The sequence below is a fragment of the Impatiens glandulifera genome, chromosome 6, assembly GCF_907164915.1.
Source record: "Impatiens glandulifera chromosome 6, dImpGla2.1, whole genome shotgun sequence".
Taxonomy (NCBI): Eukaryota; Viridiplantae; Streptophyta; class Magnoliopsida; order Ericales; family Balsaminaceae; genus Impatiens; species Impatiens glandulifera.
This window is the reverse complement of record NC_061867.1, coordinates 49748124-49820212: the sequence shown is the minus strand read 5'-3', so window position 1 is coordinate 49820212 and position 72089 is coordinate 49748124. Positions and strand designations below refer to the sequence as shown.

At 27.5% G+C, this 72089-nt stretch overlaps 5 protein-coding genes across 7 annotated transcripts in view; 4 read left to right on the top strand and 1 right to left on the bottom strand.

Moving 5' to 3' along the window:
* The window catches only part of LOC124942551 (protein RBL-like), a 5110-nt gene extending 520 nt beyond the window's left edge, over nucleotides 1-4590 (top strand). Inside the window, exons 3-6 of one of the 2 annotated variants that reach the window (XM_047483077.1) lie at nucleotides 145-1217; nucleotides 1287-1548; nucleotides 2083-2268; nucleotides 4460-4590. In XM_047483077.1, coding sequence (XP_047339033.1) covers nucleotides 145-1217; nucleotides 1287-1548; nucleotides 2083-2268; nucleotides 4460-4503 — 1565 coding nt within the window. In that variant the 3' untranslated portion in view covers nucleotides 4504-4590. Of the gene's footprint in view, nucleotides 1-144; nucleotides 1218-1286; nucleotides 1549-2082; nucleotides 2269-4447 lie in introns of both variants that reach the window. The other variant, XM_047483078.1, reaches the window with a different exon arrangement.
* On the bottom strand, nucleotides 2331-3393 carry LOC124942553 (inactive protein RESTRICTED TEV MOVEMENT 2-like). Its single transcript, XM_047483079.1, has 2 exons — nucleotides 3201-3393; nucleotides 2331-3125 (listed from the first exon to the last, which is right to left on the bottom strand). The coding sequence occupies exons 1-2, from the start codon at nucleotides 3367-3369 to the stop codon at nucleotides 2464-2466; spliced, it is 831 nt and encodes a 276-aa protein (XP_047339035.1). The 5' UTR covers nucleotides 3370-3393; the 3' UTR covers nucleotides 2331-2463.
* Nucleotides 4591-41724: 37134 nt separating the features above from the next.
* Nucleotides 41725-64912, top strand: LOC124941305 (UDP-N-acetylglucosamine transferase subunit ALG13 homolog). 2 transcript variants are annotated; one of them, XM_047481606.1, is made up of 4 exons: nucleotides 41725-41865; nucleotides 62842-63018; nucleotides 63092-63191; nucleotides 64284-64912. In XM_047481606.1, exons 2-4 carry the CDS (start codon nucleotides 62851-62853, stop codon nucleotides 64538-64540), a joined length of 525 nt encoding a protein of 174 aa, XP_047337562.1. In that variant the 5' UTR covers nucleotides 41725-41865; nucleotides 62842-62850; the 3' UTR covers nucleotides 64541-64912. The 2 variants fall into 2 exon arrangements, with proteins under 2 accessions (XP_047337562.1, XP_047337563.1); XM_047481607.1 differs by lacking the exon at nucleotides 41725-41865 and adding an exon at nucleotides 62401-62533.
* LOC124941306 (UDP-N-acetylglucosamine transferase subunit ALG13 homolog) lies at nucleotides 42187-43037 on the top strand. Its single transcript, XM_047481608.1, has 3 exons — nucleotides 42187-42344; nucleotides 42442-42541; nucleotides 42649-43037. The coding sequence occupies exons 1-3, from the start codon at nucleotides 42189-42191 to the stop codon at nucleotides 42903-42905; spliced, it is 513 nt and encodes a 170-aa protein (XP_047337564.1). The 5' UTR covers nucleotides 42187-42188; the 3' UTR covers nucleotides 42906-43037.
* A 1451-nt stretch (nucleotides 64913-66363) lies between the features above and the next one.
* Nucleotides 66364-69662, top strand: LOC124941308 (probable serine/threonine-protein kinase PBL7). The gene is made up of 6 exons (XM_047481609.1): nucleotides 66364-66747; nucleotides 66850-67097; nucleotides 67865-68256; nucleotides 68901-69033; nucleotides 69178-69267; nucleotides 69344-69662. Exons 1-6 carry the CDS (start codon nucleotides 66444-66446, stop codon nucleotides 69500-69502), a joined length of 1326 nt encoding a protein of 441 aa, XP_047337565.1. The 5' UTR covers nucleotides 66364-66443; the 3' UTR covers nucleotides 69503-69662.
* The last annotated feature ends 2427 nt before the right edge of the window (nucleotides 69663-72089 follow it).

Genomic DNA, 72089 nt, shown 5'->3' with positions numbered 1-72089 from the left:
CAAAGATTTTGTGTTTCATAAATATTGAAAGTGGTTTTGCTTATTTTTCTGGGTTCTTCTTTTGTTTTACTTTTGGATGTCCAGTTGCCTGTTACACAATGTCGTTTGTCTCTGATATATGAATGGATTGTTATTTTTTTCCAGCTGGTTGCACAGATGGAAGTTGCATTATCTGGGATTTTGAGACAAGAGGAGTTGCTAAAGAACTCCGTGATAAGGATTGTGTTTCCGCCATTACGAGTGTCTGTTGGTCAAAGTATGGTCATCTCTTGTTAGTTTCCTCAACTGACAAATCATTAAATCTTTGGGATGTGGTTAAAGGAGAAAGAATAACGCGAATAGTTCTTGAACAGACTGCATTACTTGCTCGCCTTCATCCCGGTTCCTCTAATCCAACTGTTTGTTTGGCTTGTCCATTTTCATCTGCTCCCATGATTGTTGACTTGAATACAGGGACCACAACTGTTCTACCTGTATCTTTGACCGAGACAGCTGTTGTTTCTGCCCCTACTAGTGCTACTGCACGTAACAAATTTTCTGATGGATCAGCCCCTTACACTCCAACCGCCGCTTGCTTCAGCAAGCACGGTGATTTGGTCTATGTGGGAAATTCGAAAGGAGAGATACTTATAATTGATTACTCCAATGTTGAAATCTGCGCTGTGGTGCCTATTTCTGGAGGCTCTGTTATAAAAAACATTTTATTCAGCAGAAACGGGAAATATCTTCTCACAAACTCTAATGACAGAATGATCAGGATATATGAGAATCTTCTACCACTGAAGGAAGGACGAAAAGCACTTGATGAATTGAAAGAGGATGATTTGAAAGCTGTTGGAGCGAAAAGCCTTTCGCTTTTCAGAGAGTTGCAAGATTCAATAACTAGAATCCATTGGAAGGCTCCTTGTTTCAGTGGAGATGGTGAATGGTTGATTGGTGGTTCTGCTAACAAGGGAGAACATAAGATATATATTTGGGATAGGGCTGGGCATCTTGTGAAAATACTGGAAGGTCCTAAAGAAGCTCTGATTGATCTGGCGTGGCATCCTGTTCATCCTATTGTTGTCTCGGTTTCGTTTAATGGGTTGGTTTATATCTGGGCCAAGGATTATACTGAGAATTGGAGTGCTTTTGCTCCAGATTTTAAGGAACTTGAGGAAAACGAGGAGTATGTGGAACGAGAAGATGAATTTGATCTAATACCTGACACAGAAAAGGTAGATATGATTTTTGAAGTTTTATTTTATTTTATTATTTGGAGTAACTTTTTTTCTTCTCTTTTTCAGGTGAAAGAAGTTGATGTGGATGTGGATGAAGATGTAGACATTATTACAGTGGAGAAAGATTCCACTTTTAGTGATTCAGATTTTGAAGATGAAATACGATACTTGCCTGTTAGTCCTATCCCAGACATTCCTGAGCAACCAGATAAATGTGTTGATAGCTCGTCAAAGGCGGTTGAGAGCCACCATTCAGCATCCCCTCTTTCAGAAGAGGCGTTCCAGAATGGCCGAGCTTCAAACAATCCAGAATGGCCGGTACTTAAAGGTAAACTAAAGTTGTTTTTCTAGCTAAGAGAAAAAACAAATAAAACAAAAGTTCTTCAATTCAAGTATTCAACCCACCCAGGTAACTTAAGTGGTAATAGTATTTGAACTAAGAGATTGAGGTCTCAAGTTCGATTATGAGTAAAAGAACCAGATACGTGTTTAGTTCTACATTAGGGGTTTTAAGTGTAATCAATAGGTCTTGGGATTAATATTGTTTAGTTTACTTATGAATACTATATATATGGCAGCTATGTCATGTACAAAATATTTGATGTAATCTCTTTAGCTCCATCATTCGTTTGACATTCCCTTTCCCATCTAATGAAGTCAATTTCCTCATCTCCTTTATTTTATTCTTGATCTTACATCTGTTATACTAACCGTAATATTTCAACACTACTAAGAACCTTGATTGAAGTGGGATAATGACAGTGGGATGATGTGTTAGCATGGTTACAAGAACCAAAAAAAGACTCATCCAAATTTACTTAATTGCTGATAATCTAATCTTGTTTTTTCTTTGCATATGTAGAAAACTCGGCTGTGGAATATGCAAACGGAACACTGTCGAAAAGAAAAAGGAAACCCTCGGAGAAGGTCCTGGAGTTGCAGGCGGAGAAGGTGAAGAAGCCATCGAGATTAAAACCATCTACGAAGATGTCAAAAGCTAAACCGAGATTTCTTGTGGATCAAGAAACTAGTAATTCCGACGCTAATAGTGAGTCTCGTTAGATCTAACTTATATAAACAATCTGTTAGATTCTTTTATTTCTTTAGAGTTTAGACTAATCTGATATAAGTCCATTTGCTTAATTTAAACAGTAACAGCCATTTTACATCTCCAAATGATTATTATTTACACAAAGGATATTTATAATTCACATTTTTAGTTTCTGTACACATTCAACTATATTTAAAGTTTAGCATTCCCTGAGAAGAGGTATGCCCCAAATGTGACAATTACTAAAATCGCAGCCCCCATGTTCACTAGTAGTTGTCTTTCTTCGTTCATGCTTCGTTTTCCTAATCCTCTGATGGCCTGTTGAAAGTTGATACCATCGGTTTTATCCGTTTCCTTGTCTAAACCAATAATACCCTTTTGAGGATTTTTGGTTTCACCACTCAGTGTTGTCATTTTGGGTTCTTTTCCACTTTCTTGGTCGAATTTGGGCATGTTAAGGTTGTTAACATTCCCTTCTCTATAATTTGAGGATTCAAAAGCTTGTTCCGGGATAAGATTGTTGCTTTTAGTCTTGCTTTCTTCTTGCACCCTTTGAGAAGGTTCCGGAATTGGTTTTGGCTTTGGCACTGGCACTGGCACCGGTTCTTGTATAAGTGGTTTTTGTTGTTGTTGTACTCGATCATTAGGTTGTTTGAATTCTATCTTCTTTGGCATGGTAATGATTAGAACTCCTCCTTGAACCTTGGCATGAATTCCTCCAAGGTTACACCGATCTGGAATGCGAAAATCTTCCTCAAAGCGATTCCATTTGTTACCCGCAACTAAACGCTCCCCTTGGATCCTTAAGGTGTTCACTCCTTCCGTTGAAACCCTTATTTGTTCTTTCATGAAGCCTGCCACAATTTGAGAAATTTATTACCATGAACAAAAAAAATTTCCTTTCTTGTTTCGATACTTAATATACTTACCAGGGAGATAAAGGAGAAGAATGTCGGACTGTTCTTCTTCGTTCCATTCTGACATGGGCTTGAATACTTCATATACGGGTCGTACTCCACCTCGACTCATTGGAGTAGTATTTTTGTTTGAACTCATCTTCTGGCTTGTCCTTTTCAAATAAATTGATAATTGTTTCATAGAATTAAATGTATATATAGAGATGTTAGATTAAGTCCTAAGGAAAAGGAAGGAAGGAAGCAAGGAAGGGAGGAAGATGGCTTGTTGGGAATGGTTTCTTGAAACTGAAACTATCCCAATTTTAATGTAAATTTGTAGACTACTACTAAATAAGACTTTATGTTTTCTCATTGATGAAATTGCATTCATACCAAAGTATTTGTGGTATGTTTTTACCTTTTGCTTGATGGGGAAGGAATGCTTTTTAATGAAGAAGACAAGTCAAAGACAATTTTAAGGTTCCTTGTTTGGCATTTGCTATTGGCAAAGCTTGTTAGCATTGCCTACAAGCAAAACTTCTTGTCTGGTTTATTTTGTTGAATTAAATTAAATTACTTGTAGATAGTCCATACGGCTATGTTTGAATAGGTAGAATTTATGTTCAAATTCTATAGAATTGAAATTGAATTACTAAGTGGAAAGAAATTATGTAACTATCATTGTTAACAAATTTGATATAATCTACTTATATTTTTAAGTGATTATTCGAATTCATAACTTGCTAACATAATTTCTTACCCTATACATATAATTTACTTTGAATCAATTTTAGTATGTATTAATATATTGTAATCACGAAATTAACAAGATACTTTAATTGGTCGTATACCACTTTGAAATAAAAGTTAGTGTACGAGATATTAACTGTTAAGACAAACATAAAAAAAGAAAAATTAGAATTACGATTCTTAATGCGGGTGAATTTTTATTTTAGACATAAATGTAATATATTTCGTAGATGAAACAAATCCAGGTAAAGGAGATGAGTATATAAGCTACAAATAAATCAAAAAGCCATAATGATAGTTGTTGGTTTCTAAAATAAGGAGTTTTGATTAATAATCTCCTTTTTTTTATTTTTCAATCTTTCTTATTCCTAAATTCACAGATCTTTCAGTTGTGTGAAACCTTAGATTGCAATATATGATTCTGAGCTGTTACGAATCTTAATTGTGGTCTCCTGATTTTTCGCTCGGGCAAAATCGCCTAGTTAGTATAGTTCTCTTCTTGTTAGTTCAAAGTCCTGTTTGTGGTTGAGGTTGAACTTCAGAAGGTGGCATGGACAATGATTCAAAAGTTCATTTGATCATGTGAGAGTCGACTTTGGATTTCAGGGAGGTTTTGTTCAATCCGAGTTTCTGGTATGTTCCTTCTTTCATTTGAATTTCAGTATAGTGAGCTGCTGCAATATTAATTTATCTTTTCATTCACTTGATTTTGAAGTTCTAATTATGTTGAAGGTTTTAAAGAATGTCAAATTTAATTGGTCTTGCAGCCCAGTACGAGCTCTTAATGAGGATATCCAGATTATTGGCTGCCAGTTAACCATCCGTAAATATTGTGATTTCTGTAAGATGTAGTTTGATTGCTCTTGTAACTGCTAGTTTTATTGATTTCATTTCTACAAGCGTGACATCTGATCTATGAATTGTTTTCGTCTCTCGAGTGATGAAGTTTGCATTATGTGGGTTGAAGATCGCTGCAATGTAGCTCTTATTTTTCACTAAGTTTGTAGGTACATCTATATGAACGAAGATTGTTCATTTAAATTGATGTATTTGAATTTCATACGTCTGGTATTCATTTTGTTGATTTTTTTTTTCAGGTTAGCTTGTTCAAAAGCTTGGTGATCTTGAGCTGCAAGTGTGATAATTCAATTCTGGTAGATGATCTCATTCCTTAAGGTTATGTTGTTCCTTGCTTTTAGATCTCCTATCACATCCAAGCAATATGTTCCAAGCTCTGCTCCTCTTGTCTATTCATCTCCATGTTCAACAACATTATAAAATTATTTGAATGTTTTGGTTCATAACTTTACATATTTTGTTGTTTTCTCACAAGTTTTGCAATGGATGCATATACAATCAATATTGATGTGTTCTTGTAATATGATAGATTTTGAAGCCTCTACATCATTTATAAAATTTTCAACAGAAAATTTTAGATTTTTGATGGTAATTTTGTTATTAAAATAAAAGTTGAGGTTGAAGATTAATATAAAAAAAATATTCTTTTAGAGGAATATAAGAAATTTAAAGGTGGAGTGTAGTGTATTTATGTGGATAAGATAAAATTAAATGATATAATTGTAATGAAGAAACAGTTAAAAAGTCACACATTAAACTTTAATAAAAAAGAATAATATTAATAATATCGGGTTTTGGTTTCGCATACTCTTCATCCCCGACCCGTACCTAACCGAGTATCTTCTCCCCTTCTCCATGCCCGATCCCAAACCCGATTTAAAATACTGAACTCGACTACTGAGTAACCACGGATATCGGACATACAAGTATCCATTGCCATCCCGAATCTTATGCTGTTTTTCGCATTTCTTGAACGATAAGTCCAAACTCTATTTGTAATCTCAATTCAGCAAAGCAATATATAGTTTGTAAATCGTAGTTATTAGCATTTGCATTCTATTTGATTTTTCGAAATATTCTTATTTGTTTATGAATTGTATAATTGTTCTCGAGATCTTTGTGAAAAAGACTGAGATTCCATGCAAAATTTATTATTTAGATAAGAGGGCGGGCGGAAGTATTGGAGTGTTTTGGCCAACTACAATGTGTGCCCGCTTTTTGCTGATGTGGAATATTGATTTCACAAAATAAGAGGGCAGAGGTCTTGTGCACTGATGATGCTCTAATTCATACCCTTGGAATTTTGAAACCTGTAAATTCCACGTTAAACTTCTAATTCCGAATTAATTAAAATAATATGAAATTATTCTGCTCAAGTTCAAATTGGGTCTGAACTTTTTCAACGTCTAATTTTAATCCCAAACTTTTAATTTTAAATTATTTCAGTCTCGTCCAAAGTCTCAATTTCGAAAATAGAATATTTCCTACCTTGTTTGGTTCCGTTTTATACCGAAAACCTCTTCTTTTCATATTGGATCTTCTAATTATTTTAGAAAAATTTAAATAAAAAATAAAAAATACAGTGTTGTTAAAAATATTATTTTCTACAATAATATTGTTTTTTCTCAATTTTTATGATATGTTTGGAAAATAGTCTATCTTTAGAAGTATATATCTCAAATCTTACAAGTCCATAAATTATGATTTTTTTATTACAGGTTAAAAAAAAAATTTTGACCTACACAAAAAAAGTCAAAACTTTTAGGGTACGTTTGGAAAAACAATCATTTTCATAGTGTCATACATGGAGTTTTACAACTCTAAAAATACCAAACTCGAGTGCAACGTACTCCTAAAGTTATTCTTAACATGTATACAAATTTTAAGAACTTTTCAAACGGTATTGAAAAATTATCTGAATTTTGTGGTATTATAAACTGGGCTCCAATATTTTAAAATTTTAAATGCAAATTTTCTAAACTCAAACCTATTTCCTACAAGGATCCACGGTCTGAATTTCAATCAATTAACATGTGAATTTTTCACTTCACATTTGTGTTCTTCTTGTGATTGGGACGCGTTTGTGGCTCTATTGTCTCAACCTTGTCTAAAACTTAATGGACGTTTAGAGTCATCTCTAAGTAAGAAATATAGCTAGCGCTTTGGATTAGACACATGTTAGGATAATCACAAGAGAAAAAGAATTTTGAACTCATAACACATGTGTAACAATCGTATCAAATAATCAATGGCCAACTACGTTCGAGTAGAGACTGTCCATCTGGACAGGCGCATATGACACAACATCGTAGACCTTTCTGAATGTCTAATCAAACACCAAACATTTAAAAATAAATACCGAATTTTCTTTAATTTTGTTTCTTTGTAAAGTAACTAAAGTGGTGACTCTCGAAGTCAAATAGATTATTATGTCTTAGTACGTACTAATCTAAAACTTGTACGGGCCAAATAAAAAATGTCTATGCTATAGAATGATATGTTGAATCATCGTTTCTAAGACATGACAACTTCCAAAAGGATAGTCTTCCTACCTACTTTTTATGAGATTCAATAGGAAAGTAAGCCAAGGGTTCTATAATATAACCTTTGTGGAAAAACTATTTTCCTAAAATGCATACCTGAGGTTGTGTCAACCATTGAAGTCCTTCGTTGCATTCGTTTCATGAACGAAACACATGAAATAATACGTAAGTCAGTGGACCAACCAATTTTTAGATTGTACGAACTACCCTTAAAGACATGACATTCGATTGAAAAACGACTAATAGAGTAGAACATAAACAATGGATAATAAACGGAAACCAAAGTCGTAATTCATCCTAAAGAAACTAGGGAGACCGTAAAAAACACGTAACATGTAGACTAGTGAGTAGGGGGTTTCACCAGTCGAGGCTCGTGCGGTTGTGCAATATCCCCATAGGGCGTATGATAGTTTTTCATGTCAATCTTTATACGTGTTAGTCATTTTTTTATGATTCTAATCACGTTTTTGTTGCCGCTTCGACTGCACCATTAGTTTATGGTTTGTAGGCCGATAATTTGTGATGTTCGGTCTTAAATTCTTCAAGCAGTTGTAATACTTTTCCTTAGAAATGTTTGTCATTGTTCGATAATCAGGGCATGAGGGACTCCGTACATAGCGATGATGTTGATACAAATTAATTTTATCACATGAGATGATTTCAGGATTTTATAAGAGATTGCCTCTACCCATTTGGTGAATTGTCTATAACCATACGTATGAATTCATTCCCATTAAAGGCATGAGGGTAAATTTTCCAATGATATCAATGCCCAAGGTAGATAAGGTCTAGGAATATGTCATATTATAGAGCATTGATGCCTAAGTATGCTTTATGTTAGCGTAGATTTGACATTAATGGTAGTACTTTACAAATTTCACACATTTTTATTCTAAGTTTTGCCAATAATATCATAGTTGTCGGAGTGTTTTCTTGGCTATGGCTAGTTTATTCACATGTGTCCACACACTTGCGTGTACTTCTTTTATAATTCTTTTTGACTCATAAGCATTCACATAGAGCATATTTTGACCATCGAACATTGTCAGTCGATCTGCTACTACGCGGAACCGCTTGACTTCTATTGTAGTAGGCGGCGCAGTAGGTCTTTGTCCGTTAGATGAAGATCAAAGTTGTATCTGCTGTACTAGTTTCTTCTAGTTTTGGTTGTATTGGATTGCGACAATTTTCGAACCTTGGAGTTTGTATGAAATCAAAATTTTCTCATTTTTCTTTGGATTTATTTTATTCTAAAAAATATACAAAATTATTTTAATAGATATGATATTTATTTTACCTATTTTATTATTTTTTAATTTTTATGTCTTTTTTGACTTTTATAATATTGACGAATGTATTTAAGACTTATTTATTATGATAAAATAATTAAGGATGACAATATATATATATTAATGGAAAAAATTAGATAGAAAAAATATCAATTACCACATATTTTTTATTTAATAATATATATATATATATATTAATTTAAAATATTTATAAGATTTTGATTAAATATACACATACTTCTCTGTTTTAAGATTTTTTGTATGTGATATATTTTTTTTTATCTCTTTCAAATGTTAAATTATATCATGTTATTTATGTTTAATTAGATAATAAATATGAATGTAATTGTTTAAAACTAACTATAACATCTAAATATGTCTAGTTCAATATTAAAGTTATGTTGCACATCCCCTAATTGTTTTTAAAATTAGAGTACAATTATCAACTCATTATATACAAAATTAAGATAAAACATACTTAATGTTTCATTAATTTCCCTAATATATATGACATTAATTGATCAGTATTAACCCTAATTAAATCGAGATAATGAACACTCTAACTAGAGGATGTTGCACCTTAAAAGATTAATCTTAAAAGATCAATTTGACAATATGAATATTGGCATAGAACTATCATAGTCCGAAATAAGTAGGCACTAACTCATATAATGTACAGGGATTACTAATAATACTAGGGGAATTAAGGAGAAGTTATATTTAATTATTTAGAAATTGAAAAAGAACTATTTAGATTTATGTTGTTTTTGTTCTAAATGGGGAAAATATTAATTGCATGACTTGGTGTTTTGTGCAAATCCACTTTGAAATAATGGTTTTAACAAATGTGTGATATTTGTTTTGGTTGGTTGATTTTATATTATTTTAATTAAGCTTTCTATTATATTGAGTTGTTTGTTGTAAAAAAAAAAATTAATTTAATATAAAATGAAATGATTTTGTGTGTTCAACTATTTGAATGATTAGCTAGTTATTTTCTTAATATGTGATTTTTTAAATTTTAATTTTGTAAATAATATATCTATAAAATGAATTTGTTAATGAATTTAATGACATTTGTATTTAATTCGAGTTGATTGTTAATTATTGTTAGTTTAAATTTATTATTTTATAAATGATTAATATTTGTGCAATTTTTATTTATATTGTATTTTGTGTAATATATATTTTCTTTTTTAAATTTAGGTGTTTTCAATTTCTAAATAATTAAATATTACATCTTTTTATAATCTAATTAGCAACTTTTTAATTATGTTGCATTTTGTATTTTATTTTATGTATCATAATTTTTATTGATAATCATGATTCTAACTCGGTAAGATAATAATATATAAATTAAAAACAATTGAAATATTTGTTTTGAAAGATGTAATTAAATATTTAAAAAATTATTATTCAAAATTAAGATTAAATATATTTATTTTATTTAGTCATTAAAAATAAATTAGATTGTAGCTAGAATCTATATAAGTAAATTTTAAAAATGAATTAAATTAAAATATAGCTCCCTCACAATTCAAAATTAAAAACTAATAATAATAATTATATTTAATTAGTTAATTAATAAGAATTATATTATAATTCAATTTTCCCTTTTTCTTTTTCTCATTTCCCATACAATTAATTAATCTCTAATTTCTCTTTTATTTCTTAGGAGGTAATGTTGCAGAGATTCACACAGATGGAAGATCTAATATGGTACTTGTTCTTCAAAAAAGAACTCAACAACAAATCCAATGTGGTACTTGATCTTCAAAAAATAACACAACAACAAATCCAATATGATACTTGATTTTCAAAAAATAACTCAACAACAAATCAGATGTGTATCCATCAATCATTATCGCTATGCAAAAAAAAAACTCATCAATTTTATGTAGCAAGATAAAATCGCATAGTTAAGAATAAGGCGATAAAAATAGTGCCTTACTTTTTCATCATATATTGTCTGATATTCCGATTCACATAGAAGGGAAACAATGAATTATGAAAATTCAAAACCTGTCATAAAAAATAAGAGAAATTAAATATTTATATGACTTTAATAAAAATGGAGATAGATGATAATTTTTTAATATTAGGGTATGAATATTTCATAAAAAATAAATAACTAAGTTTTGTTTGATAGTTTAAGATGAAAAACTGATGTTCAAATAATTATTTAAATCCAAAGCGTTTTCTTCTCTCTGTCTTTTTCTGTTGATTTATTTTTTAAAGTTTCAATATTAAACTACTGACTCATCCTAAATCAAGCATGAACTTCCACAATTTGGATTTCAGAATGTCAATTTCATTCTTTCAAAATTCAGCATTTCACATTTCAACATGATGATCCTATACTTCAGTTATTAAATCTATTCTATTTCAAATATCATTAATTTTATAAATCTAAACATTTAGAATCAAATTCAATTCAATACTACGACATGTTTTCTATGGCTTGTTCTCTTTAGGTTTTTAAAAAGACCCAACTAAAATTAATTTTCCAATCAATCACTTCTTAACAATCACATCACTCAAATCATTAACTAAAATACTAAAATACCCTCTATTTTAATTTATTATTTATTATTTTATTTATATATATCAATACAATTTAAATATTTTTACCAAAATTAATCATCACTCTCTTCAAAATCATCCAAAAAAAAGCCTAAATTCCACTAGTCATGGACTAATACAACAATAAAACTAGCTAGGAAAAGTACTTACTTGAAAACCTTAAAGATGTTGATTCTCCGCTTTCCATATGCCGCTAAGAACAAACTTCAAAAGGAGAATCAAAATTAGAGATTATTAAGAGGCCATGGTGTCAAAGCCTCTAGGGTATCTCTCTTCAGAAAATCGGGGGTCCTTTGTAGTTGTACAACTGCTTCTGTTTATAGTTAAGATGGAGATCCCCAAAATTCTTTCAACTTCGATGTGGGATCGATCCATACTGATAAAGCTTTGTATATTACTGGGCAGCGGCAAGCAACAATTACAACAAAAAGGCGGGATTATGAATTATTTAAATTATACAAAGGACCTTGTTTGTTTTCTAATTTCACCAGCAAGGAAATAAATGAATTAGTAATTTGATTATTTAATTAGTATACCGTTTGTTATTTTAATTTTAATATTTTTGTTTAATTTATTATATATTTTTAACAATTAATTTGATGCCCAATTAATATAGTCTTTTACAAATTACTTATTAAATTTGATTTGTATTGGTTATTGAGTTTTGACTAATGATACTCAAAACATTTAGATATTTTGAGTTAAATTATTTTAATAAAACAAAACAATTTATTTTAACAAAATCAAAGCACCACTTTACCAAAAATTAATTAAGTTAAACTGAAACCTTACAAAAAAAATAAAAAATTTAAAAAAATCTGGTAAGTTTGAAAAATTAAATATATATCAAATATAAAGATTTGGTCAACTAAAACAAAGAAGTAAGCCAGACTATTCAACCAGAATTCACATTAAGAGAATTTAGCAAACTAAAGACCGGTTTCATCTTTTAATGCCCTAGACCTTTCCACAAGCCACTTTTTTTTTTTTACATCTAAGACGGTTTGATGCCCTATATATAATTATTTTCTCTCAAAGTCTTATGTATTATTCATAGATGATTTGAGTATTATATGATTCTCGTGCTCATCTCTAGTTTTAGATTATATTAGTATGTCGTTAATAAATACTATTACGAATTCATCAAAAAAAAATTCGAATATTTTATTCATAAGATTCATGCGTATTCATAATATCGATACCTTGTTCGAAATATTGTTTTGACATTATCATGAGGTTTAATCTTCAATGGATGATAGCCTAATCGAAGATCAATTTTGCTAAAAACTTGTGCTTCTTTCAACTAGTCGAACAAATCATCAATTCTTGGTAACGTATATTTATTCTTGATAGTTACCTTATTAAGTCATCGATAATCAATACTATTATAATATATTTGTAAGATATTATCACAATATTATAATATTATATTAGTTTTTTTTTAATTTATAATATAATGTCTATATAATAAAAATAACCTATATGATTTAATATAACATTGAATACAATCTTCTCTGTGTTCAAACATGGAATTAGAGTCTTTATTTCGTTATTGAGCATACAAAATCATAGTCTTCCACCGACTTCATTAATGATTACTTTCGCTTTTGACGGAGGACTCTTATTATTTATTCTTATATTTTTAATAATATCTTATATTTTTATTTTTTATCGTTGATGTTTTTATTTTTTTGGTAATCATATATCTTATGAGTTTTTTTCTGTTGTTATTTTACCACATCAGTCAATACCCATATTTTGTTGGTTTTAATACAATTATATAATTTTTTTTTTGCTAGTTATTTACTCAACACACTATCATCCCGTCGTTAGATGAATCTCAACACTCACGAGTAACATCAAAGTTATTTAGTTGTTGTTTCACCCCAACATTATATGTCCATGAGATTATACTTTCTTCGTTGGTTTATTTAGTCAACACAATGTCATCCTGTTGTTAGATGAATCTCAAAACTCGCGAGTAGTCTCAAAGTTCTTTTTTAGTTGTTGGTTCACGTAACATTCAATGCACATGGGATTTTACATTCTTCGTTAATTTATCAATAAACACACTGACATCACATCATTAGATGGATCTCAACACTCACGGCTCACGAGTTTATCAAGCTTGAAGATTATATCATTTACATATCACAATCTCATCTTGAACTTCAAGTTGTCTAAGTCTATTCCATCTTAAGTTTGATAAGAAATTTTATAGTATATAAAATAATATAGTTGTAAGATATTATCATAATATTACAGTATATACTAAAACCATGCATATATAGTACTGTAAGATAAATTAGTAGCACATTATCTCATATTTGGACTTTTGTGACTTACAAATTGAATTTGCAGTTATCTTATCACCCAATGACGTTTCAACTATGGCTGCAAATAAGTTAAGCCGCTCGCGAGCCACTCGGTCAAATCTTGGCTTGAGCTTGATTTTGAATGAGTTCGAGTCGACTCATTTAATATTCGAGTCGAGCTCAAGCTCATATAATGCTTGCTCGATAGCTTGTCGAGTTTTTACCATTTATTTCACTCATTCTTCACCATTTCATTCACTATTTATCTCTTTTTCATTCATTCTTCACAATTTCTTTCACTCTTCATCTCTTATTCTTTAGTCTTCACAATTTTCTTTCACTCTTTATCTATTTTTTTCAATCTTCACATCTTATTCATTCACAAGAGGCCTACATGTAATTAAAATTTATTTTCATTTTTACAATAACTATTGTTTTTGCTTTTAGATAATTTTGATTTCTGTTTGTTTTAAGGAAATTCAGCAACAAAGAATGAAAAAACTATTTTATTGGTTAACTCATCGGTAAGTCTTGTTCATCCATTTTTCATATATTAGGAGAAACATATGTTTATATATCATTTTTTCTTGTATTAGGAGAAACTTATGCTATTATATATATATAGTTGAATGAATATAAAAAATACTAACTTTTAATTGCTATCAAAATATGATTGATTTATATAGAAAAAAAGGCCAACAATATTAAGGATATAATAATTAGTATATTATATATAATATTGAAAGAATTAAAAATGATTAATATATAATATATAATATTAAAAAATATAAAAAATGTTAATATATGTTTCTCGTAGCTTTGTGAAGTTACCCAAACTCTTGGATCAAAAAATCCAAGCTTAAATCAAAAATACAAAATTTATATTTTTGTGTTCTTGAGGAGCGAGAGGTCTAGACCTAAGACTGAGAGGTCCGACCGATGATCATTAGTCCAGATCGAGACCTAGGACTGAGGATTTTAACATGATCGAGAGGTCCGACCGATGTTCTTAAGCTAGGACCAAGAGATCCGACCGAGGATGTTTATATCCACGACTGAGAGGTTCAATCTAGGACCAAGAATTCTAGAACCTAGGATTGAGAGGTCCAAGATTAGGACCGAGAATTCCTAAACTCGGGACTGAGAAACTTAGCCTAGAGCTAACCCAAGACCGATAATTTATACACCAAAACTGGTAATCCCTGACAAGAACCGAAAGTCCTTATCACCTAGACCGAGAGACTTATCCCAGAGCTAACCCATGACCGATGAGTTTACACACCCAAATCGGTAATCCAAACCAAGAGACAAGAGTCTTAGCACCTACCAAGGGACTTCGGTACTTCAGCCGAAGATCCGAGCCTCGACCCAGACCGAGGGTTTTTAGACCCTAATCGATAAAAATGAACACAAGGCTTAAGACTCCAATCATAAGGTCTGCTTGGTTCCACTTTTTAAAACCTAAATTTTGTTTTGTAATTTTAGAACACCAATCCATTTTATAAAAATATCAAAAAAATAGAAAATAATTTCAATGGTATTTTTGCTTATCTTCCTATCTTGCAAAAAAGGAAACTTAGGTAAGGCCAATGAGATAAAAATAAGAAATAGAGTTCAAGTTCGAAATCCATGGAGAATTATTATAATATACATATATGGGATTGTCTAGCATAATAGACAAATGAAATATTTTCTCAAGATTCTTATTAATCTACTTGATATTTTTTCTATTATTTCTTTCTGCCATATCTTTAATAGCAGGTTGGTTACACCTACAATCGAAATGGAAACCTAGTGTTTCATGGTTCAAAAATGCGGATAGCATGGGCTGCAATAAGGGCTCGATGTAATTATGTTAATAAAAAATGGTTCGGTTGTATGTTAACTAATAAGAACAGCCCCCACATTCAAACCCCCCTTTTTACCATTAGCAAGAACAGTCCCCCACATTCAAACCCCTAATAGAGGGACAAATAGTCAATTTTGAAAGAGCTTATTGTCAACCTCTTTCAGATATGAATCTATCTGATTCAGAAAGGAAGAACTTGCATGACGAACTGAAACATCTTAGTAGCCAGAGGAAAAGAAAGCAAAAGCAATTCCCGTAGTAGCGGCGAGCGAAACGGGAGCAACCTAAACCGTGAAAACGGGGTTGTGGGAGAGCAATACAAGCGTCGTGGTGCTAGGCGAAGCGGTGGAGTGTTGCACCCTAGATGGTGAAAGTCCAGTAGCCGAAAGCATCACCTAGGGTACAACACTCCATCGCTTCGCCTAGCACCACGACGCTTGTATTGCTCTCCCACAACCCCGTTTTCACGGTTTAGGTTGCTCCCATTTTGCTCGCCGCTACTATGGGACTCATTTTTTCGATGAATCATTTCTTCGGACAAAAGAAGATTATGGAAACACTTACTTGAAATCTCACTTATCTGATTCCATTATGTCTTCCACAATTTTTTCTGAAGAAATCGCCATGATATCATAATATCATGAAAAATGGATACAAAATTTTGACTGCTACTTAGTATCGGCAATAGGTCTAAAAAAGTATAGAAAATATCAAATTTAGATATTTGTACCCTGTCGAAGTAAGGACCCCTTGTTTCAAAGAGAGGAGGACGGGTTATTCACATTTCATTTGATGGTCATAGGCGAATTGAAAGCTAAGTAGTGGTAATTTGAAAGATTCCCCGGGGATAGTTTGGGTTCCTAGAAGATGGCGCCCTTGGGGGCTTTCTATGGATCGAAAGGCCCAACGAATTGGGATTTCCCTGTTGGTCCAGGTCATTTCGGTGCAAGCGGATCTTGACAAAGATTTTTTGAAGATACTAGAAACTCCAAGGTCTAGATAAAATTTTGTAATTGAGGCGGTGGTTTACCCTGCGACGAATGTCAGTGGTTCGAGTCCTCTTATCTCAGTTTCGTTCAAGTAACGGACTCTAACCAATTGAAAGGATCTTTTGATCAATCCAGAGATCCTTTGGATTCACTAAGCGGTTCCACAAAATATATTTTGACTAAGGCTTGTTTGGTGTTTATTTCTAAACCTTAACACCCTTAAAAATGACTAATGTTCTTTAAGTATAATCCTTCATAGTTATCATCAAGAACATGTACCAACATTTAAATATCATTGTTTCAATATTTTAAATAACGCTAAAACCTAGAAGTATGACTAGGACCGAAAGAATAATTGGTAAAAATAAAACGATATACAATCGATTTTTAAAATGAAACTTTATAAGTAGAGACCATTTTTAAAACGGGTACGGAGGATGAAGCGCGAAAGCCCTTTCTCGAGTATCACCAAACTACGAATCAAAAACGAAACTCTAGCCAATACGTTTGTACACATATGCAACTTTTTTTTATTGATTTCCAAAAATAATTGACGCTCTGTTTCAAAATAAATAATCTTTTAAATTAATTATGTTTAATAAATTTAAACTTACGGATTTTCCAAAAAATAAAATTATAATTTAATTACTATAAATCCCTAGATTATTTCAAATTGAACCCGAAATTAATTGTTTTTAGTTAATATCAAAAGTTGTCAAGAATCATTAAAAATCTTTTAAAAATAATGTTTTATTTTAAAAGAAAATTCCTAACTTGTAAACCGATGTTGAAATTCTCGAACCTCGAGCTTTTCATGGAAATTGAAACCTATGGGTTTTTTCGGGGATTACAACTTTCTAGCGACTCTGTTGGGGATTAAATATTTAACTCGAAAAAATATAAACTTGGCTTTTGAAACGTTTGTGTCAGGTTTTCAAATTAATAGGCTTGTCTTAAAAGATACAATACCTAAAAGACGCATAAGTTTTACCCTATTTAAAGCCTTTACATGTAAAAGGTACATCACCATCTTCTTATTTGCAAAGAAATACACGACCGGGATCGGTAATTTTACACCTACATGCAAAGATTGTTAATGAGGAATGACAACTTGTTACAAACCAAGTGATGTTGCGAGAGGAAAAACTAGAATGCACGGGATCGACCCCACCCTTTGACGATGAGTCGTCCAAGAGGACGCATGTATTGTGGAGGTGAGGGAAATTCTCAATTGAGTAGATATTCTCTGGTTTATGGCGGCGATTTTACTCCCTCCACTATTGGCAAATAAAACTCTCTTATGATTCCCCTTAGAACAAAAAAACCTAGTTACTATCACCAATCCAATTGTTTGTCATGCCCAGACAACCAAAACTTTGTCACTACAACCCTTATATGACTACTATATATGTATTATATGTATGCATGTATAGTTTAAGTGAGCATCTCATACATTTTCCTTCTTTTAAAAACAAATGCATGTTTTTAAATGTTTTAAATTTCCAATCACAGACGATGTCCATGTTGACGGATATCGCGCTGGTTCTACGGAATGATAATTTTCACGCAAACGAGTGGAACTATCGATCATATGGCCTCATTCCCATCATGAGGTTCATAAACTTCGAGATAAACTCCACCTTCATGATGGAAATGCAACGAAGGTGGAACCCTGTAAAATAGGCTTACTTCATGGGAGAAAGGTATATGTGCCCAACCATAAAAGAATTTCGAGTTATCCTCATGATGGACATCAAGAATATTTTGCATTTGAATCAATTTGTGGAATTAATGTCCCTAAGGAAGCTCTTGTAAGAGGAGTACGAATACTCTAAGGTAACATCCGATGTTATCCTCGCAAAGACATATATCGACTTCCCAACATGGACCAAAATGGAAATAAGGAATGGAGAATTCCTTTTAACTTTAGGATTGTCCATGATAAGAATGACGATCCTACTAGCTCACTACTTCCTAATACCATCAAATAGTAAAACCTCCTCAAGAATCCTGAAAGTAGCATACCATATGCGAAGGGGCAACAAAGACCTCTCTAGTATTATTCTAGAAGAAACACTGATGAGTTTGAACAACTCATGCTTATCTTCCACCATGAGAAAAAGGGGTTCACCCTTAATTCTCTATATCTGGCTGCTCAACAAGCTTAAACGTTTGCCACCAGTACTCCTGAAGGCATCATATCTCCTTATCTTTAGTATCGAAGAATGAAGGAAGTTTTTCTTGGACCTCTCATACAGAGAAATGACGAGATCATGGAAATACTCTCATGGTACTCCATCAAGAAAATAACATTTATGATGGATGACAAACCCATGATTATAGTTATGAGCTTGTAATGGGTTACATGTTATTACACCCATAACTTTTCCAAGCAATTTGGCTACAACTATATAGAGTCCGCCTTCGTTATAGACAATCCAATCGAACATATGGCCTATGTAGGATATCTAGAGAAATGACACCACACCTTCTAAATAAATATCCTGTCAAAGCAAAGAAGTACTTGAATGTCATTCTCCAAGAATACGAGAATGTCTAGGAAAATGAAGAGGAGGAAGTTGTTAGTGTGGGAACATGCTACAGTTGGACTTAAAGCATGTGACCTCCGTCAATTTTTTTTCCTTTTAGACTCTCTTTGTAAAATATAAACAAATGTAGCTCTGTCTGTAACAAACTTGGCGAATATGTTTATATAAAAACTCTATGTTTATTTCCTTTTGAATCACAAAAATAATTGCTTACTCTCTAGGATTCAATTATTTGTTTGGAAACACCTGGAGATGAAAATGGAGACAAATATTATTAAATTTGATCATATATATTATTAAAAATTATTCCAAAAAATTAATTCACTCAAATGAACACCTTAATAAAATATTATAAACAAATATAACTTTTAAATAAATTAAGAAAATGAGCCAAACCCAACTCGATTCTTGCAAATGATCCGAGACCTCTGTTTTGAATTAAATACAAGGGTAGAGCCAATATATAAATTTACCCGGGTTATAAAATTTTCACACAAAAATCAATATAATATAATAATAAAAGTTGAGTATTAAAATCAACGTTGTTACTTGTCAGATTTATATCTCGGATACTCTGACAATATAAGGTTGATATGATCTCATTTTAATGTAATTTTGTCTAGTTTCATTATTATGATTAACAATACATCGCCATATAGAAATACAAAATCTAAGATTTCATTCTAAGACAGTTTCATCAAATTCGAATATTTGAGATTTAGAAGGAGATTTTAAATTCTCAGAAATTATTGTATTTGTATCGATCGACTCAAATAATGAATGAGTTGATCATACATATGCATAAGTTAAGCATTTGATTCTCTAGTTGTAGAAAACTATTAGCATCAATTAATTGTTCTCGTTTTGCATTAGATAATATATTTTTGAAGATATTTTCATTATGCATTTTTGTCTTGGTAATATTTTACCCAATTTGTTTGTTTTCGCAATTATTAGCTAATTACATATTATAGGCATGATATATAATGATTATGCATTGATTAAGCGTGTATGAATGAAAATATTTAAATGTGTAGCTAATTAAATCTATTATTTTAAAATTAAAAAGAATGAAATTACCTGAAAATTTTAATTTGATAAAATATAAAACTCGAATCTATTTCCATTATTTTTACTTATTCATTAATATTAAAAATTAATAAAGCGATTATAACGTAGTGATCACTTTGTTTAATATATTATCACATATGACAATTCACCTAAGAACCACCAAATTTAATTAAGATGAATAGTTTTTTATAACATTTTCTTCTTTATAAATGAATTGAGAGAACTATTTTATTTTTTAAATTAATAATAATATTATTTTTTATAAAGTTATATAATTAATATAATAATCTAATTATTATTATTATTATTTATTTTTATTAATATTATTTTATTATAGAAAACTTATATTATTATTATTATTATCTAAATAGTTAATGAGATTTTGATTTAAAATATAAAATTAATTAAAATATACTATAAATTATTTGTTAAAATATAATTTATTTAATATAATGATTAATTGAAATAATATTTTATTTTTATCATTAGTTTAATTATTTTAATTTATAATATTTATAGTATTAAAAAATAAATACTATGTAAACATTTATCCAAATAATGTATTTTACATTAAATATTTTTCTCTAAATAAATCCGACTATATTAATTAGGTATAAAATATAGACATTAGAGATTTCATAGATTCGTTTCTAACTAGAAGGTGCTTGGAAGCGAACAATAAGGGATGAAGGATTCATACAAACCCTTAAAAAATTATTATATATATTTGTTTTTTACGTTAAAATTGTGAGATAACCTCATAATTTATTAATTCTAAAAAGTAAATATAAACCTAATTAAGTTAATCTATCAATATCTTATATAAAATTCTAAAATAACATTGAAGCCCAAGCGAACTTTTTTTTCAAACCTATCTAACTTCAAATTCTATATCCATTCATTATTTACAAGTTAAATAAATAATGAGATTTTAAATATAATAAAAAAATAAATTAAAATATATTTTTTAATTATTGGTTAAAATATCATTTATTTAATTACTTTAAATATTACTAATTAATTATATTAAAAGAATATAATAAAATATATAAAATAATACTATTTTTTTAAACTTGTATTCATAATTGTATTTTGTAATTTTTTTCTTTATGTTGAATTAAATATTTTTTTAATTAAAGACATAAAACTTATTAATAATAATTTGACAATAAAACTTAAGTGATCATTACTTTTTTCATAAATAGTTTTTTTTTTTAAAAATACGAAAATAATATTACAACTACCAAACATAAAAACAAGAATTATAACATAAGAAGTACCAAAAAAATTAAAAACAGTAAAATAAAAACACAAACAAAGACAACACCATCAAAGACAATTGTGAAACATTCAAAATTGAGTGAGTTTTTGTGTCACTATGGCATTTATCTTCTCCAAGGTCTTTTTAAGGTGTTTGAGTGGTTGATAACTCATTTTCTCAATCAAACTTTCCCACCCATTTGATATTGACAAGCATTTAAAGCCTGAATAACTTCCTTTTCATGCTGTTTCTCAACTTCTAGTTGAGCTTGCAAGTGTATAAAAGATGTGACTTGAAGGTTCTTCTCCTTCTGCATTTTTGACATGGTGGTTTTCTTACCCTCTTTATTTGTCCTCGTCAGATTATAGATTATAGATTATAGATTATAGATTATAGATTATAGATTATAGATTATAGATTATAGATTATAGATTATAGATTATAGACGTGAGATGTAATATGTAAGGTAGAGATGAAGTGTGTGTGAATGAATTAGAGAAAATCTATTTATAGATTTAAATATTGAATATTTGGACTGTTTATGAAAAATTTTTAAATTTGCCAGCTAATTAAATACATTTATTAAGATTTTTTTCTATATAGGTATATATTGCAATCAAAAATATTTTATTTCTTAATTTAATTATACATTTTTCATCACAATTTTAAAATTATTAATAATAATGAAGTTACCTAAAATAATTATATATTTGAAAGATACAAGTCGAATCATCTATTCCATTTACGTATATTTATTCGCTTACTTTAAAAACTAATGAAACCGATTATATTGTAATAGTTCACTCTGTTCGATCTATTATCGCATACTATCGCATACGACAACAAAATTCAGTTAAGATAAATAGTTTTCTTATAACTTTAGTTTATAAATTAATATAGAACTAATTGACATTTTTTCAATTAATAATAATATATATTTTTTTATATTAATATAATTAATATAATAGCATTATTATTATTATTTTTATTATTAATATTATTTTATTAAAGAAAAATTATATTACTATTATTGTAATCAAAATAATTAAAGAAATTTTGATTTATAATATAAAATTAATTAAAGTATACTATCAATTATTTTTTTAACTTGTATTAATAATTATATTTTGTAAATATTCATTTATTTTATTTTTTTTGCTGAATTAAATATTTGTTTTTGATATCTAATAATCGATATAAATATTATTCACAAAAAATTGACAATAATAACTTAAGTGATGATTGTTTTTTTTTTTATCATAAATAAGTTTTATTAAAAAACAAAAAAAAAAATACCACAATTAAACATCATAAAAACAAGAACAATAACATCAAAAATAGGAGTCAATAAAAAAAAACAACACCATGAATAATGATTATTGAGAAACATTCAAAAAATTCTAGCTAGTTGTTGGGTCACCATGTCATTTACATTCTTTATTCTATAGGGACCTTTGGAGGTGCAAGTGCTCTTCTCTCTCCATCTTTCCCACCACCTTATATCTTTCTCAGAATTTAAGTCTTTTTATGTTGTTTCTCGACCTCTATTTGATCATGCACATACATTAGTGAAGCATTTAATTATCTAGTTTTATAAAATTGATTAACGTAAATTAGTTGTTCTTGTTCTGCATTATATAATGTGTTTTTGAAGATTTTTTCATTCTGCATTTTTAACTTGGTAATTTTTTACCCTCTTTTGTTTTTCTCGCAATTATTAGCTAATTACATATTATATACATTAATATATAATGCATTGATTAAGTGGGTAGGAATGAATTAGAGAAAATCTATTTATATTTAAATATTAAATATTTAGATGCTTTAAGAAAAAATATTTAAATGTGTAGCTAATTAAATCCATTAATTATATATTTTTTGTTATATATATATATATATATATATATTTCAATCAAAAATATTTTATTTCTTAATTATATATAAATTCCTCACCAAAATTTTAAAATTAAAAATAATGAAATTTCTAAAAAATTTAATTTTATGAAACATAAAACTCGAATCCTCTATTTCAATTACTTTTACTTATTCGCTAAGGTTAAAAATTAATAAAGCGATTACAATATAACAGTTACTTTATTCAATATATTATCACATACAACAATTCGTATACGATAACAAAATTTCAACAAAATTTAATTAAGAGCCTTTTCTTTATAAATGAGTAGGGAACTACTTGATATTTTTTAAATTAATAATAAAATTCTATTTTACAAAGTTATATAATTAATATAATAGTCTAATTATTTATTTATATTATTATTATTTTATTATAGAAAACTTATATTATTATTATTATAATTTAAAAAAATAATGACATTTTGATTTATAATATCAAATTAATTAAAATATACTATAAATTATTTGTTAAAATATAATTTATTTAATATAAATAATTAATTGAAATGATGTTTAATTTTTATCATTAATTTAATTATTTTAATTTATAATATTTATATTATTAAAAAATAAATACTATGTAATCATTTTATCCAAATGAGTATTTTACATCAAATATTGTTTCTCTAAATGAATCCGACTAGAATGATTAGGTGAAAAATGTCGACCTTAGAGACCATAATATCACAAATTCGTTTCTAATTTGAAGGTGTTGGAAGCGAACAAAATAAACACCATTATATCCTCATTGTTATTATTTGATAATATTGTTTGTATTAAAGAAACTTAATATTAATATATGTAGGGCGTATCTACATTTGGGTTGAGGTGAATCACGTAAACACTTAAAAAAAATATTATATATATTTGTTTTGTACACTAAGAATGTGATATAACTTATCATTTTTTAATTCTAAAATGTAGATATAAACCTAAGTTAATGTACTAATATCTTATATAAATTTCTCAAAAACACATTGAAGTCCACACAAACATTTTCAAATAATACGAAAATATGAAAATAATATTACAACTACAAAACATAAAAACATGAATTATAACATAAAAAGTACGAAAAAAAATTAAAAACAATAAAATAAACTCAAAAACAAAGACAACACCATGAAAAGACTATTAAGAAACATTCAAAGTTGAGTGAGTTTTTGTGTAACTATGGCATTTACCTTCTCCAAGGCCATTTTAAGGTGTTCGAGTTGTTGATAACTCATTTGCTCAATGAAACTTTCCCACCCCATTTGATCTTGACAAGCATTTAAGGCCTGAATAACTTTCTTTTCATGTTGTTTCTCAACTTCTAGTTAAGCTTGCAAGTGTATAATTTGAGCGTTCAGTTCTTCTGCATTAAAAGATGTGACTTGAATGTTCTTTTCCTTCTGCATTTTTGACATGGTGATTTTTTTACTCTCTTTGTTTGTCCTCGCCAGATTATAGATTAAAGACGTGAGATGTAATATGTAAGGTAGAGATGAAGTGTGTATGAATGGATTAGAGAAAATCTATTTATGAATTTAAATATTGAATATTTGGACTGTTTATGAAAAAAATCTTTAAATGTGCCAGCTAATTAAATCCATTTATTAAGATTTTTTTCTATATAGGTATATATTGCAATCAAAAATATTTTATTTCTTAATTTAATTATACATTTTTCATCACAATTTTAAAATTATTATTAATAATGAAGTTACCTAAAATAATTATTTATTTGAAAGATACAAATCGAAATGCCGAATCATCTATTCCATTTACGTATATTTATTCGCTTACTTTAAAAACTAATGAAACCGATTATAATGTAACAGTTCACTCCGTTCGATCTATTATCGCATACTATCGCATACGACAACAAAATTCAGTTAAGATAAATAGTTTTCTTATAACTTTAGTTTATAAATTAATATAGAACTAATTGACATTTTTTTAATTAATAATAATATATTTTTTTAAAGTTATATAATTAATATAATAGCATAATTATTATTATTTTTTTATTAATATTTTTTTATTATAGAAAAATTATATTATTATTCTTATAATCAAAATAATTAATGAAATTTTGATTTATAATATAAAATTAATTAAAGTATATTATCAATTATTTTTTTAACTTGTTTTAATAATTATATTTTGTAAATATTTTTTTTTGCTGAATTAAATATTTGTTTTTGATATCTAATAATCGATATAAATATTATTCACAAAAAATTGACAATAATAACTTAAGTGAGATTGTTTTTTTTTTATCATAAATAAGTTTTTATTAAAAAACCAAAAAAAAATACCACAACTAAACATCATAAAAACAAGAACAATAACATCATAAATAGGAGTCAATAAAAAAAACAACACCATGAATAATAATTATTGAGAAACTTTCAAAATCTAGCTAGTTGTTGGGTCACCATGTCATTTACATTCTTTATTCTGTAGGGACCGATTGCTCTTCTTTCTCGATCTTTTCCATCACCTTATATCTTTCTCGGAATTTAAGTCTTTTTATGTTGTTTCTCGACCTCTTGTTGATCATGCACATACATAAGTTAAGCATTTAATTCTCTAGTTTTATAAAATTGATTAACATCAATTAGTTGTTCTTGTTCTGCATTAGATAATGTGTTTTGATGATTTTTTCATTCTGCATTTTTAACTTGGTAATTTTTTTACAATCTTTGCTTTTTCTCGCAATTATTAGTTAATTACATATTATAGAAATTTATATATAATGCATTGATTAAGTGTGTACGAATGAATTAGAGAAAATCTATTTATATTTAAATATTTAATAGTTAGATGCTTTAGGAAAAAATATTTAAATGTGTAGCTAATTAAATCCATTAATTATATTTTATTGTTATATATATATATATATATATATATATATATATATATATATTTCAATCAAAAATATTTTATTTCTTAATTATATATATATTCCTCACCACAATTTTAAAATTAAAAATAATAAAATTTTTGAAAATTTTAATTTTATGAAACATAAAACTCGAATCCTCTATTTCAATTAATTTTACTTCGGTAAGGTTAAAAATTAATAAAGCGATTATAATATGATAGTCACTTTATTCAATATGTTATATACAACAATTCGTATACGACAATAAAATTTAATTAAGATTAATCGTTTTCTTATAACATATTCTTTATAAATGAGTAGGAACTACTTGATATTTTTTTAATTATTAATAAAATTCTATTTCACAAAGTTATATAATTAATATAATAGTCTAATTATTTATTTCTATTATTATTATTTTATTATAGAAAACTTATATTATTATTATTATTTAAATAATTAATGAGATTTTGATTTATAATATAAAATTAATTAAAATATACTATAAATTATTTTTTAAAATATAATTTATTTAATATAAATAATTAATTGTAATGATGTTTTATTTTTATCATTAATTTAATTATTTTAATTTATAATATTTATATTATTAAAAAATAAATACTATGTAATCATTTTATCCAAATAAGTATTTTACATCAAATATTTTTTCTTAAATGAATCCGACTGGAATGATTAGGTGAAAAATGTCGACCTTAGAGACCATAATGTCACAAATTTGTTTCTATTTTAAAGTGCTTGAAAGCGAACGTAATAAGCACAATATTATATCCTCATTGTTATTATTTGATAATATTGTTTGTAATAAAGAAACTTAATATTAATATATGTAGGGCGTATCTATATTTGGGTTGAGGTGTATCAGGTAAACACTTAAAAAAAAATATTATATATATATATTTGTTTTGTACACTAAGAATGTGATATAACTATCATTTTTTAATTCTAAAATGTTGATATAAACCTAAGTTAATGTACAATTATCTTATATAAATTACTCAAAAAAACATTGAAGCCCACACGAACGTTTTTCAAATAATACGAAAATAATATTACAACTACAAAACATAAAAACAAGAATTATAACATAAAAAGTACGAAAACAATAAAAAACAATAAAATAAACTCAAAAACAAAGACAACACCATGAAAAGACTATTGAGAAACGTTCAAAGTTGAGTGAGTTTTTGTGTAACTATGGCATTTACCTTCTCCAAGGCTCTTTTAAGGTGCTCGAGTTGTTGATAACTCATTTGTTCAATAGAACTTTCCCACCCCATTTGATCTTGACAAGCATTTAAGGCCTGAATAACTTCCTTTTCATGTTGTTTCTCAACTTCTAGTTGAGCTTGCAAGTGTAAAATTTGAGCGTTTAGTTCTTCTGCATTAAAAGATGTGACTTGAAGGTTCTTCTCCTTCTGCATTTTTGACATGGTGATTTTCTTACCCTCTTTGTTTGTCATCGCCAGATTATAGATTAAAGACGTGAGATGTAATATGTAAGGTAGAGATGAAGTGTGTATGAATGGATTAGAGAAAATCTATTTATAGATTTAAATATTGAATATTTGGACTATTTGGAAAAAATTTAAATGTGCCAGCTAATTAAATCCATTTATTAAGATTTTTTTTCTATATAGGTATATATTGCAATCAAAAATATTTTATTTCTTAATTTAATTATACATTTTTCATCACAAATTTAAAATTATTAATAATAATGAAGTCACCTAAAATAATTATTTATTTGAAAGATACAAGTCTAATCATATATTCCATTTACGTATATTTATTCGCTTACTTTAAAAACTAATGAAATCGATTATAATGTAATAGTTCACTCCGTTCGATCTATTATCTTATCGCATATGACAACAAAATTAAGTTAAGATAAATAGTTTTCTTATAACTTTAGTTTATAAATTAATATAGAAATAATTGACATTTTTTCAATTAATAATAATATATATTTTTAAAGTTATATAATTCATAAAATAGCATAATTATTATTGTTTTTTTATTAATATTATTTTATTGTAGAAAAATTATATTAGAATTATTATAATCAAAATAATTAATGAAAATTTTATTTATAATATAAAATTAATTAAAGTATAGTATCGATTATTTTTGTAACTTGTATTAATAATTATATTTGGTAAATATTCATTTTTTTTTTGCTGAATTAAATATTTGTTTTTGATATCTAATAATTGATATAAAAATTATTCACAAAATATTGACAATAATAACTTAAGTGATGCTTGTTTTTTTTTATCATAAATAAGTTTTTATTAAAAAATCAAAATAAATATCACAACTAAACATCATAAAAACAAGAACAATAACATCATAAATAGGAGTAAATCAAAAAAAATAACACCATGAATAATGATTATTGAGAAACATTCAAAATCTAACTAGTTGTTGGGTCACCATGTCATTTACATTCTTTATTCTGTAAGGACCTTTTGAGGTGCGAGTGCTCTTCTTTCTCGATCTTTCCCACCAACTTATATCTTTCTCGAAATTTAAGTCTTTTTATGTTGTTTCTCGATCTCTAGTTGATCATGCACATACATAAGTTAAGCATTTAATTCTCTAGTTTTATAAAATTGATTAACATCAATTAGTTGTTTTGGTTCTGCATTAAATAATGTGTTTTGGAGATTTTTTCATTCTGCATTTTTAACTTGGTAATTTTTTTACACTTTTGTTTTTTCTCGCAATTATTATCTAATTACATATTATAGACATTAATATATAATGCATTGATTAAGTGTGTATGAATGAATTAGAGAAAATCTATTTATATTTAAATATTTAATATTTAGATGCTTTAGGAAAAAATATTTAAATGTGTAACTAATTAAATCCATTAATTACATTTTTTTATTATATATATATATATATATTTCAATCAAAAATATTCTATTTCTTAATTATATATATATTCCTCACCATAATTTTAAAATTAATAATAATGAAATTTCTGAAAATTTTAACTTTATGAAACATAAAACTCGAATCCTCTATTTCAATTACTTTTACTTATTCGCTAAGGTTAAAAATTAATAAAACTATTATAATATAATAGTCACTTTATTCAATATAGTATCACATACAACAATTCGTATACGACAACAAAATTTAATTAAGATTAATCGTTTTCTTATAACATTTTCTTTATAAACTAGTAGGGAACTACTTGATATTTTTTTAATTAATAATAAAATTTTATTTTACAAAGTTATATAATTAATATAATAGTCTAATTATTTATTTCTATTATTATTATTTTATTATAGAAAACTTATATTATTATTATTATCTAAATAATTAATGAGATTTTGATTTATAATATAAAATTAATTAAAATATACTATAAATTATTTGTTAAAATATAATTTATTTAATATAAATAATTAATTGAAATGATGTTTTATTTTTATCATTAATTTAATTATTTTAATTTATAATATTTATATTATTAAAAAATAAATACTATGTAATCATTTTATCCAAATAACTATTTTATATCACATATTTTTTCTCTAAATGAATTCGACTGGAATGATTAGGTGAAAAATGTCGACCTTAGAGACCATAATGTCACAAATTCATTTCTAAATTGAAGGTAAGCACCATTATATCCTCATTGTTTTTATTTGATAATATTGTTTGTATTAAAGAAACTTAATATTAATATATGTAGGGCATATCTACATTTGTGTTAAGGAGAATCAGGTAAACACTTAAAAAAAATATATTATACATATATATTTGTTTTGTACACTAAGAATGTGATATAACCTATCATTATTTAATTCTAAAATGTAGATATAAACCTGTTAATGTACCAATATCTTATATAAATTTCTCAATAAAACATTGAAAGCCCACAGAACTTTTTTCAAACCTATCCAACTTCAAATTTTATATCCATTCATAATTTGGAAGTTAAATAAATAATGAGATTTTAAATATAATAAAAAAAATTCAATTAAAATTAATTTTTTAATTACGGTAAAAATATAATTTCTTTAATTACTTCAAATATTACTAATTAATTATATAAAAATAATATAATAAAATATATAAAATTATACTAATTTGTTAACTTGTATTCATAATTGTATTTTGTAAAAAAAATTATTCTTTTTGTTGAATTAAATATTTGTTTTTGTAATAAAACACATAAAACTTATTAAATAGTTTTTTTTTTATTAAAATACGAAAATAATATTACAACTACAAAACATAAAAACATGAATTATAACATAACAAGTACGAAAAAAATTAAAAACAATTAAATAAACTCAAAAACACCATGAAAGACTATTGAGAAACATTCAAAATTGAGTGAGTTTTTGTGTCACTATGGCATTTAGCTTCTCCAGGGACTTTTTAAGCTGCTCGAGTTGTTGATAACTCATTTGTTCTATCGAACTTTCCCACCCCATTTGATCTTGATAAGCTTTTAAGGCCTGAATCACTTCATTTTTACGTTGTTTCTCGACCTCTAGTTGAGCTTGCACATGTATAACTTTAGCGTTCAATTCTTCTGCATTAAAAGATGTGACTTGAAGGTTCTTCTCATTCTGCATTTTTGACATGGTAATTTTCTTACCCTCTTTGTTTGTCCTCGCCAGATTATAAACGTGAGATGTAATATGTAATATAGAGATGAAGTGTGTATGAATGAATTAGAGAAAATTTATTTATAGATTTAAATATTGAATATTTGGACTGTTTATAAAAAAACTTTAAATGTGCCAGCTAATTAAATCTGTTTATTAAGATTTTTTTTCTATATAGGTATATATTGCAATCAAAATTATTTTATTTCTTAATTTAATTATACATTTTTCATCACAATTTTAAAGTTAATAATAATAATGAAGTTACCAAAAATATTTATTTATTTGAAAGATACAATACCAAAAATATTTATTTATTTGAAAGATACAGCTTGAATCATCTATTCTTTTTACGTATATTTATTAACTTAGTTTAAAAACTAATGAACCAATTATAATGTAATAGTTCATTATGTTCGATCTATTATCGCATACTATCGCATACGACAACAAAATTAAGATAAATAGTTTTCTTATAACCTTAGTTTATAAATTAATATAGAACTAATTGACATTTTTTAAATTAATAATAATTTTTTAAAAAGTTATATAATTAATATAATATTATAATTATTATTTATTTTTATTATATTTTTTTACGCTATAAATGTAAGCAATTCTATAATTTTTTAATTCTCAAAAATAGATATAAACCTATATTACTACTTATTTCTATTATTAATTTCTCAAAGAATATTCAAGCCCCTTAAATTTTTTTTTTCAAATCTATCCATTTTCAAATTCTAGATCCATCTTTAGTTGCAAGTTAAGTAAATATATTTTTCAATTATGTGTTAAAATATAATTTATTTAATTAATTTAACCAATATTAATTATATTATATTAAAATATATTTAATAATACTATTAATTAATTTTTAAGTTGTATTAATAATTATATTTTGTAAATATTCATTTATTTTATTTTGTTTTCTTTTTGCTGAATTAAATATTTGTTTTTGATATCTAATCAAAGATATAAAACTTATTCATAAAAATTGAAATTATGTGATTATTGTTTATTTTTTCAAAAATAAGTTTTATTAAAAAGAAAATACAACTACAAAAATATAAAAATAAGAACTATAACATCACAAATAGGAACAAAATTAATAATAATAAAATAAAAAAAAAACAAAAAAAACAAAGATAACAACATGATTCAAAATTGAGCTAATTGTTGTGTCACCATGTCATATACATTCTATAGGTACATTTAAAGGTGCTCGAGTGATTGATCAATCGATCTTTTCAGTTACATTTGATCTTTCTTAGCTTTTAAAGCTTTTTTATGTTGCTTCTAGTCCTCTAGTTGATCATGCATATGTATAAATTAAACATTCAACTCTCTAATTTTAGATAATTGATTAGATTCAACTAATTTTTCTCGTTCTGCATTAGAGAATGTGACTGGAAGGTTCTTCTCATTCGGTATTTTAGACATTGTGAATTTTTAAACCCTTTGTTTGTCCTTGCAACTATTAGTTAATTACTGATTATAAACGTGAGAAGTAATATGTATTACAGAAATGAAATGAGTAGAAATGAATTAAAGAAAATCTATTTCAAGATTTATATATTTAATATTTGGACACTTCAGACCAAAATGTTTAAATGTATCAGCTAATTAAATCCATTAATTATGTTTTTTTTTCTCTTTATATATTACAATAAAAAAATATTTTATTTCTTAATTTTATTATATATTCCTCACCACAATTTTAAAATTAATAATAATGAAATTACCTAAAAAAAAATAATTTATGAAAGGTACAACTCAAATCCTCTATTATTTTACTTTTACTTATTCGATAAGGTTAAAAATTAATAAGACGATTATAATGTAATAGTCATTTTGTTCGATCTATATCGCATACAAATCATTCACATACGAAAATAAAATTTAATTAAGATGAATAATTTTCTTATAACTTTCTTTATAAATTAATTGACAGAACTACTTAATATTTTCTTAATTTAATAATAATTTTTTTTACAAACTTATATAATTAATATAATAGTCTACTTATTATTAATTATTTCTATTAATATATTATAGAAAACTTATATTATTATAATAATCTAAATAATTAATGAGAGTTTGTTTATAATATAAAATTAATTAAAATATACTATCCATTATTTGTTAAATTATAATTTATTTAATATAAATGATTAATTGAAATAATATTTATTTTTATCATTAGTTTAATTATTTTAATTTATAATATTTATATTATTAAATAATAAGTGCTATGTAATCATTACAAATAATGCATTTTACATTAAATACATTTTCTCTCTAAATGAATCTGACTAGAGTAATTAGGAGGACATTAGAGACCAAAACATGAATTTGTATTGTTATTATTTGATAATATTATTTTTTTAAAGAAATTTAATATTATTATAAACCTGACAAATCTATGTTATGATTGATGTGGGTTAATGAAAACAAATATTATATATATATATATATATATATATTATTTTTACGTAAAAAATGTGACATAATTCATCAATTTTTAATTTAAAAATATATATTAAACTAAGTTAATTTATCCATTCCTTTCATAAATATGTAAAAAAAACATCCCAGTCCGGTCGAACTTTTTTTAAATCTTTCCAACTTTAAATTCTAGATCCATTCTAAATTGCAAGTTAAATAAATAATGTGATTTCAAAATACAATAAAAATGTTAATTATAATATATTTTTCAATTATAAGTTAGAATATCATTTATTTATTTACATTAAATATTATAAATTAATTATATTAAAATAATATAATAAAATATATGAAATAATACTATTAATTAGTTTTTAACTTGTATTAATAATTGTATTTAGTAAATATTTTTTTTTTGTTAAATTAAATATTTTTTCTAATAAAAGAGATAAAACTTATTAATAATAATTTGGGAATAAAACTTAAGTGATTATCATTTTTTTCTTAAATAACTTTTATTAAAATACTAAAAAATAATTACAACTAAAATATAAAAATAAGAATTATAACATCACAAATACCAATTTTTTTAAAAAAAAACATAAAATAAAATAAAGACAATACCATGAAAGACTATTTAGTAATAATCAAAACTTAATGAGCAGATTCTTCGAGAGGAATTTCAATCTATTAGAGTCGGAATAAGAAGAAATTATCTTTTGTACTCGGTCAGAGATATTTAAGAAAAAAAATACACCTTTATTCTCAGGAATATTCTAGAAGAAGTTAGAATTCTGAATCTGATAAAAAATATACAATTAAATGAAAACACCGATACAAAGAGCTGAAGTATTATTGTGAATGGAAAGTTCGTAGTAGGAAACACATGTGAGATCATTATAACAAAGGAAGTGGTAGTCGATTGACATAAAGTAGTTTAGTCTTCAAAGGTTATATCTCGACATCAATTCATCATTTGACTGACATTCAGGAAAAGATTGACAACAAAAGACATAATTAAAAAGTATATGAATATTCCAGACATCAATTGCCCAATTTACACAGTAAAAGAGGAAAACATAACCACCTGTTTGGGAAGTACGCGTTTGTATCCAAGCTTTGGATCAATTTTGCTCAAAAGATGAATATCAATAACTTTCCAGATACATGGAACGAAATTATAGAGCTTGTAAAGAAAAAAACTAAGGGAGATAACTTACACACGGATATTTTCAAATGCTTCTCTAGAGCCCTGGTCTACAATACCTGAAGAGAAAGAAATACAAGAATTTATATCACGAATTAAGGAACAGAAAAAAAAAAGTTTGGGATGATATTGTTTCTGATGACAACGCTCTCATACATACATGGAAGGGAATTATAATTAATGAAGACAGTTGAAAGCTTAATAAAATGTGGAATATCCCCTATACAATCATTACAATGACAGGAATGTTCAAATAGTTCTTGTTTGATGAATTGTTTGTAATTCAATTATTTGTTATTATGTTTATTCTGTAATTAAGTTATTTGAAACTTAGTTGGTATTTTCAACAAATTTAGAGTATGTCTAGCCTTGTTTCTTAAAACTCATTTACCTATTTTAATTTATTTTTTTTTAATAAAATGGCATTAAGCCATTTTTCAAAAATAAATTGAGTGAATTGTTGTGTCACTATGGATTTTACCTTCTCCACAAAGACTTTTTGGAGACTTTTTGAGGGTGCTCGAGTTGTTGATAAATCATTTGCTCTAATGTTTTCCAACCCCATTTGATCTTGGCCAGCTTTTAAGGCCGGAAGGTTATTCTTGTGCATTTTTTACATGGTGATTTTTTACTCTTTGTTTGTTGTTAGATAATTATATTTTATATAAAAAATAAATAAATAATTAACTAATTATATGTAATGTAGAGATGAATTATGTACTAATGAATTAGAGAAAATTAAATAATTTAAATGTTAAATATTTGGAATGTGTCAGGTAATTAAATATATATATATATATATATATATATAAAGAATTAATCATAATATATTATAAGAAATATATATATTTCAATAAAAAAATTTTATTTCTTAATTTAATTATACATTTTTACCACAATTTTAAAATTAATCATAATAATGAAGTTACCTAAATTATTTATCCATATAAAAGATACTATTCGAATCATTCCTTCCCCTTACATGTATTTATTCGTTAAATTTAAAAATTAGTAAAACTATTATAATGTAATAGTTATTATCGGATAACATCGTATTCAAGAACAAAATTCAAATAAATAATTTTTTTATAACCTTAGTTTATAAATTAATAGAGAACTAATTGGCATTTTTTTCATTAATAATAATATATTTTAACAACGTTATATAATTAATTTAATATCTTAATTATTATTATTATTATATATTTTTATTAATTTTATTTTATTGTAGAAAACTTATATTATTATTATAATTCAAATAATTAATGAGTTTTTGATTTATAATATAAAATGAATTAACATAAAATATCAATTATTTGTTAAAATAATATTACAACTACAAAACATTAAAACAAAAATTATAACATAAAAAGTACGAAAAAAAATTAAAAACAATAAAATAAACTCAAAAACACCATGAAAGACTATTAAGAAACATTCAAAATTGAGTGAGTTTTGTGTCACTATGGCATTTATCTTCTTTAGGGACCTTTTAAGGTGATAACTCATTTGTTCTATCAAACTCTCCCACCCCATTTCATCTCGATAAGCTTTTAAGGTCTGAATCACTTCGTTTTCATGTTGTTTCTCGACCTCTAGTTGAGTTTGCACATGTATAAATTGAGCGTTCAATTCTTCTGCATTAAAAGATGTGACTGGAAGGTTCTTCTTATTCTGCATTTTTGACTTGGTGATTTTCTTACCCTCTTTAATTGTCCTCGCTAGATTATAGATGTGAGATGTAATATTTAATGTAGAGATGAAGTGTGTATGAATGAATTAGAGAAAATTTATTTATAGATTTAAATATTGAATATTTGGACTATTTATAAAAAAAATCTTTAAATATGCCAGCTAATTAAATCCATTTATTAAGATTTTTTTTCTCTATATATATATATATTGCAATTAAAAATATTTTATTTCTTAATTTAATTATACATTTTCATCACAATTTTAAATTTAATAATAATAATAATGAAGTTACCTAAAATATTTATTTATTTGAAAGATACAACATTCTTTATACGTATATTTATTCGCTTAGTTTAAAAACTAATGAACCGATTATAATGCAATAATTCACTCCGTTCGATCTATTATTGCATACGACAACAAAATTCAGTTAAGATAAATAGTTTTCTTATAACCTTAGTTTATAAATTAATAAAAAACTAATTGAAAATTTTTAAATTAATAATAATATATTTTTTCAAAGTTATATAATTAGTATAATAACATATTAATTATTATTTATTTTTATTGATATTGATATTATTTTATTATAAAAAATTGATATTATTATTATTATTATTATTATTATTATTATTATTATTATTATCGAAAAATAATTAATGAGAGTTTGATTTATAATATAAAATTAATTAAAGTATACTATCAATTATTTGTTAAATATAATTTATTTAATGTAAACTATTAATTGAAATACTATTTTATTTTTATCATTAGTGTAATTATTTTAATTTATAATAAGCATATTATCAAGTAATAAATATCGCAAATCATTTTACCCAATATTTGTAGTTTACAAAAAATATTTTTCTCTCTAAAGAATCTTACCAGGTGATTAAGTGGAAAAAATAATACTTATATAACAATATATCATAGGTTAGCTTCCAACTAAAAACTATTTTTGAAAAGAACAATCATAAGTGCCATTATATCTTCATTGATATTATTTATATATATTATTATAACTAGGGGTGTATCTACATTAGGTCCAACCCAAAAAAAAAAGATTATATATTTTTTTTACACTATAAATGTAAATAATCCCATAAATTTTTAATTCTCAAAAATAGATATAAACCAATGTCAATCTACTCATTTTAATTCTTAATTTCCCAAAGAACATTCAAGCCCCCTAAACTTTTTGGGCTGGATTTGCTCGTGGTCAATTGGTTTGGATGCACTGTCAACGCGGGGATTGATTTCTTGGTTACGCGCGAATCCTTGGTCGGAAATGGTGTCTGACTGGTTTTCTTGGTCGAAAACCATGCTAGACTAAAATTCTCGATCAGATGCTAAGCCTAGTTGATTTTTTAGATCGAAAACTAAGCCAATGCATAATTTCTCGTTCGAATGCCTGGGTTTCTTGATAGGAGGCAAGAACACCAGTGTAGGTTTTAAAATTTCATCATATTCCACCATTCTTCAATCCAATGGCATGAGAAACTTTATTTTTTCATGTAGACACGATCATCATCGCCCCAAAGCATCATTCGATCGGGAAATGGTTGAATCGGGTATGAATAATTCTTGAAGCTTACCAGTAGCTTCTTTAAACATGTTAGAACTTATTTCTTTGTTATTCGTTTTAACTAATTCAATAACTGGATTTTTCTAAATTTTAGAATTTTTGGTTTTTGTGTAAACATACTTGAAACCGATTGGAATTTATCCAAAATTATTCCTAATATTATTTTAAAAAAAAGTTAGGAAGCGTTTAAGATTGAAATTCTTAAGTTATAATTGAAGAACATAAATTCAATTTTAAGAAATTTTAAAATTAGATTTGGGTATTTTCGTTTAAGCTTGATTCATTCAAATTTATTTTAGCAGAAAATTTTGAAATGATATTAGGATTGAATTCAAATCAAGAAAACGGATAATCGAGCAATATCAAAGGCAGGTCGAACTAAAATTTAAAAATTTCAATTTGAATATGTAACTTGCTTTATAACATTAACTAAAACTTAAAGTGAGTTGGAGAACACTCTTAAATTCTTTACGAGGCTTTGTGACGATCCAAAAACAAGTCTCGAAGCTTTACACAAAATTTCCAAAACTTTAAACTTCTACTTCATCCATCCGTTCGCTTGAACCTAAAGAGTCAGGAGAGTTTTCTGCTATCGTGACTGATCCGGTTATGATTTCAGCCTCAAAAAGGGTAGTAAATTCCTTGCTTCTGTCTGAATTTCTTCGGCAAATGAAAGGTTGGATGGAAACTATATCAGGAGTTCATGCTTGTGCCCATAATGCAGTTCTTTCACAAATTATCATCTACAGTAGGAGGACCTTTTGTTGATAGCTCAAAACCAGAAAATGTAGATCAGGAGAAATTAATAAGATGGTTCTTGGAAAAGATTAGTTTAAACAAGCCTTTTGTTGCAAGAGAACGTTCTTCATTTGGTGAAGCTGATATTCTATGTTCTTCACTCTGATGCTAAGAAACTGGCATCATCCAAGTTCTGTTTCAAAATCAAATGGAAGTGGACATGCTCATGAAAGAGGTAGCATTGCATATCCAGTTTCCACTTCAAGTGCTGCATCTTCCTCTTTGGATGATCAAGATAAAAGTGAATTTGCTCTGCAGCTGCATCAAGCTTGTGCTTCCCTCAAACAGCAATCATTTGTAAATTATCTAATGGATATACTCGTTTTCATGACTGGTCAAGATGATATTGAAGCTGTTCTTCATTTACTTACTTGAGGAGGAAGCACAGCAATCAACATCTTCTTTAGGATTGGTTCCTCTGCCATTATATTCAGTCAGGTCTTCCAAGGGCTGATCAGGACCTTATATTTACCCCTACTCCAAGAGGAAAAGAGGGAAATAGTGATATGTACAAACATTGCAGAGACATCATTGACTTTGGAGGGTATTTATTGTCTATGTTGTTGACAGTGGGTTCTCTAAACAAACAATATTACAACCCGATATCAGATATTGAAAACTTAGTGATTGCACCAATATCCAAGGCATCTGCTAAACAAAGGGCTGGTAGAGCTGGAAGAGTACGCCTGGGAAAATGCTATAGATTATACACAGAAGAGTATTTTTTAATTATGAATTTTTTTGAACAAAAATGCCCGTTGCGTCATGCAACTCCAGTTGCGTCACGCAATCACAAAACGAAAAAAAAAATTCATCTCGCGATTTCCGGTTGCGTCTCGCGATTGAGGACGTCTCCCGACATGGACAAAATCGTTCAAAAACAGTAAAATGTGTCACCAGCGTTTTTTTATTTTAAATGCTGCAATTTTAACATTTAAGCCTTTTTTTTAGGGCAATTTGATCAAATTTCCCAGTCATTTGAAGATGATTCTCAGTTCTTAAACAACAGGGAAAAGAGAACGATTTCCAGTTGAAGGAGAGGGGCAGTTATCAGATCTGAAAAACAAACGGTTCCATTGGAAGAAAGCTGAAAGGCGATTCCCGTGCAGAAGAGAAAGAGACGGTATCGGCGAAGAAGACGTAGAGCGACGAACAACAGTAAACTTCCGGTCGACTTGATTTCTCATTCAGGTAATTTCTTTATCCAATGTAACACGTTTATATTCAGTGATTGAGGCTTAGGTTAGGTTAGTTTAGAACTAGATTAGAATAGTCATTTCGTTCTTGAATCCAAGGGGTTCATTCTGCTGAAATCGTGCAATCCGTCTCCTTCGAAAGAGAAGAAAGTGTTTGAACTGGTTTCTTTCAATCTATCTGCTGCAAGTTCTTCAACCGCGAAGGCTTAGGCGCGACTCTAGTGCGCAGGCGATTCCCAGAGGTGGTTAGATGTATCGTCGCGGTGAGTGCAGCTGCGATCGGGAAGAAGGGGAATGTCTGGGAGAGATCTGTTCGTCCTGCAGATTAAGAGAACGAACGATATCGATTCGTTCCTGCGATGATGGGATTCTTCCGATCTGAAGTCGCGAACGTCAGAAATATGGAGACGGAGCCTCGACGAACTGAACGGACTGGCGGGAGAGCTGTCTTCGAGAGGCCTTCGATCTCAGGTGCGGAGGTCACCGGAAATCGCCATCGCCGGAGACGGGCGGAGAGCCGGCTGGTTCTTTTATATTTTGTTATATTTGATTTCCCTCAACTTCTTCAAAAGTTGCAAAGAAGTCCCCTGGTCCTTTTTAATTTTTAAATAGGTATTTTGTATTTTAATTTCGAATTAAATATTTAATTCGAAATTAAAATAGGCCTTAAACTTTTCTTTTCTTTTTAATTGATTCCCTAGACTTTATTTTCCCTTTATTTTGATTTAAAACTAAAAAAAACAAAATAAACTCTAAGGTCCATTTTATTTTCTAAATTTAACAAACAACTTTAAAATGATTATTCAAACATCCAAACCATTTTTAAATTTTCTCAAATTTTTAAAAAAAATCAAAATTATTATTTTCTTCAAAAATATTATTTTCTGGAATTTTTAGGACTCGTTTGGCAAAGTCCGAAACTTTAAGAGGCAATAACTTGAATTTACTAAGCCCAAAAATCATGAAATCAAATTTTTTTCATAATTTTTAGGATCCATTTGAAAAAATGTATATCTTTGCAGTGTCATATTCAGAGTTTTATAACTCCAAAAATTCCAAACTCGATTTCTTTAAACTTCAAAAAATAATTTTGACCATCATGTGAAGTTTCGGGAATTTTGGAAATTATTTTTAAAAATTCTCGTTTTAATGTGTTGTATTCGGAGTTCCCTTAACTTCGAAAATTTCAAAAAGGGAAAACACTCAAGACTTTGGATTAGTTTATTTTCTTCTCTTCTTTCTCAAAAGAATAAACTTCTAATCTTTGATTTGAATTCTTATCCTCATCATTTACACTTATTTATTCTCTCTCGAGAATTATGATTTTTCTTTTCCTTGGGAATGGTGCCCTATGTTTTCATTGTTTTATCCTAATCAAGTACTCTATGAATAGGATTAGTCCTTTTACAAAATGATTAAGATTTTTTCATACAAGTAAAAGAGTTCAGAACGAAAACATAACAATCTTTCAAACATTAACTGACCAATTACTTAGGAGTAGAGAATGTCTGTAAAGATAGGCGTATATGACATGTCGTCGTATGCCCCTTTTACGTAATCAAACACCGAACTCTTAAAACGATTCTCTAATTTTCTTTTCTTTAGTTTCTTTGTGAAGAAAACTAAAGTGACGACTCTAAAGTCAATTAAATTGATACATCCGCGAGTGTATCGATTTAAAACTTGTATGGACCAATTCAAAATGTCTATGCTAAAGAACTTTATTTTTGGTTTCTCATCCCCTTCCTCTTTTTTACGGGATGCAGAGGAAGATAAGTCAAGGGTTATTTAACATAGTTTTCCTTAACACACGAAAAACGTTCTCTTAAAAAAAAAAACAGTACACGGGTCGAACCTACCATAAAAATCCCTCGTCTCCTACTGCGGGAGCACGTGAGGAAGGTAAGGCATGAGGTCGATAATTTTTGGATCGCACAAACCCTTAAAGACGGGGTAATTTTTTATCTAGTAGAGAAAACGGGTAAGCGAAAGACGAAAAAAAACGCTTACACGGATAAATTTGAAATTTTCAACTCTATTGTTGAGCGTGGAAATTGATGGATCAATTAAAGAAATACTTTTAGTTTGAGGGTTAATTTGAACCATGTTCGGAAGTTAATGGTTGAAGTTATATAAAATTCTAGAAATGAAGAATTGACCAGACTTAACTCCGGCTGTAAAGAAGCCATTGGAGCGACGAATCGAGAACAACATACGATTTTATTCTCCGGCGGGCTACGATCTGACTGGCCGGCAACAAAGGTTTGATCTTTTGACCCCATCTTTGATATTCTATTTCATTCTTGTTATCATTGACATTGATCCATAATCACTCTTATACACTCAGAAGAACTAGCGAATTGAAATTTCAATTTATTCATTTCAAATCTGTAAGAGTGTGCACTTATTCCAAATGGGTAAATATCTTATAAGAAATGAATGGTTCGGAATCTGGGTTCAATCAGAAGTCGGATGACCCGTCAAATGTCAAAGTTTTAGTTCCTTTCATTTAAAACACCTTGTTTCTAGAACAACTTGATTAACAATATTAGATTTGATTTGACTTTGTTGTTTAGGCGATCGAAATGAGTGAAAGAATTGTATTTGTAACTGTTGGGACAACTTGCTTTGATTCCCTTGTTAAAGCTGTGGACACTTCACAAGTTAAAGATGAACTATATAAGAAAGGTTACACAAAACTAGTCATTCAAATGGGACGTGGGACTTATAATCCGATCAAGGTAGGTTATATAATCATTCTCTTGTATTAATTCGTGAACATTCATTAGTTTGGTTATTAATACGAGATCATAGAAAATGCATCTCTTCCATTTGCAGTGTAGTGGAGGAAATGGATTCTTGACTGTAGATTACTTTACCTTCTCTTCCAGTATAGCTGATCATTTGAGATCAGCATCTCTGGTAATCAGTCATGCAGGTAAAACAGTCTTATGTTTCATTCATATTTTTCTTATCTGAGTAATTTTATACTTTGGATATTCATATCAGATGCTATAATTCAGCTGATTTGTATGCACAATACAGGATCAGGAAGCATATTTGAAAGTCTGCGGCTTGTTAAGCCTTTGATTGTTGTGGTAAATGAAGATTTGATGGACAATCATCAAAGTGAGCTTGCTGAAGAGTTGGCAGAAAGAAAACATTTGTTTTGTGCAAGACCACAAACTCTTCAGCAGACTATTCAGTGTATGGATCTGCAGTCTCTTATTCCTTATCATCCGGGCAATGCCAAGCCAGTTTCCGAGCTAATTAACAGGTTTCTCGGATTCCCAGAGGATTAGTGTAGCCTAAACATGCGAATGGCCTGTTTTTCGTGTGCTAAATGCAGTTACAGATATATCAGTCATAGATGACGATACTTGGATAGTATGTTTTGAATTATGTTTCTCTTCATTCATTCAGGTTCTTACTAAGAATTTTACTACATTATATTGATGCATAATATGTATTGAAGAACATGTTATTGGGTAACTCATGCATATATATCCCAAATTTTGTATCACTAAGAATAGTCTCATTTGAAAATTGAGATTTATCCCAAAAAATTTGTTGTAAGATGATCCTATTTATAGTTGTAATCCTATTGAGACTAATATTAAGTATCTCAAGTCTCAATACTTCTGTTTCTGTCAAAAAGAAAACCTAAATCAGAAGCTTGTTTCAGTTAGGTCTATTTTCTTTAAATCAATTTTATCCTAGATAAGAATTATTATTTTTATTTTATTTTATTATTATATTTGTTTTAGAATAGAGTATAAACTGTAAGTTTCTGGTATTGAATCCAAGTTAATAATAACATATTTAAATAAAATAAAACAAAATAAATGAAAAAAAAAATCTAATCAAAAATAATTATCTAGTAAGAAAGAAGTTTGAAAAAAATTCTCATTATCCAACAAATTCGAAACTTTTACCCAGTCGATAATGAAAAATGTTATTTTAAACTAACTATGCCAAATTAAATACAATTTAAATATATATTTTTAAACTTTTTATATTTATAAAATAAATAATTTAAAATATATACATGCATATTGACTGGGTTGATGTTGAGGGTATGTTAAATAATTATAATTATTTAAAAAAATATAATTTGTTGCTCAGTCAAATTAGGATTTTAAATTTAACGATATATATATATATATATATATAACATTAAAATCATAAAATTAGAATTATATATATAAATTAATTAATTTAAAAACTCTCATCATCATATCCTGAACACTAGATAAAAAATAAAGAGAAGTTAATATTTTGGGCACATTTAATATTAACAAAATATTTAAAGATAATAAATTAAAATATCAAAATGTTATATTTCAAAATTTATTATTTTAATAATAAAAAAAAGATGCAATATATTTGTTCAAACTATTTTTTGCTTGATTTTTGGGTTAATTTTATTTTGAAAATTTAAATTTTAATCAACTAGTTCTAGATCTAAAAAAAGGTATATATATATAACTCTTATCATAGTTTCATCTAATTAGTTAGAGTTTTCTCAATTGAGCTTTCGGCATATTGATAACCAGCATAATGACTAACTCAGCACTTATATGCCATTGGTCAGTCATTATGCTGATTATCAATTTGATGATAGTTTAATACGGGTCTTGATGATAGCTTAATGCGTGTCTTTGTCGGTTTTGATGGCCAACGCCATATTACTGCCATATTACTGTTCGATGCATATTACAGTTTGATGAAGGCCAGAAAAATCATCCATTTCTGTTGTGGTGCGGAAGATAATTCGGACTTCTTTTCTTTGGAATACGAAACACAATATTGAGTAATTTTTTAATTCTTGATCACATATATTTTTCCTTTTTAAGATTATATAGTTCTTTAACATGATGATATATTTTTTTTTATTACAGAATTAGAGAGATAATCAGAGGAAGACAAAAGAAACAGAGAGATCGGTCGATCATTTGAAAATTGATTTTTCATAATTTCTCTTCATGTTTGTTAATCAATCTTTAGAATTATGTGTACATCTTTGTGGTCTTCACCTCCTTTGATTCTCTCATTTTTATCCGTCTAGATTTGACGTAGGATTTGGAATTTCATGCGAAATGGAGCCTTTGATTGAGCTATGCGACTTGATTGCGAAGAATCCTAATAATTTCAGAGAGAAACTCTCGTGGATGTGCAGGAGAGGTCCTTCTAATGAGGTTCATGTTTATGGATTTCCTCGCGTGACTCTCCACAACTCAATGTAGTTGTTGCCGTTGCCAAATTCCAAATGTCCAGACAACAGTGATATCCGGTCTGAGACACTTATCCTTGACTTTCTCCGTGCCATCCCAGCGTGGTTCAGCCAGTCTTTCTGGCTGCAGTTCGTTCGGTAATAATATCTCTGTGTATTAATTTATTCACAACATTATTGTATGATTTTATGTATACACAATTGTCTAATTCTATTATAATTAGTTCTCAAAAGAATAATTAATACAATTAATAGGAAAACATTGATTGATGAAGATATAAAATTATTTTTTGAGAAAAAATGTCTATCTTACATATAAAATAAATAATAGTTTTATAAATTAAATTTTAAATAATTTTATTTATTATTAAAAAAATTATTTCAATTTTATCTAATAAAATAAATAAACAAATAAATAAGATAAATAAAATTAATAAATATTAATTTTTGATTTATTTGTTTCTTTTTGCAGGAATTAAGGAAAAGAATGAAAGAGAAAATGAGAGATTATTTGTGTAAAATTCTTTTTGCAAATTAAATCGTAAAGCAGCCCTAGAAAAAGGGAAAAAAGAGAGAGAAATAAAAGAAGATTGAATAATATTTTTAATTTTTAAGCTTTTGTCTTAATTTTTCATTTTTAAGTGTGTTAGGTTATTTTAGTGTTTGTTAACTATTAAAAAAAAAAATTAACATTTATTTTGTCTTAATTCAATTTATAAATTTCAATTTATACATTTAACATTGATATTTCTGATTTACAATTTAATTTCTTTAAATTTAAATTATTTATTAAAATCACAACTAACCTAATTAAAAAAATTGCTTAATTAAATTAATTTTATTAATTTTATATGGTAAATATTTAACTTTAAATTGTGAAAAAAAAATAGTAACAGGAAGGTTGAAGATGTTTATTTATATTTTAATTTATTTTTCTTATTTATTTAATTTAAAATGATTTTGGACCATTTTATAAAATCTCAATAAATAAACATAATATTTTTAATAAAAATAAATTTTTGAATTTTTTTTAATATTTTTTTAATTTTTGTGTGCCAATTATAAAACTCCAAAACTCAGTTGATTTATTTATAATTATAAAATTAATTTATAAATATAATAAATTTTAATTCTCTTTATTTTCTCAATTTATTTATTTATTTGTGAATAATTTTTATTATTCTTTATTATATTTAATATTAATATTTTTGATCGGATAGAAATTTACTGAATAAGTTTAAAATATTTTCTAAAAATGTCCAAAATATTAAAAGTAAAGATTGTGTTTTTAATTTCTTTAAATTTAAATTATTGATTAAGAATTACATTTACAACTAACCTAATTTAAAAAAAATTGTTGAATTAAATTTATTCTATTAAATTTATATGGTAAATATTCGACTTTAAATTGTGGAATTAAAAACACTGTTTTTTTTAGCTCTTTGCATAAGAACAACAACCCCAAAATATCCTAGGAACCCCATGAAGATGAGTTCGCTACCAACCCATAACTCAGTTTGTTTCTATTTTATTTTATTTTTCTTATTTATTTCATTTAAATGACTTTGCTACCAACCCATAACACAGTTTGTTTCTATTTTATTTTATTTTTCTTATTTATTTCATTTAAATGATTTTGAAGTGTTATATAAAAACTCAAAAAATAAACACAATACTTTTAGAGAAAAGTGTTATTTTAAACTAAATGCTAAATTAAATACAATTTAAATATATATTTTTTAAACTTTCTATATTTATAAAATAAATAATTTAAAATATATACATGTATATTGCATATTGACTGGGTTGTTGTTGGTAAATAATTATAATTATTTAAAAAAAATATAATTTGTTGCTCAGTCAAATTAGGGTTTTAAATTTAACGATATATATATATATATTATATATAATTTTATAATATTAAAATTATAAAATTAGAATTATATATATAAATTAACTAATTTAAAAACTCTCAATATCCTGATATAAAAAATAAGAGAAGTTGAGTATTTTAGGCACATTTATTTTATAATTATGTTAAATATTAACAAAATATTTAAAGATAATAAATTAAAATATCAAAGTGTTATATTTTAAAATTTATTATTTTTAATAATAATAAAGATGCGGTATACTTGTTCAAACTATTTTTTTGCTTGATTTTTGGGTTAATTTATTTTCAAAATTTAAATTTTAATCAACTAGGTCTAGATCTAAAAAAAAGTATATATATATAACTCATAGTTTCATCTAATTAGTTAGGGTTTTCTCAATTGAGCTTTCGGCATATTGATAACCAGCATAATGACTAACTTAGCACTTATATGCCATTGGTCAGTCATTATGCTGATTATCAATTTGATGATAGTTTAATGCGAGTCTTCTTGATGATAGCTTAATGCGTGTCTTTGTCGGTTTTGATGGCCAACGCCATAACAGTTCGATGAATATTACAGTTTAGTTGTGGTGCAGAAGATAATTCGGACTTCACACAATATTGAGTAATTTTTTTAATTCTTGAGCACATATTTTTCCTTCTTAAGATTATATAGTTCTTAACATGATTGATATATTTGCTTTTATTACAGAATTAAAGAGATAATCAGAGCGAAGACAGACCGTGGAAGAAACAGAGAGATCGATCTATCATTTGAAAATTGATTTTTCATAATTTTCCTTCATGTTTGTTTTTATCAATCTTTAGAATTATGTGTACTGCATCTTTGTGGTCTCTGTCTCCTTTGATTCTCTCATTTTTATCCGTCTAGTTTTGACGTAGGATTTGGAATTTCATGCGGAATGAAGCCTTTGATTGAGCTATGCGACTTGATTGCGAAGAATCCTAATAATTTCAGAGAGAAACTCTCGTGGATGTGCGGAAGAGGTCCTTCGAATGAGGTTCTTGTTCCTAGACGTGACTCGTCCACAACTCAATGCGCGGTTGGTTGTCGTTGCCAGATTTCTTTCCAAATGTCCCGACCACAGTGATATCCGATCCGAGACACTTATCCTTGACTTCCTCTGTGCCATCCCAGCGTCGTTTAGCCAGTCCTTCTGGCCGTTCGGTGAGTATTAATTTATTCACATCATTGTAGTATGATTTTATTATGTATAAACAATTGTCTAATTCTATTATAATTAGTTCTCAAAAGAACAATTAATATAAGAAAACATTGATTGATAAAGATATAAAATTATAAAATTAATTTTTGAGAAAAAATGTCTATCTTACATATAAAATAAATAATAGTTTTATAAATTAAATTTTAAAAATTTTTATTTATTATTAAAAAATTTATTTCAATTTTATATATTAAAATAAATAAACAAATAAATAGGATAAATAAAATTAATAAATATTAATTTTTGATTTATTTGTTTCTTTTTGCAGGAATTAAGGAAAAGAATAAGAAAGAAAATGAGAGATTACGTGTGTAAAATTCTTTCTGCAAATTAAATCGTAAAGCAGCCCTAGAAAAGGGGAAAAAAGAGAGAGAAAAAGAGAAGGTTGAATAATATTTTTAATTTTTAATTTTTAAGCTTTTATCTTAATTTTTCATTTTTTAAGTGTGTTAGGTTATTTTAGTGTTAGTTAACTGCTAAAAAAATTTCTAACATTTATTTTGTCTTAATTCAATTTATAGATACATTTGATATTGATATTTTTGATTTACAATTTAATTTCTTTAAATTTAAATTATTTATTAAAAATCACAAGTAACCTAATTAAAAAAATTTTGCTTAATTAAATTTATTTTATTAATTTTATATGATAAATATTTAACTTTAAATTGTGAAAAAAAAAATAGTAGCAGGAAGATTGAAGATGTTTATTTATATTTTAATTTATTTTTCTTATTTATTTAATTTAAAATGATTTTGGACCATTTTATAAAAACTCAATAAATAAACATAATATTTTTAATAAAAAATAAATTTTTGAATTTTTTTAATATTTGTTTTAATTTTTGTGTGCCAATTATAAAACTCCAAAACTCAGTTGATTTATTTATAATTATAAAATTAATTTATAAATATAATAAATTTAATTCCCTTTATTTTCTCAATTTATTTATTTATTTGTGAATAATTATTATTATTCTTTATTATATTTAATATATATTAATTTATATTTAATATTAACATTTTTGATCGGATAGGAATTTACCGAATAAGTGTAAAATATTTTTTAAAAATGTCAAAATATTAAAAGTAAGATTGTGTTTTTAATTTCTTTCAATTTAAATTATTGATTAAGAATCACAACTAACCTAATTTATAAAATTAAGAATCACAACTAACCTAATTTATAAAAAATTGTTGAATTAAATTTATTCTATTAAATTTATATTGTAAATATTCGACTTTAAATTGTGAAATTAGAAAGGTTTTTGAGCTCTTTGCATAAGAACAACAACCCCAAAGATATCACAAGAAACCCCATGAAGATGAAGTTGGGCTACCAACCCATAACTCAGTTTGTTTCTATTTTATTTTATTTTTCTTATTTATTTCAATTAAATGACTTTGAAGCGTTTTATAAAACTCAAAAAATAAACATAATACTTTTAATAAAAATAATTTTTTAGACTTTTTTTTTAAAATTTGTTTTAATTTTTATGTCCCAATTATAAAACTCCAAAAATCTTGGGTTGATTTATTTATAATCATAAAATATTTATGAATATGATAAATTTTGATTCCCTTTATTTTCTCAAGTAGTTATTATATTTAGAGAAATGATTGAGAGACAGAATTTGAGGGAGGGAATGATATGGCTCAATTTGCTAAAAAAAAATAACAAAATTTATATATTCTCTTTTCTCACCTTTTTATCCTCTCTCCTCACCTTTTTATTTTTTTTTCAACTAGTGAGTGACACATCATTCCATCTCTCAAATTCTCTCTCCCTATCAATAATGGACAAATAAACGAATAAAATAAATGTAAACTATTTTCTAAAAAAACGGTCAAAACATTTTCAAAGGTGTTACTTTTTTACATACCAATAATTTAATTTTCTTAGTTTTATAAAAAAAAAAAAAAATAGGTGTCCACTCTTTAGTCATAAACTTGGTTTTTTTAAAAATTACTCTGATTTAATTTTTTTTCAAAATTTTCAAATAGATATTTATATTTTATATTTATATTTTAAAAGTAGAAAAAAATCATTTTTGCAAGAAGGATATTTTTTAAATGCGTACAATTTTTTTGGGACTTTTAATGCTTAACATGAAAAATAATATTTTGGTCATTCATTTTTAGAAAAATATATTTTACACTTACATGGTATTAATACCCCGAGATTTTTGTTTTCTTAATGTGCATGAGTTATGGGGCTCCGATGTGAAGATAGTAGTATACGTTGTTGGACTAAGCCTGTACATATATTGATTACGTGATATGATTGTCAATGAGGAATGACAATCTCAACCCGCCTTTGAGGCTTTGTATGATTTGTGAGTTGAGAAAAAACAATAGGAAAAACCTGAATTAATCCTCTATTCTTTTCAAATATCCTTTACTATTGAAAATGAGAGATTTTGAAATAGAGGTGAGGAATACATCAAATTGAGAGCTCCTCTTATATCGAGAGATCCCTTTTGGAATAGTATCCTTGTCGGTAGAACAACTCTCTCTTAAGTCACTCATAACTTTAGAACAAAAAGCCAATAAGTCAATTATGTCAAGCCGTTGCCTCGTCTCGTCCTATCGAACAACAAAGTCACGTCACGAAACTTTCAAACTTATGTGTTTACATTTACATGTGTTTACATATAGATTCTTAGGCGGTCATGTTATCCACTTGAAATTCATAAAATGTGAAAAGTCAAAATTAAAGATTAAGAATGAAATAAATGTTCCCGTAGGAAAATCAAGAAACTTTTGACCTGGTAAGTTTCTCGTATTGAGTCCAAGCTAATAATAACATATTTAAATAAAATAATCAAATCTAAAAAAAAATATCTAACTAAAAAAATATATAGTATCCAACTAATTCGAAAACTTAATTTACCGAGTCAATAATGAAAGGTGTTATTTTAAACTAACTATGCTAAATTAAATACAACTTAAATATATATTTTTTAAACTTTTAAAATTTATAAAATAAATAATTTAAAGTTTATACATGCATATTAAATAATTATAATTATTTAAATATAATTGGTTGCTCAGTCAACTTAGGTTTTAAATTTAACGTATATATTTTTTATTTTATCTATATCATTAAAATTATAAAATTAGAATTATATATATATATATATATAAATTATTGAGTATTTTGAGCACATTTATTTTATATAAGTTTAAATATTAACTCTATAGATAATAAATTAAAATATGAAAGTTATATTTTAAATTTTATTATTTTTATTAAAAAAATAAAATAAAATGCAGTATACTTGTTCAAACTATTTTTTTTGCTTGATTTTTGGGTTAATCTAACAGTTCTATTTTCAAATTTTAATCAACTATGTCTAGATCTAAAAAAGTGTATATATATATAACTCTTAATATAGTTTCATCTAATTAGTTAGGGTTTTCTCAATTGAGCTATCCTCAGATGTATAACCCATGTAATGACCAACTCAGCACTTATATGCCTCGGGTATGCCTTGGGTAGTCATTACGTGGATTATAAATTTGATGATAGCTTAATGCGGGTCATTTGTCGTTTTGATGGCCTATTACAGTTTGATGAAGGAAAAATCATTTTCATTTCAGTTGTGGTGTCGAAGATGAAGATAAGTTCGGATTTCTTTCCCTTGGTATATGAAACACAAGTAAATTTTAAATTCTTGAGCACATTTATTATTCTTTTTAAAATTATTTTAAGATTTATATAAGAATTTTTATTTCATTTTTTTTTTATATGTAACATGATATAATTCTTGAGATATTTTTTATTTCAAATCATAGAAAGCAGTTTTACGGAATGAGAGAGATAATCAAAGCGAAGAAGACGCTATTGCTACTTTTTACGAAGATTTATCGGGTACGTAGCAAAGGTTTTTTTCGAGGTTTTTAGTAACCAATTGTGGTTTTCTGTTTTCCCCCCTGGATGCAACATTGATGGTTATAGTTGTGCATAATCTAGCTATTCTACTATGATAGATAAACCTCATTTATGACAGGTGGGTAAGCTCGATCTGTTAAATGGCTAGAGGAGGATGAGTTGGTAGCCGACAAGGAAGTGGCAATGAAAAAGCTGCTGTTACTAATTACTGAAGTGCGTTTTCGGCTGCATTACTATTAGGTGGACGAGTTGAAGTTGCATCCATGAGCACCATTTCCTTATGTTAATGTGAGCTGGAAATGATTTTAGTAAAATTTATGGTTATGGACATAAGTTATTATTCGTAATTTTGAATAGTTAGAGCTCTTGCCCTCTGTAACATGTTACATTTCTATAAGGAATATAATAACTATCTCCTAATTATAAGGAATATAATAACTATATCCTCTTTGTTTTAGGGGAAAATGTCAATATTATGTATAAAGTTGGACAGAGGTTTCAAATTTGTTTATTAAGTTGTAAAATTTTATTTATGTATATAAAGTTGAAAATGTGTCAAATTTATTAATTTAATGAAAGAAAGTTAACGGTGTTAATTTTTTTATGGTGTTAATTTTTTTATGACGTATAATTTTATTTTATTTTATAAATCCACGTCAACCAGTTTTTAATCAAAATCATCTGAATTGAAAATAATTTTTCAATTCATTTAAACACCAATTTATGTCTCTTTCTCTAATTTTACATTCAATCATCTTCTCTATTTCCTCTTACTCATCTCTCTCACCCCTTCTTCAACATTCTCCAATTCATCTACCACTTTAAAATAAATAATCAAAAGAGATAAGATGTGAATAAGACTACGAAGATGAAATAAAGAGATAAAACAATGAAAAACAAAAAATCTTTAACCTCTAACAACCCAAAAGAGATGGTATAACATTCAGATTTTGAGTACTCTTTTTCTTGTTTGGAATAGAAGTTGTTTCTGATCTCTTAATCGAAGAATATAATGTTTAAAATGATGATGAAGAAGAAGCAACATGTTCTTCTAGATCAATTCCACATGCAGTAATTTTACCTTTCACAATTCCGCCGCCGCCGCCCGTCGAAGAAGATGAAACCATGTACGAATTAGAAGAGTTAGACGATAATTAGCCAACATGAATCCACTGAATATTCCACCGCATTTTACTCTTTCCTTATGTCTGGACCTCGATTTTGTTTTACCTTCTCTATGTGATTCAACTCGCCAGAGTGCACAGGCCCAAAAATCAGTAGACAATCGTTCGAAGAAATCGTCGGAAAACTCTGGCTACCGCATCCCACCAATCTAGATCTAAATCTCGACACTTTCCAATCTTCCAATCAAACGGAGTCTCGTCTGGACTTTCCTTCTCCTCCATCACTTTAAAAATGTCCATCCTCTTGCGTCATTGGTAACAATGGAGTTAGACGGAAAAGACAACGGGACAACTAATTATTTTTTATTTCTAATTTCAGATTGAAAACAATTTGGATTAAAAAATTATATATTTAATAGTTGGCAGCTGACCTGGATTAAAATAAAAAATTAATAATTACACAGCTGTAAAATAGTTAACGTCGTTAATCTTTTTTTGTTAAATGAAATAAATTTGACACATTTTGTCAAATTTATATACATAAATTAAATTTTACAACTTAATAAACAAATTTGAAATATTCGTCCAACTTTATACACAAAATTGACATTTATCCCATTTATTTTAATTATTGATATAAATATTATTTAATATCTTTATCCTCCCGCAAACGAAACGGGGTGGCACACACTGTGAGCTTGTCAAGAAGGGAAGCAAATCTTGATGACGACAAAAACCCTTAGTAAGAATATCAGCAATTTGATCTTCAGTTGCAACGTACTGTATGATAAGAAATTTCTCAGCTACTCGTTCCCAAACAAAATGAAAGTCAATTTTAATATGTTTTGTACGAGCATGAAAGACTGGGTTGACAGCAAGAAATATTGCACCAATGTTATCGCACCATAAGATAGGTGGAGAAGAAAGAGGAATCTGAAGTTCACCAATAAGTGATTGATGCCAACCAAGTTCAACAGTAGCATGAGCAAGTGCTTTATATTCTGATTCGGTGCTTGCTTTTGCAACAATGTACTATTATTTTGAATTCCATGATATGAGGTTGTTGCCTAAGAACACATAATAACCGGTAGTGGAACGACGATCGTCTGGACATCCGGCCCAATCAGCATCAGAGTAAGCAGTTAGTGTAAAGTTTGTGATTGGACATATTTGTAGACCATGACGAGGAGTGTGATGAAGATAGTGTAAGATACGTTTGACAGCTGTCAATGTGTGGTAGTTGGTGTTTGCATAAATTGGCAAACTCGATTGACAGCAAAAGCTAGTTTTGGACGTGTGAGTGTAAGAAATTGGAGAGCACCAACAATACTACGATAAATAGTGGGATCACTTAGAGGGTCACCATCATGGCGAGATAAAGAAGACCCGAAGCTACTGGAGTGTGTAAGGGTTTGGATTGATGAATGTCAGCACGTGTGAGTATTTCTTCTATATTTTTGTTTTGAGAAAGAAAGAGACCACTTGATGTACGAGTGGCTTCCAAGCCGAGAAAATAGTGTAGTGGACCCAAGTCTTTGACCGGAAAGGTATTCTTGAGGCATGTGATTGTTTCAGATATAAAAGATGAAGAATTGCTAGTAAAAATAATATCATCAACATAGACCAAAATATAGGCAGTGATGTTTTCCAAGTGATATAAGAATAGAGAAGTATCAGACTTAGATTTCGAAAAACCTAGAGAGTAGAGTGATGTTTGAAGTGTAGAATGCCATGCACGTGGGGCTTGTTTAAGACCATAAATTGCTTTTTGAAGATGACATACATGATCTGGAAATTCAGAATGCACGAACCTAGGAGGTTGTTCCATGTATACTTCCTCATTAAGATGTCCATGAAGGAAAGAATTGTTAACATCGAGTTGAGGTATATACCATTTATAAGTAATAGCTAGTGATAGAACGATGCAGATTGTAGTTGGTTTGACTATTGAACTAAAAGTATCATTATAATCAATGCCAGATTGTTGATGAAAACCTTTAGCAACAAGGCGAGCTTTATATCTTTCAATTGAACCGTCTGCTTTTCTTTTGATAATAAACACCCATTTGCATCCAACAATATTGCGTTGAGAGAATCTTGGGACAAGTGACCATGTATAATTATGTATGAGAGCATTAAATTCTGAAGACATAGCCTGACGCCAATTATAATCTTTATGGGCTAAGGAAAAACATGTTGGTTCAATAGCGGAAGCAATAATAGAGTTGGCCACTGGTGCTCGAGAACGTGTTAACATATGGTGTGTTGAGCATGTCGAAGCACTTAGTAGAGAATTCGATATAATGTCTATCCCTGTCGATAGAGGTGCATGTGTTGTGTTATCCGGTGATGATGTGGGGGTGGTACCATTGGAGTAGGAGGTGTCATCACTTGAGAAGGGGTATTATTATTGGAGTAGGATTTGGTACTACCGAATGATTCACCTCAAGTGGTATTTGTGAATGATGTAGATGGTGGTGTTGATCTAGTTGATGAAGCGAATGGGTATACAAATTCATTGAATGTAACATGACGAGAAATATATACGCGACCTGAAGGAATATGCAAGCACTTGTATCCTTTGTGAACAAGGCTATAACCCAAGAAAACGTATAATGCAGATCTGAAATCCAACTTGGGTTGATTATAAGGACGTGTGAGTGGATAACACGCACATCCAAACGTCTTAAGATATGCATAATCCGGTAGCTTTTTAAATAAAACCCCAAAAGGTGATTGTTTATTTAAAACAGGAGTGGGAATCCTATTAATAAGATAAGTTGTTGTCAAAAATGCATCATCCCAATAAGTGCAAGGTATGCTCGAATGAGCTAAAATGGTAAGACTTGTTTCAGTTATATGACGAATTTTGTGTTCAGCAACACCATTTTGTTCACTTGTGTGTACACATGAAAAACGATGGTGAATTCCGTAAAGTTCTGTCAAATTAGTGAGATTCCGATACTCACCGCCTTCATCTGTTTGTAAAGTTTTAATTTTCCGATTAAACTGATTTTTAACTAAATTTTTAAATTTAGTAAAAATATTTAGTACATCATATTTTCTAGCTATTGGATAAATCCACGTATATCTGTTGTAATCATCCACAAAATGAACAAAAAATCGATAACCCAATGAAGTAGTTACCGGGGCAGGTCCCCAAACATCAGAATATATCAATTCAAGAAGAGACGTAGTTTTGGAAACTGATGTAGAAAATGGTAATTTGTGAGCTTTTCCAACATGACAAGCTTCACAAAACGTAAATGTACTACTACCAATTAAAGGTAAATGAAAACGGGAAATAACGTAAGAAGATGTCATAGATGATGGATGTCCTAAGCATTTGTGCCAAATAGTAGCTGGTGAACGAACACTTATGAAAGCTTGAATTTGATGATGATGATAATATGATGGTGGTACAAGACAATATAGACCTCCTCTTATTGTTCCACGAATTAACTCATTCTTCGTATCCCGGTCCTTAACAACACAATAAATTGGGTGAAACTCAAAAAATACATTATTATCAACTAAAAAACGAGGAACGCTTAACAGGTTCTTAGTGGTGCCAGGTACATGAAGAATATTTTAAAGTTTTAGTGTTCTCACATTACTAGGAATGAAAGATTCTCCAATATTATAAATAGATAAGGTCATACCATTTCCAAAAGTAATATTTTTCGTACCTTGATAAAGAGAATGAGTATGAAGATTGTTTAAGTCAGTTGTCAAATGCTCCGATGCACCAGAGTTTGGATACCATGAGGATGAGGGGTCTAATATAGAGGCAGACGACGCCATCATTGCTGATGGAGTAGATTGTTTTGGTTCATATCGATGATAACAATCATTTGCTTGATGACCATGACGATTGCAAATTTGACAAATAAGATGATATCTGCAATTTTCAGCTACATGACATGTTTTTTCACAATTCGTACACTTTGATCGATTTCCACTATTTCGGTTTCCTCGAAAATTTCCATCAGATTTTTGTTTGTTATTTATTCGGGTTAAACTCTGTGACCCAAATGAGTTATGATTATTCTTTGGCCAACTGTTACCATATGAACCATTACCAACATTTGGCCCACTGCCATTAGGTTTAGCTGTCTCAAAAGAGGAAAATGTATTATGAATCTTACCTCCAAAAGAAGATGCAGTGGATGAAAGATGTGGAGCATGAAAACTAGTAGGTGTTCGATTATTGTTCCGAATCATATTACTATGATTTTAACGACCATGTGGAGCACCAAACGATGTGGACTCAATGTATCTTTGTTCGTGAGTCAATAGGTGGTCAGTGAGTTCATCAACCGATATTGGTTCAATTCGAGTGGTTAGGGCGACAATCAGGTTTTCATATTCAGGTCCTAGTCCTCCGAGAATATGAGCTACAAGATGATGATCTGGAATCGTTTCACCAGCTAGGGCAAGAGAATCTGCAGTATTCTTCTTCATCTGTAAATAATCGTTCATCCCACTGTTTCCTTTCTTTCATGTTTGTAATTGCATTCTTAATTGCATAAGTCTCGCTTGAGATTGAGAAGCGTACTTTTTCTCTAACGTTACCCACAATTTGTGCGTTGTGTCTATATTGGGGCCGACGATTTGTGTGAGAATTGAATAGGATAGTGTTGATTGAAGCCAAAAGAGTATTCTCTGATCTTGTTCTTCCCAAACTTCAAATTCAGGATTGTCAATTTGTTCACCATTGCTGTCAAAGATTTTCTTTACCAGAATATTTGATTCTTGAATAAATTTGCTGAATTTATAACCCTTGATTATTTGCATGATTTGAGATTGCCATATCATATAGTTTTGTTGATCCAACTTTAACGATGCAATCTGCGGAAGTTGATATTGGTTTGAGGATTCGCCATATAATCGATTTAGAGAGTTTTCCCTTTTTATTTACTCTGATACCATAAAGAATTTAATAAAGAAGTGACAGAGTATTCAAGAACAAAAACAAGAATAATATTTATTAATTGTATTCAATATTAAATCTTTATAAGCTCTTGTATAAGTTAGAAAATGAAAGATAATCCTAATTATAACTAATTAACTATAAACACTTATTTTTATTCCTCAAATTTATATTTTATAAATAAATTTGAAATCTACCAAATAATTTTTGTTTGAAAATATAAAAGTAATTTTGGAAGAATAATATTGTATTTTGCAAATAAAATAAATAATAGTTTTATAAATATGAATTTTAAATGATTTAATTTATTATTAAAAATGTTATTTTATTTTATATATTAAAATAAATAAGAAAATAAATAGGCCAATATATTTTTTTTGCAAATAAATAGGATAAATAAAATTAATAAATATTAATTTTGATTTATTTAATTTTTCAGGGATTAAAGAAAAAAATAATGAGAGAAAAAAAAAATATTATATGAAACTAAAACTAAGAAGGAAAAAAAGAGGGAGAGAGAAAAAAAGTATGAAGCTGAAATAATATTCTTAATTTTTAATTTTTGAGGTTTTGTTTAATTCTTTTCATTTTTTATTTTGAGGTTGTTTGCGTTTTAGTTAATTGTTCAAAAAAATATTTAGCATTATAAAAATATTTGTAAGCTCTTATTTAATTTATAAATTTTAATATGATATATTTATGTTCTGATATATTTGAATTGATATATTTGATTTATAATTTAATTTTTTAAATTTAAATTATTGATTGAGAATCATTACTAACTTAATTTTAATTTTTTTTTATTGAATTAAATTTATTATATTAACTTATATGGTAAATATTCAACTATAAATTTAAATTATGAAATTGAAACTCTTTGTTTATATTTTATTTTTTTATTTAAAAGATTTTTTTATTATTTTTTTGGATAGAATGTTATTCACGATGAAATTTTTACGGATGATATTTGTATGAAAAAAAATTGTATTATGGTTAGTCGTATGTGTCACGAGGAGATTGAATTAGCAATTTACTTATTTTTGTATTGTCTAGGCGTGGTTAGTATCTAGAGTCTTTTGCGGAGTATCACCGAGATTCATTGGGTGATATCAAAGTCTTTGGGGTCTTTGGATAGTTATTAAAAAATTTGGATTGATGTGTCTAATATGGCGGGCCTAAATAATTGGGTTACAATCTCAATTATTTTTTTGGTGTACTATCATAATTATCAATGTTATTATTACGATGTTTTCTTAAATTTATTCTAGAAAGCTTGTTGAGTCCAGAGTCCATCTTAGAATTAATTTCTATCATTTTTAATATACACCGTCCTTTTTAAAAAAAAAAAATATTACATCATTCATAGTTTGACTTTATACGGTGGCTTTAAATAATAAGTGTTAACCAATATTTTATCATAATATATTAATACATTTTTACTTAAAATGATAATTATAATCTATTTTAAGTAAAAAAAATAGTTTGTAAAAAAAATAGTTTGACGGTAGTTGATGAGAGATAAAACAAAGATTGTATTATGTCTCCATTATGAATAAATAAAATTAAATATATAACATTACAAATATATTTTATTATATTTTAATAGTTTTAAATGCAAATTGTTTTTCCCACCCCTTTCCATATTCTCACTCTCACCTCACTTCTTAATTAACTCAAAAATTACTTATTTATCCCTTTCTTTTTATATATTTATCTTTCTTATATTATTTATTTTATTTAATTTAATTATTAAGTTTTGTATCCTTAAATATAATTAATTAATTAATTTTTAATATTTTTTCTATTTTATTTATTTAATTAAAAATACAAAATATTATTATTTTTATATTATAAATGTTTAAAATATATAAAATATTAAAGTGTGTTTTGATTTAATAAAATATAAATATTTAAAATTTTATTATATTAATTATATATATATATTAATTTATTTATAAAAATAATAGTTGAATGATTTAATTTTTTTATAAATAAAATTATCTATTAAATAATAAATAATAATTAGTCTAATCATTATTATTTTAATTATTAATATTATATTTTATTAAATTAGTACACATTTCAATATTTAATATATTTTAAATAATTATAATATAAAAATAATAATATTTTGTATTTTTAATTAAATAAATAAAGTTAAACAAAAAACATATTAAAAATTAATTAATTATATTTAATAAAAAAAACTTAATAATTAAATAACAGAAATGAAATAAAAAAGATAAATATATAAAAAGTGACAGAAATAAATAAATAATTTTGGAGTTAATTAAAGAGTGAGAGTAGTGTGGGAAAAACACCTCCCTTTTAAATTTATAATTGAATTGTCAATATATTTACTATATATTATAGAAATATTCTTTTATACAATTTTATTGTAGATAAGAATTATTATTATTATTTTATTTTTTTATTATTATATTTGTTTTAAAATATAGTACAGAAGGTAAATACGAAATACACGAAAATTTTCATTATAAATAAATTCGGGATTAGACTAAGAACGGGCATACTAAACTACCCATAAATTCAATAAAAAAACTTTCAGTGGATCCTTATTAATAACTTTAAGGAATTTCTTAACAACTTTAGTTCTATAAATTATGTATTAAAGAATTTTGAAGATTGACACATGAACTCAAGAGACCATTATCATCAATAGACTTCAACTTCTCCAAACTAAATAAAACCCAAAGGTTTCTTCGTACTTTTGAAATTGCTCAAACCGAGTTTGAAGTATTTGGGGTTTGGGGGAAGTGTTTCTTCTCTTTTTCCAGAATGCTTGTTCTTATTTTTTTTTCCTTGATTTTGTTGATAAATGGAAATCCTGTGATTCTTTTCTCAAGATAGTGTTTTTTATTTTTATGGATACAAATTAAGTTATTGATAGGTTATTAATTATTATTTATGGACTTTTTAAAAATAAGTCTATGAACATTTTATTATAATTTATTTATTTTTTGAAGATTTTGGTGCTAAAAATATTTGAGTCTGAGACAATTGTCTCACTTATTATACAAGCAGGTCCAGGCCTACTTATTATTTATGGTCCTAATAAATTTCTCTTATGGAGTCCAAGTTAATAATAATATATTTAAATAAAATAAAATAATTTAAACGAAAATGAATATAGTAAAAAAGTATCCAAGTAAAAAAAATTGTATAGTAGGAAAGAAGTTTGAATAAAATTCTCATTATCCAATAAATTCGAAACCTTTCTTTATAGAGTGTTATTTTAAACTAATTATGCTAAATTAAATACAATTTAAATATATATATTTTAAACTTTTTAAATTTATAAAATAAATAATTTAAAGTATATACATGCATATTGACTAGGTTGACTGGGCAAAAATATATATTAAATAATTATAATTATTTAAAAAATATAATTTGTTGCTTAGTCAAATTAGGTTTTAAATTTAAGCGTATAAATATTTTATTTTATCTATAACATTAAAATTATAAAATTAGAATTATATATATATATATATATATATATATATATACAGTATATAAATTAACTAATTTAAAAACTCTTTTGAGTATTTTGGGCACATTTATTTTATAATTAAGTTTAAATATTGACGAAATATTTAAAATTATAAATTAAAATTTCATAAGTATTATATTTCAAATTTTATTATTTTTAATAAAATAAAATAAGATGTTTGTACTTATTCAAACTATTAGTTATATTTTCAAATTTTAATCTGACTAAGTCAAAACATCTTTTTATATATATAATTCTTATCATAGCTTCGTCTAATTAGTTTTGGTTTTCTCAATTGAGTTTTTTCTTTTTCATAATAACCAGTATAATGACCAACTCAACACTTATATACCCTTGTTTTTGTAACACTTATCCACTTCTCCTCTCTTTTATCCATTATTATTATTATTATTTTTTTATGTTTTTATAACTATTCTGCTTCTCATCTTTTCTTAGATTAGTATATATAATTTTTTATAAGATTCATTCAAAATAAACAAATTTTAGATTAAATTATTATAAATGAATTTTTTTTATATATATAAAAATTGTGCTTAAGTATGATTTAATATTTATTTATTGATTCTAATTGTTTTATTTAACATGATATTTTATAATTTTAGTGATTATCATTTAATTAATTTTAATATCCTATTAAAATTTATAATATAAACAAACCAAATTATATTATTAATAATTAATAAATATATGTAAAGAGAATAAAATATTAAATATAAAATTTTTTAATAATTTTTTTTTGATTAATTATTTATTTATTTATATATATATATATATTAAATTAATTAATTAATTTATATATTTTTTAATTGAATAATAATATAATAGAATATATTTTTTTTTAATAAAGTTTATAAATATATAAAAAATAAATATAAAATTTAATAACTGTACAAATAAAATACTATTGAAATTTGATTTGTTTTCAAGTTTGAGTGTTAATTTGAACCATTTTCGGAAGTTAATGGTTGAAATTTGAAATTATGTAAAATTCTAGAAAGAAGTTAACTCCGGCTGTAAAGAAGCCATTGGAACGACGAATCGAGTATTCTCCGGCGACTACGATCTGACCGGCCGGCCGGCAACAAAGGTTTGATCATATGACCTTATCTTTGATATTCTTTTTCATTCACATTGATCCATATTCACTCTTCTTATACATTCAGAAGAACTAGCGAATTGAATTTTCAATTTCTTCATTTCAAATCTTTAAGAGTCTGCACTTATTCCAAATGGGTAAATATCTTATAAAAAAAATTGAAGGGTTTGGAAAGAGGGTTCAATCAGAAGACGGATGAGCCGTCAGATGCCAAAGTTTTAGTTCCTTTCAAATAAAACCCCTTGTTTCTAGAACAACTTGATTAACACTATTAGATTTGATTTGACTTTGTTGTTTAGGCGATCAAAATGAGTGAGAATGATGGTGAAAGAATTGTATTTGTAACTGTTGGGACAACTTGCTTTGATTCCCTTGTTAAAGCTGTGGATACTTCACAAGTTAAAGATGAACTATATAAGAAAGGTTACACAAAACTAGTCATTCAAATGGGACGTGGGACTTACAATCCGATCAAGGTAGGTGTTATAATCATTCTATAGTTTGGTTATTCATACAAGATCATAGAAAATGCATCTATTCCATTTGCAGTGTAGTGGAGGAAATGGATGCATAACTGTAGATTACTTTACCTTCTCTTCCAGTATAGCTGATCATTTGAGATCAGCATCTCTTGTGATCAGTCATGCAGGTAAAACAGTCAAATGTTACATTAGATTTCCTTATCTGAGTAATTTTATACTTTGGTTATTCATGTCAAATGCTATGATTCTTTGGAGTAATTTGAAAAATACAATTTCATTCGGTTTTCTCATCTGATCCATATGAGATTTCGTTTGATAACTAGGGCTTATGTCCTCACCCTTGAAGAGGGTAGCCCCCACTTCATACAGAATAGACAAGATCTTTTCCACTTGATATATTCTGGTGGGTTGTAATGGATGTATCTGAATTTAGTCCTCCAACCCAGATCCAGATACACCCGTTGGCGATAGAAATGTTCTTCCGACCAGAGTGATGGCACGGAAAGTTGTTGGAAAGATCTACAAACTATATAAATTTCATGATAATCAGATGGATGGACCATAAGCGAAGGAGGTGGTTGAAGGTTGCACAATTTCAGTCAACCATGCCTTTTGTACACAACTTATGTGGATATGTATCCAGAAATTCATCTGCAGATTAAAAGTATTTTCAATACTAACTTTGCATGTTAGCAAATAATTCTAAACCACCTCCGTCATCTTTAGGTTTGGTGGCTAGTTAGACCTGCATATAACAATGTTTCATTTATTTCGGTTCCTTTCTTGGGTAGATTGATTCAACGTGCCTAGTGTCTTGTGGATTTGATAGTGTTATCGAGATAAATGCAATTTGATGTTAAAAGCCAGCAATTATACATTTTGGGGTTATACATCAAAAGTAAAAAAGAAGAATTTCAAATAATCCTAGCTTTAAGAAGACTGTTAAACATAACTAAGATAAGAGTCTCTTGAGCAATTTAGAGTCTAACTTTCATTTTTCTTCCTCTCATTAGCTTTTCAATTGCTAATTATTGACTTCTCAAAAGACTAACACACAACCTTAAGATCGAGAGCCTTTGATTGTTGTGGTAAAGAGTTTGATCTTAAAACATTCTTCAATATTCTATCATTGTAAAGAGTTTTCAATATTCTTCTGTTTCCTTGACCCCATATAATTCACCAAAGGGCAACTGTCCTTTTTCTAATCACCCTTGTGTATAATGTTGCACATTGACAGCTGATTTGTATGCACAATACAGGATCAGGAAGCATATTTGAAAGTTTGCGGCTTTCTAAGCCTTTGATTGTTGTGGTAAATGAAGATTTGATGGACAATCATCAAAGTGAGCTTGCTGAGGAGTTGGCAGAAAGAAAACATTTGTTTTGTGCAAGACCACAAACTCTTCAGCAGACTATTCAGTGTATGGATCTGCAGTCTCTTACTCCTTATCATCCGGGCAATGCCAAGCCAGTTTCCGAGCTAATTAACAGGTTTCTCGGATTCCCAGAGGATTAATGTAGCCTAAACATGTGAATGGCCTGTTTTTCTTGTGCTAAATGCAGTTACAGATATATCAGTCATAGATAACGATACTTGATAGTTTTGAATTATGTTTTTCTTCATTCATTCAGGTTTTTACTAGTTACAATCAAGAAATAAGCTACATTATATTGATGCATAATATGTATTGAAGAACATGTTGTTGGGTAACTCATGCATATATATCCCAAATTTGGTACCACTAAGAATAGTCGTCTCATTTGAAAATTGAGATTTATCCCAAAGTTTCTGTTGTAAGATGATCCTATTTATAGTTGTAATCCTATTGAGACTTTCTATCTTATTATTTTTCTCATTTATTATTATATTGAGATCTTGGACCATCTTAAACAATTGTGGCAGAAGTCAATTCCTTTCTTCTGTCTTTGTTCTTCCCAGCCCTTGCATGTGTAGTCTGGACCATTTATAGAGAGAACTGTTGATTCTGTGCAATCTATTGACTTTTTCTTTAGTTACTCTATCTTCATACTAACATCAATGAAACAGAAAGTTCAACTATAATCTTTCCAATGTATCTCAAGTCTCAATACTCCTGTTTCTGTCAAAAAGAAAACCTATATCAGAAGCTTGTTTCAGTTAGGTCTATTTTCTCTAAAAGAACTGATGTGAAATGTGTTTTATCTGATTCAAATGATCAAAATATTCATGGAGATTGAACCACAAGATTATGTTTAATAGACAAAACTAAAAAGGAGAGCAAGTTTAAGATACAAAATATTGATTTTATAATGACCTATTAGAGAAAAAAATAAACCAAAATACCCATTTCAATACATTTTACCCTGAGATTGAGGCACCCATTTGACTTGTCAGTTCCACTCACTAAATAATAATTAGTTAACTATGGCATAAACAAAATAAATAATAAAGAAATAAAGAAATTGACTACTGGTTCATATAAGCATGTGAAGGATTTTGTATCTTTTCCCACTATTATAATTTAAGAAAAAATAGTCATTATCCATACAACTGTTGTCCCCAAAAGCTTCACATATATTTTTCATTTTGTAATAAGAGATTGTGATAAACTTTTCAAGCACATATTCAAATTGATTTTTAGATTAGACTAACTCAACAAAGCTAAGTTTTTTAAGGGTTGAACTTTTATAATTACAAAAATGAGATGAAATAGAATGATCATATTTCTAAATTGTGAAAGGGGTGATATTGAGTACATAGAGATAGAGATTTATTCATTATTGCCTATTGATACTAATTCAATAACTTCCAATTTCTTCTGATGCAAAGACAAAGACATTACCTATCACTAAGGGTCAAATTCAAAGTACAGACAAACTCTCCCACTATTATTCACCTTTCTCAATATGAGATGAGAAAAAATATGTAACTTTTTTTTATAGTAGTTTTATAAATGTTATTGAATCTTGTTAAAAATATCTTCATCCATGATTGCGGTCAAGAAAAACTAGAAAACAAATCAAGAATCCATCAATTATTAGAAAAGAGTAGTTTTCGAGTAGATCATAAATGACATTTTTTCTGAAATTAATCTCAAGAATCTTGCTTAAGATATCAAAAGTTATCTCAATGATTTTCACCAGTTAACAACAAAACATAAAAATCATACCAGGGATCAAGAATCTAAGTCAAAAGAGTTCACATGCAAAATCAGCTACCTTTTCATTGTGTTTTTCCCTTTTTGTTTCATTGGTTTGCATCTATGTCTTCTCTTAATACAAATATTATTATTTATTTAAAAATAAAAATTCTATTTGACCTCCTATGAAGGGAAAAAATACAATAAAGTTCCAACTTTTGAGGCCATAGAAGCAAATGAAAACCAATCCTCTTTCTTTTTCTTCTTCTTCTTCTTCTCTCCATTGTTTCTCTTAATTCCATGGATGAAACTAACAATTCTCCTTCAACAGAGGTTCCTTATGAAGATAAAAACAACCTTCATAAGAATAATGACCCTCAAACTGATCATCATCATGACATCTTTTCTCCCACAAACATTCTTCTTATCATCTTACCAATTGTCATAATCATCTTGCTCATATCAATACTCATCATCATACTCATCCTCCGACGAATCAAATCTTCAAGAACCGACACCAGCAAAGCCGACAGCAGCAGCAGCGTCAACAATGGAGACTGCATGTTTCTAAGTCACAGCATTGTAAACATCAATGCTAGTCCGGGTAACTAACATTTTCCCTTTTTACTTTGACAATTTTCGATTTATTTAACTTTGATTTTGACAAAATAGTAAGAATTTTGATATGGGTATTGGCTAATTTTAGATGTGAATGGGGGAAGATGTTTATATGGTGCAAATTCGGTAAGAGTTCCAACAATTAAGGTGAAAGGAGTGCAAGTGTTCACTTTTAAAGAACTTGAAGTAGCGACGGATAGATTTAGCGACGGAAATGTGATTGGAAATGGAGGTTTTGGTGTTGTGTATAGAGGGGTATTGAAAGATGGAATTGTTGCTGCAATTAAGAGACTTCATAGAGAAGGGAAACAAGGAGAACGTGCATTTCGGATTGAGGTTAATCATTGACTTCATTTATTGCTTTGCTTCATTTAATTTGACATATAGACAAAAAGAAAGTTTGGATAATTTTGATAGTCAAATTTGAACACCAAAAAGACCTAAATTCTTTTAACTATAGTTTATTAGTTTCTTTGTGTGTGGTTCTTAACTAGAATAGTTAGTTCAATTCGTGTCACGATTAGGACCGAGCTAAATCGAAACTTTTGGTGATGACTTTTCTTTTTCTTTGTTCCGTTCCGATTTGACCAGTAATTGATTAGGAATGAGTTAAGGATGACACTATACTTTCTTGTTCACTCAGCCATATAAGGAAGTTAGTATAATCATTTGAATAGCTCATGACCAACCATTTCAATCAGGACATTCTTAATGACTTCAAATTTTTGGTCTTTTAGACAAGTATATCTCATTGCCCAAAATCTATTAATATATTATAATTATTTTGTTAATCTTATTAACCTATTATAGTATAAACAATGTCCTCTAGAAGGAAAAAAAAAACTCTAAAAAGATTAGAGAGGTACAGTTCTCATCTGATCTGTCCCATAAACATCTTTATTGATAAGACTCGAAGTTAGTTAGAATTTTATCAAATTAATAGATTGTGGGCATATGTATATTTGTCTTAATTTAAAACATTATGTACTTGTACAAATAATTACTTTGACCAATGGTCCCCTCGAGGACTAATTAAAACCTTGTTAAATTTTGTGTTTATTACATTTTCTTCTAATAATTTCTAATGAATTTCTATTTGACAGGTTGATTTACTAAGTAGATTAAATTCCACATACTTGGTACAACTCCATGGCTATTGTGCAGACCAGCACCACAGGTTACTTATATTTGAGTTCATGCCAAATGGTAGTCTTCATGGCCATCTCCATAGTTCCATTAATAGCCAATATAGGTCAAATTTGAATTGGGGAATAAGACTACGAATCGCTCTAGATTGCGCTCGGGCTCTCGAGTACTTACACGAACATACGGTTCCTTCGGTTATTCACCGTGATTTCAAATCAAGCAACATTCTCTTGAACCAACATTTCAGGGCTAAGGTTTCTGATTTTGGTCTTGCTAAGACTGGTTCTGATAAAATCAATGGTATGGTTTCTACACGAGTTCTTGGGACCACAGGCTATTTGGCACCAGAGTGAGTATTACCCTTTATCATATATATATGGTATCTTCATATAATTACAAAAGATTACAGAAAAAAGCGTGTTTAATCATTCACTAAGGTCCCCCACAAACAGACCCTAAGAAAGCTGGCACTCTAATAGAGGGTTTCTTAGATACTACATTCCAAAAAGGTTACATCTTTTTCATTCTCCATCAACACGACGGTTTGTCAGATAACTGGCCAACCATGCTTTCTTATCTCTGATTATTTGATCATAATTCTCATGGTTCATACCGTTTCCTTATATTAAGGAAATTGTTGTTCAAACATTGACAAATGGTATTTTTCTTGCTGTTTTGGATCTAATTCTAGATTCAAATTAAATAGATTTTGAATGTGTTCGACTAAATTTTATATATTTTCAAACGTTATTTCATCTAAATCAATATAAAAGTGTTTCCAAATGGATCATTTTCAATTTCTCACTTCAATTCCTTATTAGCTAGATGGGTTAAACCTTATTCCATTGATCAAGGGTTTTGGTAGGCTTGAAGAGTTCATGTGTCTCTATAATACTTATTTAGATATAAATTCAGATGAGATCAAATTTAAAAACAGAACTTAGTTACAAAAATAGCATTGTATAAAAATTTCTCGATGAACTATTAATGCAGATATGCTTCAACGGGTAAGCTCACTACAAAGTCAGATGTATATAGCTACGGCGTGGTTCTCTTAGAGCTCATAACAGGTCGAGTGCCCGTGGACACCAAACGCCCCCCTGGGGAACATGTCCTCGTCTCATGGGTTAGTTTCTAAACATTAAAAAAAATTGTTTAAGCACAACCAAATCGCTAAACAAATCATACTGCAATTCAATCCATCACACAAAACAAAATAGGAAACATGAACATGGAAAACACCATAATTTACAAAATTTTCTTTTGCAAGGCTCTTCCAAGGCTAACAAATAGAGAGAAAGTAATGGAAATGGTTGATCCATCTCTTCAAGGACAGTATTCAAGGAAGGATTTAATCCAGGTTGATCATCATGAGGTTTTTTATATTAAAATTGAATCTAGAAAACATGAATAAAATGGTTTTGGTATTATTGCAGGTAGCAGCTATAGCTGCAATGTGTGTTCAAGGAGAGGCAGATTATAGGCCATTAATGACAGATGTAGTGCAGTCTTTAATTCCTCTAGTGAAGAATCATTCCACTTCATGTTCTTCAAATTCAGGAAGGTTTAGTCAGAATGCAAGTCCAAAGTGTTAGTTAATTATGAAGATTATTGTTAATAATTTCAGTATTCTCTACTTAATCTTAAGAACTTGAACCAAATCCATTAGCTAAATATGATGATATGCTTTTGGTTTCTTACCAAGAACACTCAATCCTTCATTAATTTGTTGCCAATAATGTAATTCTTCTTGTAGTTTATAAATTTCACAAAATAAATTTTCTGAGTGATATTGAAAAATAATTCACATGTGGTCCAACAGTGAAAAAGATAATAGACATTTACAATAAAATATTGAAACCAAATTAACCTACAAGGGTGTCAAACTTGCAACATTTTTTTTTTGTTTTGCCAAGTCTCAAGTAAGGAAGTTTGTACACTACTTTGCATTCAAAATTTCTTTATGGAATGAGTGTCGTTCGGAGTAAGCTCAAACCTCGTGTTTCTTTTGATTATTATTGATAAACGGGTGTTTGTGCTGCTTTGTTTCTCTTTTGTTTAGGTGATTAACTCTTTCAACTAAGTTTGTTTTGTGTATGCTTGTAATTTGATTAACAATGACATTTTTATTGTCCTTTAGGTAGAAAAATAACATAAGCTTACCGACATGATTTCCACTCCAATTTAAGACGTTATAAGCGATATTCGAACTTATAATAAAAAAACATTGTTGTCATTTCAACTATACAGTGGTTTAAGATTACACAATATCTAGTAAAATAAAATAATAAAAGAAAAGTAAATTCTCAAAAGTTAACTAATGATTTGGGAGTGTTTTAGGTAGAAAAATAAATAAATTTACTCTTATTTTTTATTTTACTATATATATTTTAGTTTAGGTGTTCATTAAATATATTATTTTCTCCTTATAGTTAACAAAAATGATTTAGTTAATACATCATATATAAGGTTCAAAACTTGTTACTTGTTAGTGTAATTTTTCTTATATAGCTTGAAACCAAGTCTTATTTTTTTTATGAAAGATAATTTGAGGTAGACTAACTAAAAGATATATTAAATATTTTTCTTTTGTTAAAGTTTTGACAATTGATATATTTTCGTAATTAGTTTAGCAAGAATATAAAAGTAATAAAAGAAGAACAAATGTCTATTCAAATTTCTTTTTAATGGAATTTTATCCTCTCTTTTTTCCAATAAAATCATTTGAACAAATGATACAAACATGACAATAAAAAATGTCACATACAAACAAAAAGAACCTGAAATTGATCTAATAAAAAAAATTATCCAATAAAAAGCATTACTTAGATCTTAATTCATTAAAAGAATCCATATATAGACAGACCACAACTCAGTTAAGGTCATACAAAATAATAATGTTTGGATTAATATAGTTTGTGTGAAAATAACTTAGTTCTAACAGTCAATATTATTAGAATGTGACAAAATTGTTAAATATGTAGTGTTGGCTTCATTTTTATAACACTAATAACAATTTTTTTAATTTAAATTATAGTAATAGTAATAATTAATTAATTAATAAATGATTTAATCAAAATATAAATTGATGAATTGAAAATGTTGAAATGCATGTTATTCTATTTCTAATGTTTTAGTTAGATGGGCTTCATATAGTTAGGGCTAAAGGCCTTTATTTTAAAAAGAATTAAGCTTGATATTTCTGTTCATTTTTTTCATCTTGCATTTTGGTGTTTAATTAATCGAGCTGTTTAAATCCCTAAAACATTTTATATTAATTGATTTTATAATTATTATTATTTTAAATGTTATTTATTTCTTAAATTAAGACTAATAAATATTATTTTTATTTTGGAATAGAATGAGGAGAGAGAGAAGAGCGGTTTGTAATATTGGCGCCGTTGGTTTTGGGAAGAGAGAGAAAGAAAAGGAAAAAAGTGAGCTGTGTACAGTGTATAGTAATGTATGGTACAACCTAAGATTAGGACAATTATCATGGGACACGTGGACGGTCAAAAACCGGTCATTCTCCGCATGTCCCGGCCAACTTCCAATATGCATGCTGACAAAATCTTCCAAACCAAAAACCACACATACATTAATACATACTAGCATTTTTCCCGTGCATTTGCACGAGTATTAATATAAAAATCGTGAAAAAAAATTACGGATAACATTTTTTATTTTATTTTTAACCGTTTTAAGTTTATGGGTGGGTCAATCCACAATCCGACCCAAGTATCCATTTACTCAAAACCTATATAGATTAGTTAGTTAAAAAGTTGAACTTATATTAATATTAAAACGTCCCGCGTTTATCAATTTTGGTGTTGAATTTAAAATATAAAGTCTTTGTAGCCTAGTTGGTTAAAGAGTTGTACTTGTTTTGTTAGGTTGCAAGTTCGAAACATACCTCTAACATTTTTAAAATCGAAACATACCTCTAGCATTTTTAATTTTATTTTTAACCGTTTTAAATTTAAAAACGGGTCAACCCACAATCCGACCCAAGTATCCAAATTAACCACAGCTCTCGACCCGCCAATACGGACACTTTAAAAATTAAGCATCATTATATATATATAGATTAGTTAGTTAAAAAGTTGAACTTATATTAATATTAAAACTTCCCGCGTTTATCAATTTTGGTGTTGAATTTAAAATATAAAGTCTTTGTAGCCT

Bases quoted from the DNA above. Each gene is read 5' to 3' on its own strand.
- LOC124941308 (XM_047481609.1), top strand. From the start codon at position 66,444: ATGGATGAAACTAACAATTCTCCTTCAACAGAGGTTCCTTATGAAGAT. The intron at 67,098-67,864 runs GTTAATCATTGA...TCTATTTGACAG, and splicing joins AACGTGCATTTCGGATTGAG to GTTGATTTACTAAGTAGATT. The intron at 69,034-69,177 runs GTTAGTTTCTAA...TTCTTTTGCAAG, and splicing joins AACATGTCCTCGTCTCATGG to GCTCTTCCAAGGCTAACAAA.
- LOC124941305 (XM_047481606.1), top strand. From the start codon at position 62,851: ATGAGTGAGAATGATGGTGAAAGAATTGTATTTGTAACTGTTGGGACA. The intron at 63,019-63,091 runs GTAGGTGTTATA...TTCCATTTGCAG, and splicing joins GGACTTACAATCCGATCAAG to TGTAGTGGAGGAAATGGATG. The intron at 63,192-64,283 runs GTAAAACAGTCA...TGCACAATACAG, and splicing joins TCTTGTGATCAGTCATGCAG to GATCAGGAAGCATATTTGAA.
- LOC124941306 (XM_047481608.1), top strand. From the start codon at position 42,189: ATGAGTGAAAGAATTGTATTTGTAACTGTTGGGACAACTTGCTTTGAT. The intron at 42,345-42,441 runs GTAGGTTATATA...TTCCATTTGCAG, and splicing joins GGACTTATAATCCGATCAAG to TGTAGTGGAGGAAATGGATT. The intron at 42,542-42,648 runs GTAAAACAGTCT...TGCACAATACAG, and splicing joins TCTGGTAATCAGTCATGCAG to GATCAGGAAGCATATTTGAA.
- LOC124942553 (XM_047483079.1), bottom strand. From the start codon at position 3,369: ATGAAACAATTATCAATTTATTTGAAAAGGACAAGCCAGAAGATGAGT. The intron at 3,126-3,200 runs GTAAGTATATTA...AAATTGTGGCAG, and splicing joins TCTTCTCCTTTATCTCCCTG to GCTTCATGAAAGAACAAATA.